At 33.8% G+C, this 72,089-nt stretch overlaps 1 protein-coding gene and 1 long non-coding RNA gene across 2 annotated transcripts; both read left to right on the top strand.

The window, feature by feature from the left end:
* Positions 1-8,148: 8,148 nt before the first annotated feature.
* Positions 8,149-8,529, top strand: LOC103492905 (uncharacterized). The gene is made up of 3 exons (XR_001763100.2): positions 8,149-8,190; positions 8,318-8,381; positions 8,464-8,529. It is a non-coding gene; the product is annotated as an uncharacterized LOC103492905 (long non-coding RNA).
* A 52,397-nt stretch (positions 8,530-60,926) lies between these two features.
* On the top strand, positions 60,927-63,780 carry LOC103492904 (UDP-glucose 6-dehydrogenase 1). Its single transcript, XM_008453453.3, has 2 exons — positions 60,927-61,313; positions 62,022-63,780. The coding sequence occupies exon 2, from the start codon at positions 62,055-62,057 to the stop codon at positions 63,495-63,497; it is 1,443 nt and encodes a 480-aa protein (XP_008451675.1). The 5' UTR covers positions 60,927-61,313; positions 62,022-62,054; the 3' UTR covers positions 63,498-63,780.
* The last annotated feature ends 8,309 nt before the right edge of the window (positions 63,781-72,089 follow it).

Below are 72,089 nucleotides of genomic sequence, written 5' to 3'. Positions count from 1 at the left end.
TTTTCTATCTATCTCTATCTAGATAGACATGGATAGAAATCTATTATTGTCTATTTTGAAATATTTCAAAAAGATTAGATGCAAAAGAAAAAAGAACAAGCAGAGAAATAGAAAAAAAAATGGAAATAAACATAGAAATAGTACAAACAAACAAAATATTGAATGAAATAAGTGAAGATCGAAAAAATCAAGAAAAAATAGAAGCAGAACAACTTTTGTTACAACAATGCCTAAAAGAAATAAAAACAATGTTAAAAGGCCAAGAAGAAATAAAAAATATGTTGATATTGGTTATTAGAAGCTTGAATATTATGCTACCATCAAATAATCTTTCACAACAATAAAAAGAGAAAGAAAAATGGTATCGACGAGTTGTGGACACAATTATAAACCACCTACTTGTAACATTAGCTTTCCCGAAGAAGATGAAGAAGTTAATACAATAGTCGACTATGCAATAGCATATTGCTCTATGGTTAGTGTTTAATTCATTATTTATAGCTTTATTTTGTTTAAAATTACTTAAGTTAAAAATAAGTAATAAACAATAATTGTGTTTTTTTTCCATAAAGGAAACTATGGTTCTTGAAACACAAAGTTATTTGGAAACAATATGAACTACAAATTTAGAAACATAAAAAACACAATTGTCTCCAGAGGTTTAATTCTTTTGCAAACAATAAATCTATCATACACTATCTGGGATAGACCGAGATAGTGCTCTATCTCTGTCTATCTGTGAAAGTTAGAGACAGCTCTCTGTATCTGTAAATATAAGATACACAATCCTACACATCTATATCATGTTTTTTAAAGTTCTTACTTTATATGCTTGCAAATAGATGAAGAAGAGCAAGATGATATCCAAATTACAAATTTAGAAACACCATTAACATAAGTGTGACCCAGGTTTGATTTTCTTTTGTACATGAAGAGGTGAAATTAAGCTTAGGACTCAGAGTTGGTTATACTCGTAATTAATTCTATGTGATAAGTCATCGATCATGATCATGGTATGCGAATCACTCATTATGTATCTCTCTTTATCACATGAAAGCTAAGTCCTTGTTGATTTCAAGTTTTCCTATTGCTTGCCCAAGTATAAGCGAAACAATAGATTTATCTGAATGATCTAAAGTCGAACACATGGAATTGATATCAAAGATTAGTCTAGGGTTTACTCGTCATTCTGGTGGTATAAAAGAGAATTATCTATACAGTATGATGAAATGTATGTTTAACTATAACTACTTATCTACATTAAAGGATCTGTAAAAGGTGCATTAGATGGTGGAGAAATGAAGATATGAACTAACTTGTATTAAGAATGGATGAAGGAATGTCTATGTAGGCAATTAGGCCATAAAGGTCTTGATGTGATATAGCTTTCATAACTAGTCTTTAATTAAGACGAGCTCCTCTCAGAGTCTTTAAACGCCACACTTGTCCTCTTATCGGGGTACAAATGACTCAACCTAGCTAGGCGAGATATATCTAAAAACATTCACTTACGTATAGCACTTGTTTTTAAGGAAAGCAACCTCTCGACACCTATTGCCCACACTTGTCCTCCTGTCGGGGCACAAATGATGGAAGTTATCTTGCCAAGGTGGAGTTTGTCTCCAAACTCCTCCTTGCACGCATTAGTCATATCCTTGCTACTTGCTCTCTTGGGTACTTAGCGATATACACTGGTCAAGTGATAAAAATAGCTCAACTAACATGATAAGAGTTATAAGCAAAGCAACTTATTAAGAATCTCTCATGAGTCCTAAACTACAATTAACACATTGGCAGATGAAAAGTAAAGAGATGAATGGATTGAAGAGATATAAACATGTAATATATATTTAAAGGAATATAGGCATTCAGTCATTATACAATATGAACACATATATATTACAACGAATGCAAAAATGGGAAGAAAAGAGAATGAGAAATGTTTACCAGTTAGAGGACATGAGAAATGGGCTTCCCTCCATTCAAGCTCCAAACTCTCACTTGCAGGTCGACTGAAGAAGAAGAAGATTACTTTTATAGAGAGCGGAAAGGCTACTCTTTTCCACCCTTCTTTAGGATTTGACCGGACATAAGCATTTGACTTTCTACACAACCGACCCCTTTTTAGGTCCACTCATACCTCCCATTTCTCTTGAGGTAGAAGGAGCTAGATTTTATAGACAACTTTTGGCAGAAAACTTCTATTCTTCCAATCATGTTAGCATCGAAAGTCACCATTGTGAAGTCACATCATCCCCAACTACCATTCTTGTCTTCTAGTGAACCGTCCTTGCATAATGATGAAGGTCCTCGCCTAACATTTGTTCTTACCAGACGAGCTCTTTTCACATAGTTCTTTCTCAATATCCCCTGCGATTCAATAATCTCTTCTTTTGCTTTTATTCCTGTGTTAAGATACTGAAACACAGTAAAACAAGCATGGATGCTTATGTAAATTGTATTTCTAAATACTTACGCTTTTTCAACATAATCATGGTGTTTTAATACACCTTTTCTACATTTTGGCCACGTTATTCTATAAAAGATGCTACAATAACTTGTATTTCTACAAGTTATCAGTATACAATTGGTTGCATGATCGTTTTGATATTTTACAAAATCGTTAAGATTTTTTACATGATCGTTTAGATTTGTGCAATATGATTTAGATTTTCTTACACGATCGTTTAGACGTTGCTGCACGATCGTTTACATTTTGTTGCACGAACATTTTTTTAATTCTTACTTTTAGACAAATGAAGATCAAACAGACAAAGAAGCTGAAAAGCAAGAAGAAGTTGAAGATAAAGAAGAAGAAAAAGTACAAAGAAAATAAAATAATGAAACATCAAAGGAAGGTTATGAAGAAGAAAATATGAAAAGGAAAAACAAGACAAAACAAAGTCAAGAGAAAAACGTAAATATTGTTATAGTCCGCTATCTCCATCTATCTGAGAAAAATAAATAACTATCACTGTCTATCATTCATTGTTCTTCTTATTAGCTATAATAATTTCTTGCAGCAAATAACTAAAGTAAAGAAAATTGAAAAAGAGGATGAGGAAGTGAAAGGTGAGCAAAATCAAGAAGATACAAATAGTGATAGTGAAGAAATTCTCTTTACGATAAAGAGAAGACAAAATGGGAAATAAATTGTTGATGTAGACAACAAAACAAAAGAAGATATTGACAGTGATAGTAGTGAAAAAGATGCAGAAGAAGAAATGGAAACAAAAAGAAACTAAATGAAACTAAAGAAAAACCAAAAGGAAAAATATGAGCGACAAAAAAACGCCAAAGGTTTCAAATACGCTATGGAGACAACTAATTTCAAAACAAGAAGAAACAAAGAAGAATTTAAACTTAAGAATACCTTAATTATGCTCCATCCTTTGATCTACACATTTCTCAATAGTCGTAGAAATAATTTATATTATTTGTAAAGCTTCAAGTTTTTAAATTTTAACTTTTGAACATTTCTTTGTTTTATACTTTAATAATTTGTAAGTTTCTTTCTACTCTAGTTTGTAAGTTTCTTATTAAATCTGACCTTTGTGCTTACAAACTATTTCCTATTTTAAATTTAGGGTCTCAGATAAACAGTGATAGCACATTAATAATGTTCATATGAAATAAATAATGATAGATCTGAAAGAACATGTAGACATGGGCAGTGGAAAACAAGATCAGTTTTACCCTAATTACATCTAGACTATTTAGATATTAACTGATACTTTTTTAGACAGGCATAACGAAAATCGTATAGAAATTAGGGTTTGTCACGCCCTGCCCCAAAGTCACTTCTCGCAACTAAGTGGAGGCATGCTGCCTAGAACTTCAATGCTTACCACATCGCGTAGTAAACGTTGAACGCTTATTAAGTGGAACTACTTCTCTTTTATAACCTCGATGTAGGGCTTAAACATCAAGTTTTCTTAACACCACAATGGAATATGACTTATTAATCATAGCCGTATTGCTAAGTCCTTAAATATTATCTTAATAAAGGCTTTCTGCTATTTACGCGACAGACACAAGATAACACAGTGGAATGAATATAGAATTCTTCTTTATTAACTCAACACCTTTACAACATTCAAACATAACTAACAGTTTTACTTACCACAAGACATAAAACAAAACCTTACGACCTTCCTTTGCCTAGCACAACTTTTTCAATTTCACATCTGGTTTACTTGCCTCATCGTGTAGCAATGCACCTTATTCCCTTTTCGCTACCAAGACATAGCTATTTGTGCCACGGTGAGAGAGGCTTGATGGAACTCTCTTGGCACTGATACTCAACCTCCGCTCTAGTTACTACCCTTTTTCCCTTCTTTACCTCTTTAGTTGCTTCCCAAAGATACCCTTTTCCTCATCCACTGCCTAATGCTACTTCTTGAGGCGGAGTACTTAAAGGTATGAAGCCTTCCTTTCCCTAGCTTAGTTCTTCAACTCCTTCGCTCTCTAGCCCACGAGGTAGGCCTCACTAACCTGGGTATTGCTCTCGTCTTTCTTTGAGTCGGGTCATCCGTATTAAGGAGCAACCCGCTCTACTCCTTAGACGTAACAGAAATTTCCATGACTAATGCACCATGTAAGGCTACTAAATAATTTTCCCTCCCTTCTTAACTAGGTTACAACACCTATAGTCCATCTTTCGCTTGGCTTCAATGCCTGACAACCTAGGGAGGGAAAACTTTAAAACATAAGTCAAACGGACTGAGTGAGTGATGGGTTGAGAAATATCTTTTTGAGGGAAAACAATAATAATCATATAGCAAATATCAACAAGATTAAATTGTGGACAATAATTTTCAATGCATTAAACCACACCACCATTTTCATAAGCATAGAGAAATTCCACGCATTTAAAGTCACCACAACCATCTTCATAAGTACAATCGATATCTGCATGTTCAAGCCATCACACGTTCATGGTAACCACGACATTGTCACCCTAAGCACAATTAATTTTCTCACGTTCAAGCTATCATGCGTTCGTATTAACCACAACAGTCATCACCTTAAGCATAATTAATTTCCTCGTGCTCAATTCATCACATGTTCAAACTCATTATAGGGGCCCAGGATTCTCCTCTCGTCTAGACCTAGGATTCATATTCAATCAGCATCATGTGAGCTACTTGGGATTTCTATCAATGCCTCGTCACATTCATCATTTTTCATTCAACGAGCGTCTCTTTGTGACTTTTCTAGCTTGGGATTCTCCTCTCGCCTAGACCTGGAATTCACACTCAACCAGCATTACGGGAGTTACCTGGGATTCCCCCCAGCGTCTACCTGGGATTCCCTTGATAAAAAACAATTATAAATAATACATAGAAAGGATAGCACACTTACTTTCCTTTCATAGTATTTCAGTGGTCATCATATTCACACACTAGAAGAAATCTAGTTTTTAATGTCGGGTGGAAAAAATGAAAAATGGGCTTTAATGTCATTTTTCAAAAGGCGGATGTTTAATGTCAGTTTTAAAATGACATTAAAGATAGAGCTTTAATGTCGGTTTAAAACCGACATTAAACATCCTACTTTTTTAAAACTGACATTAAAGTTCATTTTTATTTTATTTTTATTTTTTAATTTTGTAAAAATTCAACTTTCTCTCTCTTACTTTACTCTTTTCTCAAACCCTCCCACACACGATTTTTCATCTTTCTCAAATTTCTTTCACCCTTCTCAATCTCATCACTTTCTTCCCTCTCCTTTTCGACAGCTACCGTCACCACCACCAGTATACATCAGTTTCTTCCATCCCAGTCGTCGTCTGTGTCCTGTTGTTGTGCTCGCCGTCGCCACCACTGTACCCAGCCGTTGCATTTGCAAAATATTCATCGTTTGCTCCTCTCGAGCGTTTAACATTTTGGAAATCTTAGCGAACAAACATAGACAGTCAAGCCTCCTTTTCAAAGATCAACTCCCATCTTCATCTTCATCACCGACTTTAGAAGGTTAGACCCCTTTCTTCCTTCTAAAATCTGTATTTTTCTCTATTTTCTTAATCGATCTCATACATTCTTTGGCCCTTTTCCAGCTTCCAATCTGCATCAGCTTCCCCCTTCCTTCAAATGGGTACGATTTTCTATTTTATCTATATCTTATCCAGCTTGTGTAATCTGCATGGAGATGGTCCATTTGTATTTCCTTCAGCTTAATTTGAATGTTTTTTTTTTTATTTGAGTTACGTTGAAGCATCATCAGTGTAATTAATTTCATTTTTTTTCAATTCAATTGACGCGCGAGGTATAACGTATGGATATAGTTTAATTATACATGGATATAGTTTGATTATATATTTCTTGCACCTATATTTTTAATTATTGTATTGCTAATAGAAGGATTCGAGCTACCTCTATTAAGGCGTGATTGATTTGCTCCAAATCTATTACAGATGATCGTTCTATTCAGGAGTGTTAGATTGTTGAATTTTATTCACTATTTCGTCCCAAATAGCGTAGGAGGATTCTAAAATGAGACGTTTGTGCTTTTGTATTGTCTTGTTCTCTTTATGGTCTTAGCTAATACTCCTGGCTGACGGGATTTATGGTCTTAGCTAATACTCCTGGCTGACGAGCTACCTCTCTCGTCATACAAAATGAAAACATTTAATTTTTTTTTATTTGCATTCCCAAAATTAGTGACTGTATCTCTATAAATTCACCAGCGGGTCTTCTTTAATGGCAAATGGGTTGTGTTTGTTTATTTACTTGAGTATTCTTTGTAGCTAACCTTTTTGGATTTAACGAAATAAGGGAAAAATAAGAGGAACGATAAAATGGCTGCTGGAGGGTCTGGTTCAAGGCAGCCACAATTCCTTGTGAGGGCTGGGGATGAGAATTTTTCACATGCTCCGTTGATTGAGAACCCGGAAACTGATCAGATTATTGTTCCTGATGTGAGCCTTTTAGTCTTTTTTAATGTTTTGATGGTTAATCCTTGTGAGTTTTCAAATGATATGATAATTATTCATTAAATTGCATTTTGAATGAGATTATGTTAGAGTTTAAGCAACTTGTGTAGGCTATGGACTATTTGGTATGGACAAAAGTGCTGAAGGAATTTTTTTGATTGATAGCTACTGTTGCGTGTTATGTGCAGAAGGAAAGCTGGAAGAACTTTTTTGCATACATGGGCCCGAGATTTCTTGTTTCTATTGCATATATTGATCCTGGGAATTTTAAGATTTCTAGTTTATCTCTTTTGTACACTACTTTTTGATCAGTGGTTTGCCTCTTTTATTCCACTGTGAATGGGATTCTAAAGATTTTGTTTGATTATTCTCAGTCGAGACTAATCTACAATCTAGTGCATAGTACAAGTATGGGGTACGTGGCTGGTCCTTTAGATATAGTTTCTTAACTTTTAACAACCATCAAACACATGATTTGGTGGTCAAAGGCTAAATTTTATTATCATCTTTCAGTCTCTTATCCCAACACCCTTCTATGTGGATAGAAGTAATAAAATAAGTATGTTGCTATGAAGAGATAACGTGACCCATTCACCATAGGCCTCCTCGTTTATAAACATATGTATGGTGCTTGCCTCCAGCCTAATCATAAAATAGATAAGTTTTTTTTTTGTAGATAAGGAACAATCCTTCTATCTTTAGTTTATTTGGGCTTTGTGGCTAAAAAGTGAAAAATTGATGTCACTTTCTAGATCGCAAACAACTAAAGGTATATGGTTGGCTTGATGCGCCGACATCGAGCCTTGTACACTTATGATGGATTTGGAAGGAACTGATGGAAGAGAGCGAGGAGAGGTGCATTGCTATGCCCTTTTTGGTTTTCATGTGTTTCTTTTGCTTGTACTTTCATTTATTTTTGCTTTTTTATTATTTATTTATTTTTTAATTTTCCACAAATGTGTTTGTCAATGTTTTGAATTCAGTATATCATTGCATGCTTCTTTTTGCAGATACACGTATGTGTATGTATATCTGTATGTGTGTGTATGTAAGGATATGTGTGTGTGTGTATGTATGTATGCTTATGTATGTATTTATGCGAACATACTTATATTTTTGTATCATATCAAGCTAAGATGTATACTTTGGTTTTTTCTTAATTTGCTTTTGTCACATTCTTTTTAAGGACGACACTGCATTTGAGAAGCAAAGTACCTCTTTGCGCTTGCCGTGTAAGATATAGTGCTAATAAATATGTGAGTGCCATTAGTTTTGTTTTTCAAATATTTATTTTATCTTGTAACATGTGTTTCAGTTTGATTTTCTTCTAAATTTATTGTTTCTACACTGTCTTGTTTAAGAAGTTGTTATAATTTAATTTAGGTGGTGTCACGATATTGGCCGTGAGCAGGCTGCAAATAAGCCTCTCCTCAAAACTGTATTTCAGGTATTCCCTTTAATCTAGTTGGGGGTCATGGTGTATCTTTTATAGTATTAATTTAATAAATTTTAGTTGTTGTTGTATGCAGGTCATGATGAGATTGTTCAGTCCACATAAAACAACACTAATGTTTGTCATACGTGATAAAACAAGGGTCTGTTAATATTTACTGGGTAGTTTATATCTTGAGCTGTTGTAGAAAAACCATATGTTGTAAGCTTTTAATTTTCTAATTTTCTTTATTGCTTTTGTTAATTTTTTTGTATATAGATACCATTGGAAAATTTAGAGCCTGTTCTTAGAGGATGTACATAAGGTAAATTATTGGTGCTCTTAAATATTGTAATGCTCAGAAAGTGCTATTTTGTTCTTATTTTGCTCTCTCCTCTCTAATTACCATGATCTCTAATTCTCTCCTCTCTAATCATAGTTACCTTTACACTATGTTGTTTTGTTGAATGTATGAGTAACTCTTTGCTAAGGGACGGAGATACTTCTGTGGGTCAGTTTATTCTTTGAAAAAAAAAAATACATATTTGTTTCTATAATTCTCTTGTAAATGAGAACAATTCCTTAAAAAGTGTTTGGTGTGAAATGCATATTTGTTTCTGCAATTCTAAAGATTAAATGATGCTTCAAATGGATTGTTGGTTGTTGATTGTGTATTTTGTGTTGATATTTTTGTTATGAAATGCAATGGTAGGAAAGGGAAAGGCCTTTAATAACACTAGAGTGAAGCATAGAATGAAGCAGTCGATTAAGGTGTCCACAATTAGTAACAAGCTAGTAGATATGATGATTATTCATGGAGGAAATATGGCCAAAAGCCAATCAAGGGTTCTCCACACCCAAGGTATACAAATATGATTGCTTTACTTTTCAGCTTATTGTGTTGATGTTGCTTATTTCTTTATAGATTGATATTGGTTTTCATAATAATGTTATGTAAAAAAATGTGGATTATTCATTTGGCGGGCAATATTATGAGCTAATCAATTACAAGAATTCATAGGTTGCCACATAAAATGTTTTTTTTTTTTTTTTTTTTTGGAAAAAGGATTGTATATGATTGCATCTATGTAATATTTCTATTATTAGATTGAAGAGATTTAGGAAAGCCTGATGAATGGGGTAGACTGAAGAGAGTTATGTGGATTGGGGTGTTGATATAAAATCTTGAGAACTTTTCATCCTTCTCTGCAATTTTAGTGCTTCAAACAACTTTGTTATTCTATATAAATGGTTTATTTGGATATTGTTTGTAGATAATTGAAGTCATATCGGGTTGAAAGCTAAGTATTGTGCAGAGATGGCTAAGCGACCGTTGAAAATTGAAGACGGAGAAGGCGTTTTGGATTTTTAATTATTTAATTCTTGTATTAGGATCTTTTTTCATGTACTGTTGTAGAATGTATATATAAACATAATATTAAAATTTTATTTTGTGTATTCAAATGTAAAAGACAAATATTATAGTTTCTAAAATAATATGAATTACATTGATTTCTTGGCGTGTGAAAAACATATTTATCTATATTGACCCAATGTCGATCTATAGGACAATAACGTAACAATTAAATAAAAATAAATTTGTAAAAATGAATCCAAAAACTAGGCTTTAATGTCGGTTTTAAACCGACATCAAAGTTCAACCGACATTAAAGGGCTTCAATAACACTATCAAAGATGTCGGTTGAAAACTGATAAACCGACATTAAAGAGGCCTTTAATGTCGTTTTTAAACCGACATTAAAGCCCAACCGACATTAAAGGTCAGATTTCTTCTAGTGACATAATATAATCAACGTTAGGGTATTCTCATCAACAGAACGCACTTCTCACATATCACGTTTATAATCACGTCACTAACTAATCATGGAAGACATTCGCAAACATTTCTCCCATTAACGAAAGATTCACATATACTAACTATTTATGGACTATGTTCGTAAATGTCTCTTTCTTTGGCCAGAATTCACAAATATTCTACTTACGATAGCTACTCAAAGAGAACAATATTTACAGAGATACTCACTTGGATTTGGAAGAATCTTCCATATAATAACTCATATACAAACAAAGAAAAGATTTTAAACATAAATGGAAAATTTTAGAAAAATATCATTGGAAACTTGTTTTTCACTCACTAATATACTTAGCCTCGACTCCTCCCTTATCTGCTTTTGGATGTCTCTTCCCACCTAATGATTTCCTCGACCAGCTATCTATGATTCGAGATCTCCCTTCTTTCACCTTTATCTGAAAATCTAACTCTTCTAGACAAACACTCCCTTTTCCTTTTTGGCCTTTGATCCTTTTTATAGTGACCTCCCATATCCAAGGGTCTCTTCAAAACTTTACACGTATCTCCTTACCGACTCCCTATGCCATGTAGCCAACCCAAACTCGACATGTGGGCTACCTATCAGTGGCAATTGGACTTTTCCCTTGAGACGCACACCTTATCTCTTCTGGGAAGCCAAACTCTTTAATTGCCCGACCCTCCTATCTTCTTGGGAAGCAGCAAACATTTACTTCCTCTCAGTGAGTGATCAAGTCATTATGACAACACACTTCCTCCCTTCCTTCCTTTAGCATAGGCATTTCTTCTCGCAATCTATTCTACTCGCCTAACTATTAGCGTTTAACGTATGCTTCTTCCTCGTCAGCTTCTCCTTATCACATCCCTTGCCTTCTCGTGATGGTACTTAAGTATTTCTTTTTGTGTCACCTTCTTACCTTTTGCATGTTTCTTCGTGGGATGTCCTATACTACTATCCAAAATGTAACGACCCAACTTTTCCGGACTAAGCTGAGGTCACTACCAAATACCAAAACTCGACCATTCAACATAAAATTTAAAACGGACCAGATACGATTCATTAAAACATTATAAACCTTACAAAAGACAGTTTCGGGCCCTATTTTAAATAATAAAAAAAAATCACAAAATAAAAATGTCAAGTCACCAGTCTAAAATCACAGTCAAAATATTCTGACAAAATACATAGCGGAAACGAAAGAAAATCAGACGCGTCCATATGGCCTTCACGCATCCTTCCTGCCTCTCGTCGGTCTGCCCCTCGCTGTACCCCTACCTGAAAAGTTAAAGAAAGGAAAGGGTGAGTATAAACATACCCAGTAAGGGACCCACTCTGGGCCCGTTAGGGAACAACAGTTAACTTCCTATTCGGGGGTACCCTACATAACAGTCTAGTGGTTCCGTAGAACGCACATATTAGTCTAGTGCTCCCGAAGGATGCACATATCAGTCTAGTGCTCCCGAAGGATGCACATATCAGTCTAGTGCTCCCGAAGGATACACATATCAGTCTAGTGCTCCCGAAGGATACACATATCAGTCTAGTGCTCCCGAAGGATACACATATCAGTCTAGTGCTCCCGAAGGATGCACATATCAGTCTAGTGTTCCCGAAGGATACACATATCAGTCTAGTGCTCCCGAAGGATGCACATATCAGTAAGGCACACTACCCCACAGATGAAGCTAACCGTTACCCCTCAGTCCAACTAAACTGTCTACATCAGCCACATCCCAACGACATTCATATCACAGTCCCACCATAGGCTTTGTCAATCAGATAGTATAGGTTTAAACATCCACACCCTCAGTTGCTTTATGCATTACCGATTCGCACACCAACTAGGGAAACCCTAGGTCCCATCGACTAACCAACCAAAACCGGACTCACTGTCCTTCCCCATCCAAACTCCATGAACCACATCCAGACCAGTGTTTGATACATACTAAACCGTAACTTTAAGGTCCATCAACATATAATTTCAATCCACAAATAGCAGTCACAGTATATTTTCATCAGACAAAATATAATATCAGTACTTAACAGTCAACACGCATACAGATATTCAGCACAGTCACTAACGTGTAATCCCCTGTGGATTACTACGGTTTTAGCCTGGACTCGGGGTCCAGTAGTAGGAAAACCCTTACCTGAAACTCGGTTATGCCCCTCGATCGAAAACCACGCTCGACAGATCTACCTAACGAAACACGAAAGTTTTAGTTGATGATTTTAGTAGCAGTTGTTTTAAAAAGGTCATCCGCTGACTTACCCAAGGAAAAGAAGCTAACCCAACCAGGTCTGCCGCGGAACCCGAGAACTTAAGCGTCAACTCTGCACTACCTTCAAGGGAGAAAAGTAGGGCCATATCTTAATTCAACATTCAAACTCAAATCGGACGAGGTAACATTAGGGAAATCATCAGAACAATCCTTACCGAAGACTCACCGTGAACCGAAGTGGAGGAAGGAAGGCTTAGGTGGCTTGGCTCGGCTCGGCTTGGACTCGGCTCGGCTCGGCTCGGCTCGGCTCGGCTTGGCTCGGCTCGGCTCGGCTCGGCTCGACTCGGCTCGGCTCGGCTCGGCTCGGCTTGGACTCGGCTCGGCTCGGCTTACTCGGCTCGCGGCTCGGCTCGCGGCTCGCTCGGCTCGCGGCTCGGCTCGCCGCTCGCTCGGCTTGGGGCTCGGCTTGCGGCTCGCTCGGCTTGGGGCTCGGGTCAGTTGGAACCGGGTCGGGTCTGGACGAAAGAAAATGGGCAGCGCGGTTTTGAGGACTTTCTCTCTTCCGGCGACGGCGGCGGTGGCGAAACGACGCTGGGAGGTGTTCGACAACGGGGACGGAGAAGAAGAGAGGGAATGGTGGCGGAGACGAAGGCGGAAGAGAAACGGAGTGGTGCGGCGGCGTCGGGCGATTGAAGCCGAGAGGAGATCCGAAACGAAGGGGAGCCGCGGCGGACGACGGTGGCCGAGGCAGACGACGACCACACGGACGGAGATGGAGGAACCGGCGGCGATGCAGAAACGAGGAAGAAAGCGATGGAGGAAGAAGAGGAAATGGATGGTTCGGGTGGCGGCGCTGGCGAAACGGAGAAGAAGAGAGAAAAATTTTCGGGGGGGAAGAGAGGAGAGACGGCGCGTTTTTAGGGTTTTTATTTTTTAAAAAAAATAATATATATATATATATATATATATATATATATATATATATATATATAAACCTTAATAATTATATAAAATTAATAATTTAAATTCAATAATGATATATATATTAATATTAAATGAATAATAATTTATTTTATTGTTTTAGAAATAACAATATTTCTATAATATTAATTTATAATAATATTTATAATATTAATATTATAACAATTAAAATAAATATTAATAATTATAATATTTATAATATTAATATTATAACCAATAAAATAAACATTAATAATAATAATATAATTAATATTATATTATTATTATATCAACTTGCATTTTTAAATAAAACGAGAACGAAATTTTACCTTAAATTTTCGGGGCGTTACACAAAATGACTTCTTAACGAGGATTCTCTCACCTGAACTTCTTTTCTATGGGTCAGGGTCTCACACATACTCCTTTCACGGAATATATTCTATGATCAAGAATCTCTTCACTCAGTATCCTTGTCATAGGGTCTATATCATCTTGATGGTACGCGATCAGGGCCTGATAACTTGTAGAAATACAAGTTATTGTAGCCTCTTTAATAGAACAACGAGGCCAAAATGTAGAAGAAGTCTATCAAAACACAATGATTATATTGAAAAAGCATAAGCATTTAGAAATGCACTTTACATAAGCATCCATGTGCGTTTTACCGTATTTTAGTGTCTTAACGCAGGGTAAAAGCAAAAGAAGAGATTAGTGAATCGCAGAGGATATCGCGCAAGAGCTACGTGAGAATAGTCCATCTGGCAAAATTAAATGCTAGGCAAGAAGCTTCATCATTACGCGAGGACAGCTTACTAGAAGACAAGAATAGTAGCTGGGGGTGATTTGACTTGACAATGGCAACTTTTGATGTCGACATGATTAGAAGAATATAAGTTTCTTGCCGAAAGTTGCTTATATAAAGGATCCATCACCACCAAGAAGTGAGGCTGGCTATATGAAAAAGTCATATGATTGTGTTTGGTCGAGGTCTGAATGGACCGATAAGGCTTGGAGAGACCAAAACCTAGAGAATGGCGGAAAGGAGTAGCCTTTTCGCCGTCAGTAAAAGTTATCTTCTTTTTCTCCGACCAAGCTGTGAGTGAGAGCTTAGAGTTTGAAGGAAAGGAAGTCCATTTTCTACTTCCCCTAACTTGTAAACATTTTCCATTCTCTTTTTTTCCCAGTTTTGTATTTTTTGTAATATATGTTGTTCATATTGTACAATGGCCGAAGGCCTGCATTCTTTAATATATTATATGTTTATAACTCTTCAATCCATTCATCTCTTTACTTTTCATCTGTCAATGTGTTATTTGTAGTTTAATCTTGCGATAAGTTCTTGATAAGTTGCTTTACTTATAACTCTTATCGCGTTAATTGAACTATTTTATTACTTGGCCAGTGTATATCACCAACTACCCGAGAGGGCAAGTAGCAAGGATATGGTTAACATACGCAAGGAGGGGTTTAGAGATGAACCGACGACTATATCACATATACTCTATCTCTAATATTATAACTGGTGGCTATATCATATTTTTAATATTTAAATCCCATTAAGCATAAAGATCTATCTCTAAACTGATAACCGATGGCTATATCACATATACTTGTCGGTTTCTTTCTCCTTACCTAATTCGAACAATTCGACTAATTCTATCATACTATTTTAAGATTATTCCATATAAGTTAGCAAGAGAACTTTATGGACCTATAGATCATAGGCTCCAACGATCCGAGATTAACTGGCTAAACCCTTTTAAATCGATCTAATCAATATTGTCATTCCACTAAAGTCTCGTAATTGCACTTCGCTCACTATAGATGTATTTATGTCCTTCTAATCACTACTACAGGAATTGGATTACTTGACGTTAATACAGTGTCAAATAAACCTTTATTTGACGTTTTTAAAAGCGTCAAATAATTGACTGTCAATAGATGTTTACTTGACATTAAAATATCGTCAAGTATATGTTTACTTGACATTAAAAAACCATCAAGTATACGTTTACTTGACACAATATTAACGTCAAGTAATTCATCCCACTTAACGCTTTTTATGTGTCAAGTAAGGTTGTATATTTGATACATTTTACGTGTCAAGTAAATGTATACTTGATAGTGTTTGCAGGTTAAATAAAATCGTATACTTGACACTATTTACACGTCAAGTAAAATTGTATAGTTAACACTAAAAAACTGTCAAGTAAGATAATATATTTGATTAAGTAAGATAGTATACTTAACATGTATTTAACGTCATGTATTCTATTTATTAAATTATTAAATATACAAATTTTTCATTTTCTGTTTCCTGTATTTGGTACATTCGTTTCAAAACATATCCATCAACAAAATAAACTTTCCAACCGGTAGTTATACAACAAAAAAAAAATTTGACAAATAATTGAGTATAATAAGTAAAACAACAATAATTTCATTCTTCTCAGCAATGTCATCAACAACTACACAATTCCAATCCAAATATAGCCAACTAAAATTTCCTATATGTGGCCTATTCCAAAATCAACAATAATAATAGCTATCTTATATAACCAAAAACATGTGTTGTATACCAAAACTAAAGTCTATCCCCTAACATCTATTGCCTCATGTATATAAGTCTTAACTTTTTGCATGTTGCAAAAATCAATATCTTCTTGCAAAATGTAACTCTTTTGAGGTATAGTTGAAATGAAAAACTAGCTAGACCTATCAACCATTACCCTTTTAGCATATCTGAGAATATACTTCAATTGTATTGGTAGATTGGATGGTTCACTAGTAACTTCTACCTCCTTTATCATTGGCCTTGAAGCTTTTACCTAACACAAGTAACAATCTACAAACTCATACACGTAAAATTTACCCAACTCAAACTCTTTTGATAATCTACTCTTTGACATCCATGATTAATCCATACTTATAATATACTAATCTTGGATCTACAAAAAAAATTTACAATATTCAAAATTAGGTAACTCATTCAACTTACTATCCTATCAACAAACAAATCGCAATCTAGCTTAAGTGTTCTAATAGTAAGATCATTTACATCAGAATCAAAGCTCAAATTAACAAGCAATTTACTCTTCGTCAAACCTTAGAGTAGCGAGGTAAATAAAGTTTTATTTAACTTCGTCCCAACTAAGTAAGCAGCTCTAGTGCATTTAAATTAAATAAACTTTTTTTTATTAAGATAAATCACATTAGAAGCTCACACATTCTTCATAAATTGTATGTAAGAAGAACTATATCTGTTTTTAGGGACGAAAAAAACTATTTTCTAACTTAAATAGCATACTAGGTAGAGGAAATATTAATACCTCTTTATAGAAACAAGAAGTTGATTAAAATTTTAAAAGTGGCTTTATCCTAAACGTCTTATCCACTCCCACGTCCCACGTCTCACCCCATAGCCTCTATCTGACCTCTTCTAGAATGTGTGAGCTTCTGATGTGATTTATCTAAATAAAAAAAAAAGTTTATTTCAATTTAAATGCACTAGAGCTACTTACTTAGATGGGACGAAGTTAAATAAAACTTTATTTACCTCGCTACTCTAAGGTTTGACAAAGAGTAAATTGCTTGTTAATTTGAGCTTTGATTCTGATGTAAATGATCTTACTATTAGAACACTTAAGCTAGATTGCGATTTGTTTGTTGATAGGATAGTAAGTTGAATGAGTTATCTAATTTTGAATATTGTAAATTTTTTTTGTAGATCCAAGATTAGTATATTATAAGTATGGATTAATCATGGATGTCAAAGAGTGATTTCCCTAAGCATTAATCAATTTCAAGATTTGACATGTTTGATTATAAGCAAGAAATAAATTGAGCTTTTGTGTAGACAAGGATAATCAAATCAATATTGCATTAATTTTCTAAGAAAGAAGTATCTTGCATACAAATTGGTGAATCAAGAACAAATTTCAAAAATTAAATTGCAAAAAACACTTGTAATTGAAAGAAGGAAATGTTCTTAGTACAAGAAAAATTAAAGATTTCACAAAAACAACAAGAAATTCAAGAATTCAATCAAGTCCAATTAATAAGGAAAATTACAAGAAAAATTCTCCAAGAATTTGAAAAGCCCATTCTCAATTACCTCTTAAAAATTAGCACTTAATTGAAAAGAGATTGCTAGAAATTAATTGAGGAAAGAAAAAAAGTAGAATGAGGGAGAGTTTTTGGAAAAGTTGAGTTTTGAGAGAATTTGGTGTTTTTTTTGTGAATTGATGATGGTGTTATGAGAAATTAGGGAAAATGGTTATATATAAAAAAGATTTGGAAATAACCGCTCACAAAGCTCGAATTTGAGATCTCTTACTCGCGTACGCGCTCCATTTGATAGAGAAATTAGTTAATTTTTGAACTTTTCAAGAGATTTACGAAATTGCCACTGAAATTATACATAAAAAAATGAAGCGCTGGAGATTCGAACTCGGGTGGGGAGGAGGCGTGTGCAACGAGGAAGCGATGCATCGCGGCAGAAGAGTAAAGAGGCGGATGAACGCACGCACGAAAAAGGAATTCAAGTAATCTAAAATTATTTTGTGCCTGGTGAGTTCCGAACCGAGACGTCTAAGGCGCATCAAAGGAGGATCAAATCGATTGTGTTTTGGCTTTGAAAAAGCCAGAAAATAATATGGTGCTTAGGGTTCGAACTCATGACCTGAGGGTGCTTGGCACGTGTAGATGGCTTATGCGTGTCCCAATTTTTCGAATATTTTCCAATTTACCCCTAATTTTTGTTTTGCCCGTTCTTCTTCATTCAGACTCCGTTTTAGTTGATATTTATTGAGTTGGGTTCGTATTGGAGTCTTCTTTCATATTCTGCACAAAAATATCAAAGTAATGAATATATGTATACTATGGATTGGAAATAAGGTACAAATTAATGGGTCAATAATTGCCCTAATAAAATACCCCCCACTTAAGCTTTGTTCGTCCTAAGCGAAATAAAATCTAATGTCAAACACTCAAGCAACAGGCACGGGAAGCAAACATGAACTTAAGATATAAACAAACGTTCATGAAAGTATATAGTTAATGCATTTCTAAGGAGTCAACCTAACGACGTTACTAAATGCTTTAACAGTTTATCCAAAACCATGCTTAAACTGAGTTCAAATTATCAAAGATATTACAAGTTATCGATTGAGGTTGGGGTCTAACTAAGTTTTTCCAGAACAAGCACGTTTAGAAAAATGCTCAAGTTTTGCTACTCGACGCTAGACATGCTTTGGAAAGATGAAAAACACCTTATACTTGTTTTTCCCTTACTTATTGATCATGAAGGATTCCCCCTCTTTTCAAAACCCTCGTCAAATTAGATGTTATGTTTAGAATGCTGGTTTTACTTAGGTCAAAAGTGAAGTTTTCCTCCAAAAGTTCTGATAGTTAGGAACACATTTTACTTGACTTACCCGACTTCACTTTTCTTACGAACTTTTTGTTTTTAATGCATATTGCACTTTTTTGTTTTTTGTTTTTTGTTTTTAGCTCTTGATTGCCTCACTTTGTTTTTTTTTTTTTTTTGCATTTGCTTTGTTTTTTTTTTTTTTTTTGCGAGCCCCTTTTTTCTTTCTTTGGTATACATATGGTAACTAGGCATTGCTAGAATCGGTGGACTAACCTTTCTATGGTTCTAAACTTAGTTTCTAAGTTTGACTGCTCCTTTCTGAGTGACAACAAGTTTTATCGATGTCTAATCTTTTCTAAAGGAATCTAGTTCGTTGTGGCTAGACAAGAGGTTTCCAACTCATGTTGACAAGACAAAAGTGTTAAAACCTTCTCAACCTCTAAAGAGTAGCTCCTATCCTTTTTGAACTCTATCTAGGTTACATTTGGACTAAGTGTATCATAGACATATCCTAATAACCTAACTAAGAAAATAATGCAGAAATGTATCCATGCACTTATTGTATTATACATGTAATCATTCAATCACAACATACACATATTAGTTTCTCAATCAAGCATTCATATTTCAATATGGTATGGCTAAAAAGGGGCTTAAAACAAAAAAGAAAATAGCAGCTTATTCTCAACATATTCAGAATCACAGATATATCCAGAATATAACAATTCAAAAACCTGAGCTCAGCTCAAGGGTTAGGCTGATTTACAATTTTGGAAAATTGTTTTTTTGGTATACTCCATATTTGTATTCATACACATGAAAATTAAGTACCAAGAAATATGGTACCCACTGCCCACGTAAAAAATTGTTTTTTTCCTCTGGAACATTTCCTTCTTTCAATTACAAGTGTTTTTTGCAATTTAATTTTTGAAATTTGTTCTTGATTCACCAATTTGTATGCAAGATACTCCTTTCTTAGAAAATTAATGCAATATTGATTTGATTATCCTTGCCTACAGAAAAACTCAATTTATTTCTTGCTTATAATCAAACATGTCAAATCTTGAAATTGATTAATGCTTAGGGAAATCACCTTGTTCTTGGCAACTTATGATTTAATTGCATCAATTTTATGTGCACAAATTAAATTCAATTAAATCATGGTTTTAATTTATTTCTAAAAAGTATGAAAGATATTTTGATTTTCTTTAAGAGCAAGAATTAGGCATTAGTTGTTATTGCAAGAATATAATAAATGCTTGTGGTGATTATCTCTTTTCTTAAATCTTAATCAAGGCTCTTATAAGAATCAAGCAAGTTGATCTTGTAAGAACCTTGATCAAGAATACTTTTTAAAGCAAAAATCATTTCATTCTTCTTTTAATTCGATGATAAGAATTGGATAACGGCCATTGCCCATCACCTCATTTTTTTTCTTATAAGAGTTTAAATCTACTTTTTTTTTTGTGAATTGAATTTCCATCTCAAATCCTCTTGATTTTTGGTTCAATTTGATGTTCTCTACACTTTCTTTAATGCTTTTCTTTCGCTACTAACAACATTCCTTTCAAGCTTGATTTCAAGAAATTTTCTTTGCAACCATTCTCTTGGATTCGATACCCTACTTTTACCATCGAGACAATGGTAAAAAGTAAGGATAAATTTGAAAATACTTTGTATTGAGGCAAATCTTGGTAAGCATCCTACCCTTAGCAAGTTACATCTCATTTTTAAACATATTAGTGCTTGATTCTAACGAGCTTACCAATACATACTTTCATACATATCATCTTTACCTTGCCAATACCTCTAGGTACCCTGCCACATACAGCAATGTTTAGCACTGAAGAAAGAAAAGGAGTCTTATACTCATGAACACCTTGGTGAAATAAAGAAGGATGGCATGAAGATCAGACTTGGTTTTATTTTTATGCAAAGCAAAGTTTAAAGATTGTATTTGTTTTTTAGGAATTTTGTGAAAGTGTTAAGTAAATAAAGAAAGGAAGTTTAATTTATTATTCCATTGTGCTTATCTTTGTGCTTATCGCCTATAGTTATTAAGTTTAAGTGATAAGGGTTAACCAACAAAGCTAAGTTGAACAGTTATTTTCTCCTCCAAGGGTTTTTAAAGTCTCTAAGGCAAAAGGAAGGAGCTTTGCAAAGAGACACAGGAGAGAGCTGCTTTGCTTACTAGGTGTTTGTGTGTCACTTATAACTTGTAGAAATACAAGTTATTGTAGTCTTTAGAGAGAATAATGAGACCAAAATGCATAAGAAATGTGCCAAAACGTGTAACTTGTGTGGAAAATTCATGAATATTTAGAAATACACTTACATAAGTTGTCATGCCTGTTTCATCCTATTTTTAGTGTCTAAGTGTGTGATTAAGAACAAAAGAAGAAGCTAGAGAATCGTAAAGGAACTCGCGAGAAGACTAGGCGAGAAGACCATATCAGTAGGCGAAAAGAGATTCACTAGAAGACAAAAGTGATAGATGGAGTTGATGTGACTTAACATATAAGCAGCTTTCGATGCTACCATGCTCAGAATATTAGGATTCCTACCTAAATCTGTTTATATAAAGGATGCCATCACCATCAAGAAAAAAGTTCGGTCTGGGTTTGAAAGGACCCATGTCACAGCTTAAATGGCCAAACCCTAAAGAGTAGTGGAAATGAGTAGTCTTTCCACTGTCTGTAAAGTCTTTCTTCATCTTCTTCCGTCACTCTAAGAATGAGAGCTTAAGGATGAGTGAAGAAGATACCATTCCAATCTTTCCCCTAACTTGTATTAGCATTTCTATTCTTGCCATTTTTGTATATTTCGGTGTAATGTATTCATTCATATTATACAGTGGCCTAAGGCCTATATTCTTTAATACATTGCATATTTGTACCTATTCACTCATCTTTGTGTTATCTATAGTTTAAAACTTATGATAAGTTCTTGATAAGAAGGTTAGCTTATATTTCTTATTGCGTTAGCTAAGCTATTTTCATCACTTGGCCAGTGTATATCGCCATCTACCCGATAGGGCAAGTAGCAAGAACATGGCTAACACGCGCCAGGAGGAGTTTGGAAACAAACTCTACCTTGGCGAGATAACTTCCTTCATTTTTATCCTAAAAGGAGAACAAGTGTGTGTATTAGGCGCCGAGAGCTTGTCACCCTTAAACATGAAGCTTTATAAGTCTTATAAATGAAGCGTTCTAGATATAACTTGCTTAACGTAGCTTGGTCATTTGGATCCTGAAAGGTGACCATATGTGGCGTTTAATGACAACGAGAGGAAAACATCTTAATCACAAGCACGTCAATTTAGTTATCTCACATTAAGGGTCTTTGATTGCTTATTCACCTGGTAATGCATAGATCTCATTCACCCCTTCTTTTATGCAAGTTAGTTCATAACCCCATCTCGCATTCATCCTAATTCGCCTTTACAAATTCTCTAGTGTAGATAAGTAGATATAGTTCAAACTTATATTCATTACACTGTATAATTTATTCTTTTATACTACCTAAATGCCTAGTGAACCTTAGAACTAAGTTTTGATATCAATTCCCTATGTTCGACTTTGGATCACCTAGATAAATCTATTGTTTCACTTACACTTAGGTAAGCAATAGGAAAACTTGTACACAACAAGGGCTTAGAAGCACATATTGAAGAGATTCATAAGGAGCATTTTGTATGCAATGATCTTAAATCAATGACACATTATGAAGAACGAAATATAGTTTACCCGACTAATTCTAAAGCTAACAAAGCAAGTTTTTGGCATCGTTGTTGAGGAATTGATTTTTCAAACACTAGAGTAAGGTTTTACTTTGATTTTGTGTAAAACACTTAACTCTGGTGAATTATGCATCCGGCTGAAGAACGCGTGAAGAAGTTTAAGGTACCAAAATAATATGTGATTGCTTGAACTGGCCCCAAGGTTAAGTGTATCTTTTAAACAGTGAGTGATTCAGCAGACAAAAAAATCAAAATAAATTAAAGTTATGCATACTGCTAAAACCCTCAAACGCCTAAGATCTTAAATTTCTATCGAAATTTGATAACCCAAAGGAAGACGTCAAAGAAAGTGTCCACGCGGTAAGATTAGTAAGATATGTATCTTTACTAACTACGCGATAAGGACCAAGAAAGATCATTTGAACATTGTGATGATTGATTGGGAGCAAAGGCTTATTGCGATGAACAATCAAGATGCAAAGAGTCATGTAGCAAATGATCAAGAAAGCTTATAAGAGGATAATATCACAAGGAAAGCTATGAGAAGCAACATGTAATGAGAAACAACTCTTTCTTGCCAAAAGATAAACACAAAGATGCATCTGTAACGTATAACTTTTCCTCTTTACTTGACATTAGCATTCCAAAATTTGGTATTTTTGTTGGAATTTATGTCCTAAAACTCGTATTTTGTTATTTGATTCAATAAAGTTTATTATTGAATGCTATAATCTTAAAACCAATAAGTATTAAGGTCTCGAGGCTATTTTACTAAGTTTGTCAATATACTTAAACTTTATGTAGAGACATAAACATGGATTAAGTTCGAGTTAATAGCCCAAATAGTCTATAGTGTATGAATAAGGTTGGGTGCCTTATTTTGAAAAAACACTATGGATGCAGCCGGCTCCGTAATTAGTACAAACGATGAAATCCTGAATCGTTCATGTGGAGACATGGGAGTGGAGGCGTCCTATGTAAATGGTTTGCATAAGACTGAAACCACGAAATAGTCACTTTTAGTTATAACACCGTAAACTATAAACTAACTATTTCAATTATGATGACCTAGGTGACTTGATCTTAATTATGAGCTAACTATGAACTTCTGTTCATTCGGTAGTATCCTTAGATCTGCTTAGGTGATGACAGTTCATCATCGCTGGCCCAATAAGCCTCCCATTTCAGGGATAAGACTGAGTGGATAGCTAGAGACATAGGGTGCAAGACGGAATCCTCTCCTACCCACTTATGGGACAGTAGATAGGTTGTTCCCTTAAGGACTGAATCCAAGTCTTGAACAAGGGGCCCCACATTCTCATTGTCCTGAGAAGGATTCAGATTTATAGGTTGGACCTTAAACTAATTGTTCAATAGTGGATCAGTGGGTCTTAAGGAACAAGATGTAATCTTGGAGGTAAAATGGTATTTTGACCCAGCCAAGATTATGAACAACCTGTGAAAGATCGACTTACTCATCATGGTTATATCAGATGGACAGAAATATATCTATAGTGAGGGGAGTGCAACTATGAGTCTTCAGTGGAATGACTCATTAGTTAACGAATGTTGATTAAGCTTGGTCTAAAAGAGTTTAGTCAGTTAATCTCGAATCGTTGGAGCCCATGATCTACAGGTTCATTAGGTTCCCCTACTAGCTCATATGGATTTAACTAAGAACAATATGTGGAAGTAACTCGAATTGTTCGAATTAGGAAAAGAGAGAGAAACCGATAAGTATATATGATATAAGTCGGTAGATATAAATTTTAAGCTTTGTGTTTAAATATGATTTAAATAAATATGAATATAGATTCATATTTAGAAGCTTGGAAAGTTTTTGTAAAAGTTAACATGTTGACTTTTGACTTTGAAAAACAAAACTTTTACCAGATTTATATTCAAATATGATTTGAATTTTAGAAAAATGAATGTGGATTAATACTCGAGAGGTTACAATTAGTCAAGACGGGTAAAATAGCAAAAAGTCAAAATGTTGACTTTTCATTAAGAAAAGACAAAGTTTGACTTTGACTTAATTGGTCAAATGACCAAATTACCCATTTGACTAATTTCTTAATTAACTAAAAGTTAGTGGGAAATGTGGCAGCTTATTGTGAATTAGAAGCCACTAATTCCATTAACAGTTAATGGATTAATTAGGTGTTGAGATTATATGAAATAATTTGCATGCAATTTTGCATGTAAATTTTATATACAAACTTCTCATTATAGAATGAGAAGAGGATGGTGTTTTCTCAAAAAATTACCTAAACGATTCACCTACCTGCTTCCATCTTTCAAAACGATTTCCTTCATAAAAACGAGTCCCACAACTTGGTTCTTGGTCCTGAGATTAGTAGGTCAACTTAGTGGTTGTCCTTTGCTCGTTATCTTCAGGCAGAGAATTTTTTTAACGAAGAAGAAGTTGTGAACTACAAAGGTAAGCTCATCGTTTACCTTTTATACTCTTTGTTTAGGTCTATCGTGTAGTAGTTGCATGTTAATTTCTAAATCGTTTAGATGCATATAGAGTAAAGCATGATCCTTAGTCTTCCGCTGCATGCTTCTCTGATGTTTTTATTCCCAGCATGTGGTATCAGAGCATGTTTAGTTTTACTTATATGCATATGGTGGGTTCTTTCAATTTATATGATAAAGTGCTATGGTTGAACTAAAATGGATTAGTTATGGATTTGGCTCTAAATTAAGTTGTTTATTTGCATTAATTATTGTAATTAGCCCTGTTGATGGCTTAATTTATTTTTTTGCAAAAAGTCTGTAATTTATTGGAGTCATTAGAGTTGATTTTAGGCTGTAATTACTTCATTCGGGAAGAAGAAGTGTTGTTTTGAAGCTTAGACCCGAGAAGGAGCTGTTTCAGGACTATCGTTCACCCTCTCAACAATCGCGTATGGTACGCGTATCGCTTATGGTACGCGTATCGCTTATGTTAGTGAACTTCGCTCTTACCAGCTAAACGTTGCATAAGAATTGATCGTTTAACAGCTAAGCAATCGCGTAAGGTACGCGTATTGCTAATGCTTAAACGATCGTTTACCAGATCGGCGATCACGTAAGGTACGCATAACGCTAGCGCTTAAACGATCGTTTACATGCTCAGCGATCGAGTATGGTACGCGTATTGTTGGCACCTATAAACGATCGCTTACCTTATAAACGATCGCTCACCTAAAACCTTGTCGTTCACCCACTCGGCGATCGTGTATTATATGTACATCACTTATGCCCATGAATATCATCTTCCTGCTCAACAATCGTGTAAAGAATATCAAGCAGTTATTCTACTCCATCAAATTTTTTTGTAATTTTTTTTACTTAATTTAGAGAGCAAAAACCAGTCCATTTTAGGATGTTTTAATTAATCTTGCATGTGATGTATGTTTTAATTATTACTAAAATTATATGTGCATATTGTATGACATATAGTTTTAAAATCCCACCATAGGTTAACATGTTCATGCATGTTGAGAAAATTAATATGGAAATTAATTAATATGATTAATTAATTATCAAAATTTAAATTAATATGATTAATTTAAAAATTAATTGAATTAATTTTATTAAATGTGATTTAACAAAATTAATCAATTATTGATTTATTTAAAAGTTAAATAAATCAAAAATACCATATTAATTGTTGTGATCCTAGATGAATGTTATAGGTTTATCTAACAGTTTTATAAGTGTTATAAAATAAATTAGATTTTAAAATCTATAATAAAGATAAAATGCATGCTCACTTAGGTTAATACCATATCTTCCAAAATTAGATTTAGGTCGATATCTTGTAAAACTAGGTTACAAGAGGCACACCTGATTCGATCTTGTCAAAAAGTCAGATAAGATGACTAAGGCGTGGAGGTTTTTAAGTTGACGGTTTACGGAACACCTCCTACCTGGAGATCATAATCAGTTCTTAAGCCTAGTTAACCTAATTTTATGAGCATGTGTCAGAGATTTAAGGTAATAAAATTGGTTTATCACCTAGACATCGTAGGTTAAAATCCAGTATAAAAGTTATGCTTGGATGTTTTACCTAGATTTAGGATTTTTTTAAGTTAGCCTAAATTAAATCCTGAATAATTTACCCAAAAATCTTTTAGAACACTTCAGCTGAAGAAAAGTATTGTACTTTTAGCTCTAGCGTCCCCAAGAGTTTATAAAGTGAGGTTCATGTAGGGCTTTGGGCCATGCATAGGAGCGGACTCCCTTCAGAGAGTGTTTGCATGGGCTATGAACAAGGTGAATGGGGGAAGTAGTTCATAGTAAGTGGGTGAGAGATATATAACAATACATCCCACGGTCTCTTCCATTAGGTCGCACCGTGAGATTCTTATAATACGCCTGCTTGTCTGCCCTAGAGCGACGTACCCTTCAGAGGGTTGTATTATAAGATTCGGAACACCACGAACTCCATATTTAGATAGGGTCTCTTAGATAAATTTTCATATTGTCTTTCCACTTTCGGAGCATAATGATTCTCATCTCTGAGGACCGAAAATGGAGGGTTACACTTACAAGAATTACTAAGTAGTTAGTATATTCTTAACTGAAGTAACGGTAACTAAATGCTAAGTAAATATAAGATATTTGTGAGTTAGCATTTGGTCAAGATTGTCTTGATTCAAAGGACGAGTAATCGGCTACCCCTCGGTAGAGGTTATTCTGAACCTTTGAAATATCGTTGAAAAACATAATAAAGGGTATATTGTTAAAAGTTTTGTTAAAAAGATTGGTTTATATCAGGTGGACAGAAATATATCTATAGTGAGGGGAGTGCAACTATGAGTCTTCAGTGGAATGACTCATTAGTTAACGAATGTTAATTAAGCTTGGTCTAAAAGAGTTTAGCCAGTTAATCTCGAATCGTTGGAGCCCATGATCTATAGGTCTATTAGGTTCCCCTACTAGCTCATATGGATTTAACTAAGAACAATATGTTGAAGTAACTCGAATTGTTCGAATTAGGAAAAGAGAAAGAAACCGACAAGTATATATGATATAAGTCGGTAGATATAAACTTTAAGCTTGTGTTTAAATATGATTTAAATAAATATGAATATAGATTCATATTTAAAAGCTTGGAAAGTTTTGAAACGGTCAAAGTTGTAAAAGTCAACATGTTGACTTTTGACTTTGAAAAACAAAACTTTGATCAGATTTATATTCAAATATGATTTAAATTTTAGAAAAATAAATGCGGATTCATATCCGGGAGGTTACAATTAGTCAAGACGGGCAAAATAGCAAAAAGTCAAAATGTCAAAGTTTGACTAAGAAAAGTCAAAGATTGACTTTGACTTAATTGATCAAATGACCTAATTGCCTCTTTGACTAGTTTCTTAATTAACTAAAAGTTAGTGGGAAATGTGGCAGCTTATTGTGAATTAGAAGCCACTAATTCCATTAATAGTTTATGAATTAATTAGGTGTTGAGCTTATATGAAATAATTTGCAGGCAATTTGCATGTAAATTTTATATATAAACTTCTTATTATAGAATGAGAAGAGGGTGATGTTTTCTCAAAAAATTACCTAAACGATTCACCTATCTCCTTCCTTCTCTCAAAACAATTTCCTTCATAAAAACGAGTCCCACAACTTGGTTCTTGGTCCTGAGATTAGTAGGTCAACTTAGTGGTTGTCCTTTGCTCGTGATCTTCAGGCAGAGAAGTTTTTTTAACAAAGAAGAAGTTGTGAACTATAAAGGTAAGCTCATCGTTTACCTTTTATACTCTTTGTTTAGGTCTATCCTGTAGTAGTTGCATGTTAATTTCTAAATCGTTTAGATACATATAGAGTAAAGCATGATCCTTAGTCTTCTGCTGCATGCTTCTCTAGTGTTTTTATTCCCAGCAATTCTTTCTTGCGTATATTATACTTGTAATTATTCTTTATACTTGTAAGCTATTTTATAGTCTTAGTTTTACTTTTCTATTATTTTCAAGTTGGGGAGTGCGAGTTATCTTGTGGAACCATTAGGCTACTAAGATTTGGGTTTTTACACATTGAGGCCATCCTATGAGGAGGTTCATGCCAAAACGCCTTAAGCGTTCCGATCTTCTCACGAGATGATTGAGCTTAGGGTTTCATTTGAAATTATTAGGGTTTTTTAGAATTCAAAACGTTTCATTTCTTTTAAATTTTAAAATTTGAAAGTAATGATTACATTGCCCTTGAGAAACGAACCGTCCGTATCAGTTGTTACTTTGCAATTGACGTTAACTGCGTGGTAACCCAAGCCCTAACCACGGTTAAAAACTTTTATTTAAACCCACCAAAAACCCTAACTTCGAACTTGTTAGCCAAACACTTTCTTTACCGAGCTTTAAGCAAGTTTCTTCACTGAGTAGCAAGCATCCTACTTCTTCGATCATCATTGTTTTAAGTTTTATTTTTCCTTTTCCTCCTCCAAATTATACCTTTTCCTCACATCTTTTAGTCATTTCAACCATTATGTTTAGAGAACAATCTCTTATCGAAGCCCTTAATAAATACAAAGCTTCTATTGACAAAGCAAGCCTGTCCAATGTAGCAATTGAGCATTCACCATCTGACGGTCCTGTGTTGAAACAAGAAAAAGGAGAAAAACAACTTAGAATAGTTATGATCAATTGAGTGAAGTTCGATTGTCAGAGGATAAATTGGAAGAACTACTTGCCATTGTCTCTGGGGAGACGTCAAGAAAAGAAGAAGATTGGAGAGAGAAAGATGAGCAAGAGATTAAAAAAAGAAAAAGCCAAAAAGTAGAGGGTTGAGAAAGATCGGTAAGAAAAAAAGTGGGGGAAAAGAAAGAAAGAGAGGAAAGAGATGAGAGAGAAAGGGTAGAAGAGGAGAAGCAAGAAAAGAATAAGCAAAAGGATGAGAAGAAGAAGAAAGAAGAAAAGAGAATAAGATGAGAAGAAAAAGAAAGACGAAGAGGCGAGAAAGGATGGTGAGGTGGTAAGAAAGACACAAGATGCAATAAAAAGCACATCCTCGCCTATCGCTGAAATCGAGTTTGAGAGATTGGCGAAAAAGACTCAGGAGAATAATGAAAAATGAAATCTGGGTTGATAAAAATAAAACTAAAAGCACAAGGCGTTAAGGCCTTAGCAAAAGAAAAGAAAAAAACAAAGAAAAATGGGTGAGAATAGCTCCTTGACGAGGTGGAGAAGGTAGCCCAATCCGCGGAAAAGCACATAAGGAATTAACATTGGATGAGAACTGTGATGAATGTGAGGAGATCGAAACTATAAGTCCTTTGGAGGAGGAAGCGCCAAGTCCAAAAAAAAGAGAGAAGTGACAATGAAAAAGAAGACCTTGAAGGCATAGTTTGAAAGAAGGCGAGCTGAGAAGGTGAACGGAAGCCTCAAGAAAATGAAGGGGAAGGGGAAGAGGGCAAGGAAAGTGAATTAGAAGAACCACTCTCATCTTTTCAAGTCAGTAAACAATTCATGATAGAGAAAGGGCTCTATCCTTATTAAGGAACCATGTTAGGGTTCCTCACAGCACCCATCCAAGCATTCAGATAAAAGAGATTTTTCCAAGGGGTAACCGCAATAAGACCTGACGTAGTACAGATGTTTTACAAAGGATACATCATTGAAGAAGAACACTACGCCATGGTCGAAGGGAAAAAAGTTGATTTTGGGCCAGATGCAATCAATCAACTCTTTGGGTTAGAGGCGAAAGAGATAGAACATGCAATTTTCAAAAACCCACAAGAGCGAGATTTAGAAGATGCATTAAAGAGAGTAGCTTGGCCCAGGACAAAATGGGACATAATGCCAACAGGGAAGTATCAACTCTTTCTGCAGAACCTGAACACAGAAGCCATCATCTGGTTGGTTTTTGTGAAGAACGATATCAGGCCTACTCGTCATGATAGCACCATATCTATGGAGCATATCATGTTGGTTTATTGCATAATGGAGCATCTTTTGGTGAACATAGTCGAGATAATAAGCGAGCACATCATAGCTTGGGTTAAGCATCCTCGCAGAACAAGACCCTTCTCGCACTTGATTGAGAAATTATGCTTAAAGGCATGCCCAACGTCAGAGCAGCTTGCTTAAGTAGAGGTTAACGATAGGGTTTAGACTACAACAACCCAGAAGCCATCATCTAGTTGGAGGAAGGAGTTCCACTAAAACGCAAACGACAAAGCGAGGAGGAGGTCTTGGGATCGAATAGAGCAAAATCCTCTAAGGCCAAGGACTTTAAGGAAACCTTGCCACCTACGTCCAACAAAAGTCCCAAGAAAAAAAAGCCCACAGAATTCCCTCCTCTAATAAATCCAAATCGTCAAAGGCTACCAGTTCTCAAACTCCCATTAAATCCAAAACGCTACCACCTCTTGAAAAATCCAAATCGTCATCCTCATCCCAACAAATCCAAAATACCTTTCCCTCTTCCAGGCAAGAGTCTAATGAAAACCTTGTCCTTATTGTGCAAAATAAAGAAGGAACCTTAACCTCGTGAAAAAAGAAAATTCCTCTACCTCTTGTTGCCAATCAAACTAGCCAAAATAAACCTCTGAGCCTCGAAGACTCCAATCAGGAAGTTTTCCAAGATTCCATTACCGACCCCTCCGTGTTTATTGATGATGCGTTCAATAAGACGTAAGAAGATCGTTAACCTCTAAACTTGGGGTTGTAAAAGGTCCGAGCTAAAAGCTTTTGAAACTTTTTGAAAATCCTTTCAAGGCTTTAAAAAAAAATAATGTGTTTTAACAAAAGTTAAAGCAAAGCCAAAATGTGTAAAAAAAATTTAAAAAGTTTTTATCATTCTTTCATTCAATAAAAAAAAATAACAACTCCTATGTTGCCTCCTCTCGCCAAAAATAAGAAGCAAAACTTCAAAAGTAAAAAAGTAGGGAGTTGAGTAATAAGAGGCAATAAGAGTTATAGTTAAGGAGAGAAACGGACTCATAGAGTAGCTATGAATTCTCACTCAATGCCAAACTGCAAGTATATAAGTGGGTAAAAACATTCTTTCACCAAATAAAAGGATTCAAAACTTTTTGGGAACTTTAGCCATTTTTGCAAATTTGAAAATAAGATTTTTGTAGGGAATGAACGAGGGTATTTTGAGTATTAAGCTTGCCGGGTTTTGAACCTATAAGTGTTTTCATAGCAAGAAGTACGCGATGAGAATAGACTCTGAATAGCAAATAAAACATGATCACATTTTGAGAAGTTTAGAAACGCAAGAAGGAAGGTAAGTCTTTTAGGAGGAATTGTGCTAGAGGACAAGCATAATACGAAGAGATGCTTGAGGACAAGCATTATTCTAAATTTAGGGGTATGATAACTTGTAGAAATACAAGCTATTGTAGCATTTTAGGTAGAATAATGTGACCAAAATGTATAAGAAATGTGTCAAAACGCGTAGCTTATGTTGTAAATTCATAAATATTTGGAAATACACTTTACATAAGCTTTCATGCTTGTTTCACCATGTTTTTAGTGTCTAAATGCAGGATTATGAACAAAAGAAGTTGGCAAATCGTAGAAGAACTCACGAGAAGACTAGGCGAGAAGGTCATATCAGAAGGCGAGAAGAGGTTCGCTAGAAGACAAAAGTGGTAGATGGAGGTATGTGACTTAACATAAAAGCAGCTATAGGTTTTGAGATGCTCAAAAGACTAGATTTTTTGCCTAAATCTGCCTCTATCATAATCAAGAAAAGGGGAGGCCAAAACAGGTCTGAATGGGCTGAACCCTAGAAAGTGGTGGGAAGGAGTAGCCTTTCCACCGTCTATAAAGTCTTTCTTCATCTTTTATTGTCAGTCTATGAGTGAGAGCTTGAGGCTGAGTGAAGAAAATCTCATTCCCATCTTCCGCCTAACTTGTAATGGCATCCCTATTCTTTCCGTTTGTATTTATTTATATTGTACAGTGACCAAAGGCCTATATTCTTTAATGCAACGTATTTTTATACCTCTTCAATCCATTCATCTATTTACTATTCACTCATCTTTATGTAATCCATAGTTTAAATCTTACGATAAGTTCTTGATCAAAAGGTTAGCTTATATTTCTTATTGCTTTAGCTGAGCTATTTTCATTACTTGGTCAATGTATATCGCCAACTACTCGAGAGAGCAAGTAGGAAGGAAATGGCTAACACATGCTAGGAGGAGTTTGGAAATAAACTCCACCTTGGTGAGATAACTTCCATCATTTGTATCCTAAAAGGAGAACAATTGTGGGTATTAAGCACCGAGAGGTTGCCACTCTTAAACGTTAAGCTCCATAAGTCTTATAAGTGAAGCATTCTAGATATAACTTGCTTAAGCAGCTTAGTCATTTGCATCCTAAAAGGTGACCATGTGTGGCGTTTAACGACTCTAAGAGGAGCACGTCTTAATCAATAACACGTTAACTAAGCTATATCGCATCAAAGTCTTAGATTACTTAATCACCTGGTAATACATAGACTTTTCTTCACCCCTTCTGTCATAGAAGTTAGTTCATAATTTTATCTCGCATTCACGTTGACCCCGTTATAGATACTCTAGTGTAGATAAGTAGATATAGTTTAAACTTATATTCATTACACTGTATACTTATTCTTTTATACTGCCTACACGCCTAATGAACCTTAAAACTAAGTTTTGATATCAATTCTCTATGTTTGATTTTGGATCACCCAGATAAACCTATTGTTTTGCTTACACTTGGACAAGCAATAGGAAAACATGTACACGACAAGGGCTTAGAAGCACATAATGAAGAGATTCATAAGGAGCATTTTGTATGCAATGATCTTGAATCAATAACACATTATGGAAAAAAATGAAATATAGAGTTTACACCCTGTTGATTCCAAAACAAAAGTTCAACCAAACAACTCTCCATAGAGTGAGAGCAAGTGGAGTAAACTTTGTCACGTGGGAGGAGTTTAGGAAGGTGTTTAGGGACAAGTTCTACCCTCGTTCCTTTTGTGAAGACACTAGAACAAATCTGGCCTTTAATGTCGGTTGGAAAAAATGAAAAAAGAGCTTTAATGTCGTTTTTGAAAAGACGGATGTTTAATGTCGGTTTTAAACCGACATTAAAGCTGGAGCTTTAATGTCGGTTTAAAACCGACATTAAACATCCTTGTTTAGAAAAGCGACATTAAAGCTCCTTTTTAATTTTAATTTTTATTTTTTATTTTATAAAAAAATGACTTTCTCTCTCTTACTTTACTCTTTCTCAATCACCCACACGATTTCATCCTTCCAATTTCTTCTTCCCTCCTCATTCTCATCTAACAATCTTCCCTTTCTTCTCTGAACAATCGCTGCCACCACCACCACCATCGTCCCTCGTGCCCAGCCCGTGCCCGCCGTCACCGTCGTCACTCCTCACTTTCTTCAAACACTGTTATGCTTGCCACCACCGTCGGGAGTCCTTTTCTTCAACCATGTTCACGTCCAGCCCTCGCCACCACCGTCGCCGTCACTACAACAAATATACCTTTTAATAACACCCAACCACAACATATTTTATAATACGCTTAGACAGAGAAGAGAATGGCACGAACGGATCTTGGTCGGAGAAGAGCGATTTGCCTAACACCCGAATGGTTCAAACGAAATAGACAGACTTCGCGATGGAGATTTAAGATACGGACGGAGGAAATGCTGACGTTTCAGCTATACGATGACAGGCAAATAGAGAGACGAAGATGACGAGTAGCAGAGGAGGTGGTGCGCGTCGGAGAGGTGTTAACGGTGATTGAAAGGTGACTAGGGTTTGGTGTGGGAGAAAGTTGGGGATTCGAAGAGCTAATTCCTTCATATTTCTAATTCCCTTTACCGGATCGCCGACAAAAGAGGCTGGTATTTCAGGTAAATCTTACATAGTTTATTTTAAACTCAATTTTTTCCCTTGTCATATAGCAGCAGTTGTTTCTAGTTTATTTTAAGCCCATTTTCCCTCTTCAGATCTTCCTAGTTAGGGGAAATAACATAGACAAGACATCTATAGTTTTGGCTATTTATGCGTTGAGATTTACATTTTGCTTCTTGAGTTCTTGCTACATGATAATGAGTCATATTTGTTCACGATTTTCTTGTAGGTTTGTACTGCCAAAATGAACTTGGGTGATGAGGTGGATCTTGAGGATTATGTTTCTCGCCCAGACAAAATCCGTGCTGCTGAGGTTAGTCATTGAAATGATAATGTGTATTGTGTGTACTATGTTATCATCAATTGACGAAAGTATAGTAGAACTGAATGTAGTGGGGGAGTTCAATAGTTTTGTTGGTTTTTTAGTTTCTTTAAATGCATACATTGTCCTTGAATCCTCTATAGGGGTTAGTGTCTTGTATTGAATATTTTTGAATTGTAATAAAATCCTTCAGATGATATATTATGACTGACGTAGTGAGTTGTGTATGTAGTTATCATCAGTTTAAGAAAATATATTTTGCAGTTAGTTTAATGTTTTGGTTAATTTCATTTTAGTTTTTAAATGCATACTTTGACATCAAATCCTCTGTAGGGGTTAGTCTTTTGTATTGAATACTTTTGAATCATAATAAAATCCTTCTGATGATATGTGGGGTTAGTCTTTTGTATTGAATACTTTTGAATCATAATAAAATCCTTCTGATGATATTTCTTGGACAACACTCTCCTAAACTCTCTTTTTCTTTTTCTTTTTTTCTTTTTTTTTTTTTTTTTATCAACTCAGTACAAGAACTCTGATAGGCCTCAAACTCAGTACAAGCTTTGAAGTATTTTTGTGTTTTCAATTTTGCAGTGAGGAGAATGTTTATTTTCTATGCAAGAAATTATGTACAAACAGATTGGCTGATGCAGGGGGAGCTGATCTTTTTGTTGTTTTCATTTCTCTGGTAATTTGAATGGTAGAAGATGGTGGAAAACATTTGGCACTTCATAATTTTAAGGAGATCTCCATGTTTATCTAGATGTTGTGTTCCTTGATGTTAGACTTAGAACAGTGATTCTTCTTTTGAAACATGCAGGGTCACCATGATCATAAAATATAATCTAGGTTCAACATTTAATTTTGAAATTAAAAAATCATCAGGTTCTCACGAATGGCACTGAAGTTAAGCTACAGAGAAACGCCCTCAGTGTAATTGAAGCACCAACCGGCAATGAGGATGACGATGATCTCGAATTCGAGAACTTACACCGGACTGGATCCGCGAGATGGGTAAGTTTGGAATGACTTATTTACTCTTGCTCACTGGATTAATTGAATAAACAACATCGGATTGTTGATTCTTCAAATGGATTAGATTGGTAAATTTCGTAAGGTGGCATCAATTAAACATAGTAAAAAAGCATAGAAGAACGCTAGTTGTCCTCACTTTTCTTTCGATTCTGATTAGGGCATTCATAATTAAAACGCTTGCTTGTTTCGGGTAATTGTTTCATTGGTCCTCTGTAGTTGTTTTTGAATGATATACTTTTCAGGAATAGTGGTTGAGTTTTGTACTTTGGATTCTTTGCTCATTCACCTTTTGCTTTATAATTCTAGGTACTTGTAAGTTTAAAAAACAATTACTTTAATTCTAATTGGAAAAAAATATTTTAAGAAAGTGAAGATACAATTTTTTATATTCAACATTTTCTAATTTCATACATATTATCAACTTAATGTACATTTTCCACCCACTCTATCTTTATGTTGGTTTTATAAGTCAAATTTTTAACATAGCTCTAATGGAATATAGAATACACCCTTGACCAAGAAGCTCCACTTGGTTTGATGAGTACATATGAACTAACTTGTAAAGAGAATTTGTATTGTAGCCTCAACACTTAATTTAGTATGATAAATGTTTAGTTCAAGGACTTGGAATATTGCTTACCTCTTGAGGTGGTGCTGTGGGATTGTAGGATCCTTCAAGCAACGTTGAGATATTTGTTAATTAACTAAGGATAGTTGAGATTTTAAGATAACAAGATCTGTTGTGCTCGTGGCCAGATTCATGCGTGTTTTTTAAATTGTATTATTCCTTCCTAATGATGATATTTTCCTTGATTTTTGGCAGATGGCTTCAGTGATTGCTGCAAATCTTTTAACAAGCATAAAACTCATAGATTTGTTATGCGTTGTAGTGACGTGGGTGTTTTCTATTATAAAACTTTATGCTAGATTTGCAAGTATGTTATCAGTCATTACAATTGCAATCTCTCTTTGTATCTCGGTTTTCTTACTATATGCAATATTTTCAGGACATCACAAAAACAAGAAAGATACCGAAGCGTGCTTTGCCTATTATTTGCTTTAGAGAAGTCAGCCCCCTATTGTCGGATGCTTCAAACACTTCCATTATAGATTCAGGTTATTTGACTTAGCTATAACTTATAGATAGTTGAAGTGATATCGGGTTGAAAGCTAAGCGATTGTGTAGAAATGGTCAAGCGACCGTTGAAAATTGAAGACTGAGAAGGCATTTAGGATTTTTAATTATTTAATTCTTGTATTAGAATTTTTTTCATGTACTATTGTAGAATGTATATATAAACATAATATTAATATTTTATTTTGTGTATTCAAATGTAAAAGACAAATGTTATAGTTTCTAACATAATATGAATTTCATTGATTTGTTGGCGTGTGAAAAACATATTTATCTACATTGACCCAATGTCGGTCTATAGGACAATAATGTAACAATTAAATAAAAATAAATTTGTAAAAATGAAAAAAAAAACTAGGCTTTAATGTCGGTTTTAAACCGACATATTAGAGTTCAACCGACATTAAAGAGGGCTTTAATGTCGTTTTTAAACCGACATTAAAGCCCAACCGACATTAAAGGGCTTCAATAACACCATCAAAGATGTCGGTTGAAAACTGACATTAAAGGCCTTTAATGTCGTTTTTAAACCGACATTAAAGAGGCCTTTAATGTCGTTTTTAAACCGACATTAAAGCCCAACCGACATTAAAGGCCTTTAATAACGCTCACAAAGATGTCGGTTGCCAAGTGACATTAAAGGCCTTTAATGTCGGTTTTAAACCGACATTAAAGGCCAAAATTCTTGTAGTGAGAGAAGTCAAAAGAATTTATGAGTTTTGTTCCAAGGCGACATAACCGTCGCATAGTATGAGAAGATATTTATTGAGTCAGCTAAATACGCTTTAGCCTTTGTGATTGATGAGACTGACAAATGCAATCCGTTTGAAGACGATTTGTGAACTGAGATTAGAGCACCAGTGACAGTCAACATGGTATGGTAAGATTTTTTTTAATTAGTTGAAGCTGCCATGAGAGTTGAAAGATACATGGTAGGTGACGAGAAGAACAAGGTTGTGAAGGAAGATCCAAGCGGTCAAAATACTAGTAGCTTGCTAAGTGATGAATGTTGCAATAAGAATAGGCGTTATGCGTCAGGCATGAAGGAGCGAGGAAATTTCAAAATCATTTCGTTCTCATGTTCCATATGGATCCAAAATGAGTCATGGAGGAATATTTCAAAGTAGAGGTCAAATAAGAGAAATACTTCCATATAGACAAAAAATGTTCCTTAAAGGAGGCAAGCAATTAAACCAAGTTTAAATTGTGAAGAAATGATTGACTTTCCAAAGAATTGCTTCACTTGCGGACAACTAGGACATTTTGCTAAATATTTTCCTAACTTGGAAGTCAAAGTAACCCAAGGATCGTATCACAATCAGTCAAACAACCTTACCACCCAAATGAAACTAAAACAGGGCCTAGTGGGATCAGAGGACCTAGAAGACCTAAGTCCCAAGGAAAAGTTTGTGTTGTGACCCAAAGTAAGGCCATAAACAATCCTTACATGATTATAAGTTGGTTGATGATTTGTAATTCTCCTACCCTTGTGTTGCTTGATTCAGGAGCTAGGCATTCTTTTATTTCTCTATCACATGCTGAGACTTTGAAACATAAAATAGAGCCCTTAGAAAGTGGAATTTTGATTAGCACATCTTCAAGTTAGGTGTTCATGGTGGAATCCGTGTGTAGAAATTACGAGATAAAGATTGAGAATGTCGCATTGAAGGTGGACTCAATTTTATTTGAGCTTGATGAACTAGACGTGATCTTGGGAATGGATTTCTTTAAAAAAGTATAATGCAGTATTGGATTGCTTCAATAAGGAGGTAGTATTGAAGGAACTAGGAAAGTTTAAAATCAATTTGTAGGCGATGAGAAAGTGGAGTTAGTGAGCATAATATATGTACTTAAGGCAAAGAAGTTGATAAAGAAAAGGCATACCACCTATCTTGCTTGTGTGGTAGACACCCAGGCAGTCTAGAAAGACCCAAGAAGTGTACCTATAGCTTACGAATACTTCGATGTGTTTCCAAAGGAAATGAGTGGACTACCACCAAGAAGAGATATTGAGTTTACGATCAAAGTTGTACCTTAAACAACACTAATTTCTTAAACTCCTTATCTCATGGCACCAAGTGAGTTAAGAGAGTTAAAGAACCAATTGCAAGAGTTCTTAGAAAAAGGTTACATCTGACCCAACACTTCACCCTGGGGAGGCCCTATTTTGTTTGTAAAGAAGAAAATGAGTTGATAAGGCTATATATTGATTAAACAAGGTATTGGTCAAGAATAAGTATCATTTACCGCAAATAGATGACCTCTTTGATCAACTAAAGAAGCCTCGGTGTTCTCCAGATGGAAAGTAGAACAATCATAGTGGAAATACAAATCTATTTTACTTTATATGCATATAAACTATTTTAGAAATTAACATACATAAACTACCCTAATTAAATGAAATTAAGGTTTATTGAATACATACCTTTGAAGATTTTTCGATCCTCATAATCTCCTCATAAACTCAAACCCGAGACCACCACTAGAGTTGACCCACTATTCTTCGGACATAGAAACGGGTGGTGAGACACGATATGTGAAGGAAAATGAGAGAGAGATGAAAATTAGATGTAGAATTAAGATTGAGATTTGGGAGAGATGATTTTGGTATAATTTTGTAAAAATAAAAATTAACAAAATCTTCAAAAGTATTTAAAATTTTGAAAAAGAACCTTTAAATAATCTAATTACATGAAAAAATGCATGTAATTAGTATACCAAATCTCAATACCTAACATTCCACTAACCATTAGTGAAACTTAGTGGGCTAGGTGTCTACATCTCATGTAGTCACTTATCTCATGAAGTGTTAGTGGAATTATCCAACAAAATATTGGATGTACGCACTTAGCCCAAGGGCAATATGGTCATTTGACCATTTAAGTCAAAGTTAAGCTTTGACTTTTTCAAGTCAAAAGTTAACTTTTTGACTTTTTACCATTTTCTCCGTCTTAACTAATTCCAACCTCTCGAGTATGAATTCACATTTATTTTTCTGAAACTCAAATCACATTTGAATATAAAGTCAGTTAAAGTTTAACTTTTCAAAGTTAAAAGTCAATATTTTGACTTTTTACAACTTTGACCATTTCCATCAATTCCGAGCTTCCAAATATGAATTTGCATTCATATTTTTCATATTTAAATAACATTTAATCATAAAGCTCTATCTCAAATTTATAACCGATGACTAGAAAATATATTCTTCTACCTGTTCTAGTGCACAAACTTCATAGACCTAAACTCTTTAGGCGACCTTCAAACATTTTAGCCGTGAATGACTTTGTAAACCAAACAGCCATGATTTGCTCAAGTATCTTGGTTACTACAATGTCACTACGATGCACAATTACCTTGATAAGGTAGTACAATTTTACCTTACGCTTCTTCACACTAATCCTATATTTAGAGTGAATACTGATTTTGATGTAGACTTTTTAGCATTTTTGGAAATCAAAATCAGTGTATCTGATAAGGATCAAATCCTTACCACTATACACTAGCACGTAGTCTTTTGATTTACTAAACTATTTTAAAATATTCTTAAGGACAATTAATACCTTTTAAGTAGTCAATGTTATGTCTAGTACATAACATTGCATACAACAAACTCCCATAAATGGAAGCAAAAGGAATATGTAGCTTATCCTCAACTTTTTAAGGTGTCATAGGACATTATTCCTTAAACTTTTGAATTCCATATCTATAATGCTATATCCCCTATTGGAATGTATTTTATATCTAGACAATATTTTGTCCATATAACATGCTTGAGACATGGCTAGTAAGTTGTTCTTGTGATTCCGAACAATTTGGATCCCTAAACACATTGCGCATTTCTAAACACTACAAGAAATTGAGTTTTTAGTGGTGCACAAAAAACGTTGCTAAAAGTATTAGCGAGGCAGGGCCATTCATTGTAAGGAATGTTGTTGTGTATGCTTAGCTAAAAGTTTTAGCGACGCAATCATTACGCGCCACAAAAGATGTACTTTTAGTGAGATTTGCTCGTTACTAAAAGCTTACTTTTAGTGAAATATGTTTTCACTATTTATTTTTTATAGTGACGTAGTGCACGCGTCACTAAAGGTAAGGTTTTAGTGGCAAATAATGTTGTAGCTAAAGGTTAATTTGTGACCATTACAAACATCTTTTGCGATGTATTGAAGTGTGCCACTAAAAATTCCTACAATTTTTGAGCTTAAAAAACCAATGTTTTTGCGACGTTATTGAAAGCACCAGTAAAGTATTTTATTAAATAAAAAATAATATCCAATTTACTATATAAACCTGTTATCAAATGTCAAATATAATAATCTTAAAAACTATCACTAGGCAATATGCAATAACACCAACTTTATCACAAGAAATATACGTCAAGAAACTTCGATAATTTCATAAATAGTTCAAGCAATGTCAACATAAGTTATAAGTATGAAGTTACATCAAGTAAATGGATGACCAAAGTTAGTTCCAAAGTTTTAAGTATGAAGTTACATCAAGAAGTTACATTTGTACAAAAGCATTGTGCATAAGAAAAATTCCTACAAGTCTTGAATTATGAAATGATCTTTCCAAACAAAATTATAGGATACAAACCACAAAAAATTTTCATATTCATCCGAAATCAACATCAAAATCTTGTATAGAAGACCATTCGTGCGTCAAATGTGAAATGCGTAACATAACAGAATAAATAAGTAAAACATGTAAGCAAACAACGAAACTTAGGCACTTTAAATAGGACACTACTCAAATGGATGAAACTCAAACATTCTAAAATAATGTGGAAGAGGGGCTTGTCTACATCAAAAGCAACAAATTCAATATGATTCAACTCAATAAACAAAACTTAGCACTTCAAAGCATAATGACACTACTCAAATGAATGAAACTCAAACATTATAAAACAATGAGGGGAGCGGGGGATGTCTAAATTGAAAACTCAAATATTTTTAAACAATGCGGGGGGCATGTCTACATCAAGCACCAAAATCATAATGACATTCCATAACGTTCTAATCACAAGCACCAAAATCATCCCAATAACGAATCTATGACTACCTTAACTGCAGGATAGTCATATCAATTCACAATATACCATGTTTGTATATACTACTCTAATGTGACACTTTATATCAAAGTAGTAAAGTTGAAAAAATGAGGAGGGTGGTATGTCTTAATTGAAAACTCAAACATTATAAAACAATGAGGAGGGGGAATGTCTACATCAAGCACCAAAATCATAATGACGCTTCATAATGTTCTAATCACAAGCACCAAAATCAGCACAAGAATGAATCTATGACTACCATAACTGTAAGACAGTCATATCAATTCATAATCTACCATGTTTGTATATACTACTCTAATCTGTTACTTTATATCAAACTAATTAAGTTGAAAAAATTAAGGAGGGAGCATGTCTAAATTGAAAACTCAAACATTCCAAAACTACTAGGAAGGGGGCATGTCTACATTAAGCATAGAAATCATAATGACACTCCATAACATTCTAATCACAAGCATCAAAATCAGCATAAGAACAAATTTATGACTATCGTAACTACAGTATATTCATATTAATTCACAGTATACCATGTTTGTATATACTCTTCTAATCTGACACTTTATATCAAACTAATTAAGTTGAAAAAACTATCTGTTGATTGTCATTTGATTGTTCTGAATTTCATTCCATGTTGGAGGTAGCTTCTTAACATGTTAACCTTCTTAAAATCGCTTCAATTATAGGTTGTTGTGATTCAACTATACTTTGCAAGTGTGCTATCGGTGCATTTGTTTCTTTTGTGCTTTGTTGAATTGCTTTATTTATAGCATTCTTGTGTCTTGGTCTCTAACCTTGTCCTTTCACATGCCTCAACCGTTTACACGATACACGTTCACATATTTCCCTTTCTAGAAAATGTTCACTCCCTTCTTGTGATGAAGTAGTTTTTAATTCCATCATTTTATCCTACACCCTAGTTACGTAATAGTATCAATCTGTTCTAGGTTAAGAAAAATTTCAACAATGAAAACACAATTTTACTTAGATATTTTGCTTTAGCCTCATTCACCCACCCCTTCTTTTCATTGGAATGCGTCAGTTGGAATAATTCAATCCCACTTACTTTCTTACTCTCTTCTTTCTACACATTACGACCAAAATTATAAGTATGAAAAGTTATTTATAAGTACAATACAAAAATAACTATCGTACCTTTTTCTGCTTATGGCGTAAAAACGTTGTAGTTCCATCACAATGAGTGAATGGAAGTTTAGATCGTGCCTTAGTATTAGCTCCAGATCTACTCTTAAAAGTCTTCTTATTTCTATCAATCACATAAACGAGCCTAATCTGAATCCCGTGCCACTCGTTTATCACTTGTTTTTATGCTTTAGCTAGAGAGTCGTACTAGCTTTTATGTAGTGAACAACAAAAATCTCTATACAGTACACTCATCTTGTGATCAAGATAATCTTGTACCAAAGGTTCATCTAAGTCTAAAATAAAGAAATTATAGCATTAAGAAATAAAACAAGTTAGTTTATACTTGGTCTAAAACAAACAAAGTATTTCCTTACAACTAAACTTAAATAGCTTACCAAAAGTTTATCTACTATCTTCCTTTTCACCTCTTTGGATACATCTGACCAATGTTCACATTCAAGCGGTACTATCACTCGCACCTCTTTTCTAATTTGAGAGTTTAACTTGGAGGAGTCCTTACAAATCGGTTTTCTATCTTCAAGCTCAATTCTAATTGAAATGGGACCATTTGCTCGAACATATTTCTCAAGTCCAACTCCTCTAGTCACTCCTCGGTCTTTTGTTTTTATACTAGAACCTACATAAGAAATGTTAATATTAATACATCTAATGTTATATGAGAACTAGAAGATTTAACATAGAAATGAATACATACTTTGAATGTCTGAATTTATGGACACCACTTCTTGCTCACCAATACTATTTTGATTAGAATTGTTTGCTTGATTCGCATTTGAAGATGACCTACTACGACTTCCCGGTCCAAGATTTCTTGACGACATCCTACGAATATTTTGATGCATAAATATAACTATAAACATAAAAGTAAATGAACAAATAATAGAGCTTCTGCATTGTAAAAGGACATGTGAGATTCCCAATGCCAACCATTTCTCCATGTCTTTCATAAGTTTGTCTTGTGCAAAAGAGTGACAGGATCCTTAAATAAATCTTTGAGAGAAGTGGAATGATAAAAAAGGAAGATATAGTGGGAAAGTTTTTCAAAAGAAAGAAAAAAAAAAAAAGGAGACCTATTGAGTTCTTAAAGGTTTTTCTTTTTAAGTCTCAAAAGAAGAACAAATATAGAAATGAGAACTTATTGTGTTATTTCAAAAGAAAGAGAAAAAAAAAAGGAGACCTAAGGAAAATAGAGACCCCAAAAGTTAAAAGGCATAAAGAGAGATGAAAAACATGGACAGGGAATGAAGTAACATAGAGGTTAATCCTAGTGAGAGAGATAAACAAAGTAAAATGATATGGAAAAAGTATGAGAAAAATTGGTCCTCCTTGCTCTAATATAGAATTCAGTCAAACTGACCCACCATTCAAATAATAATAATTACTATTGTCTTTGAAGTTTGAATCAACCCTCATAATAAGAAAAAACGGGAAAAAAAAGGAGAAAAATAATGGGTCTAATTCATAGTGATAGAGAGACAAAAGAGACAGAGAGAGTTTTGACTAAGAATTGTTCTTATTCCATGAGATAGATAGAGAGAGATGTGACTTACTTGTTGTTAATGTGATTTAATTGTATACTTGTAAGTAATTGTCAACGAAGAGTAGGATAAATGACGAGCAGAGAGTGATACAAGAATGGAATGTAAATTCGGTTGATTCATGCACCTAGAATATGGTTGCTTCTTCTGTTGAGGGAATTGTGATTTCTCTATAAGCTTCCTTATCTTGTTTCCTACCTAAACATCTATTTTTCGTACTTTGATGGTTTATGATTTGGATATAGTGTAGAAGTAAATGTTAAATAAACCTGAAATATTCCATGTTTTATTTGGAGCAATATTTATTTATTGATTTGATAAAATAGGTGTGAAATATTTGGTGTAATATTTAGTGTAGGAGCAATATTTATGTTTCCCTATCATGTTTTATTTAAATTTCATTTTTATTTGAAGCAATATTTAGTATAGGAGCAATCTTTATGTGGTAAAACAGGTGTGAAATCTTTGATAAAATTGGAAACCGACTTTGGAGTTTTTCATCTTTATAAAATGTTAAAGTATATTGTATGGTCTAATTCTTTGAAACTATCACATGGAAATGTAGGACTTTTTCCCTATAGAGGTTTTTATCAAATTATAAGACTAGAGAATGGGTTACAGGACACCTTTTAAACACCTTTTAAATTTTTTAACATTCAAAAATTTGTCGAAGACCTTCCCGAACAAGAAAATGGGTTACACAAACACCTTTTAAACTTAAATTTCTTTTGTGTCTTTCATTTATATTCTTTTATTCTGAAAAACAGTTCTTAAAGTAATTCAAAGTAAAAGAAGTCGATTCAGATTTCTCTAGATAAAATTTTTGTTCCTAATTTATCAGGTTGTTGTTCTGGGAGAATGTATGTCTTTAGAAGCTAAACTTTTGAGCAAGTCAATTAAAATTTAAGATAATTTCATTTGACTATTTTCTCTTCTGATCTGTATAAAATGAGGTATATGCTATTAATAATGTAGGAATGGAACTACATTACATTAGAGAGGGATCATGCAAAAATGAGGTATGTGCTATTAATAATGTAGCCTAGCTTTTACTTGATATTTGTCCATAAAGGATCATGCAAAAATGTAAAACATAAAAATATCTGTTGGAATAATTTTGTGGTTGTTGGATAGTCTTGACATGTTCTTTTATCTTCAACCTTTTCTTTTTGACATGGGCACTGTACTACTTTGAATGCACATTCACTCTAGATATTTATGACTTATTGAATTCCATCTATTATAACTGATCTAATTTTTAATGCACTGAAAGGAGAACATTAAAGTAGAAAGTCTCGCATGTTATAAACACATTATTATTAAAGTTTAATGGGTTGATATGACAAAGTAACTTAAGGGGTTTTCAATTTTAACTTAGCAAAGACAATAATCACTTGAAGAAAAAGCTTTTATTAACGACGTCAAAGTCCAACCGACATTAAAGTAGAAAGATTTTTAATGTCGGCTTTAAACCGACGTCAAAGTCCAACCGACATTAAAAGCTTTTATTAACACTATCAAAGATGTCGATTCAAAATCGACATTAAAGACCTTTAATGTCAGTTTCAAACCAACATTAAAGTCCAACCGACATTAAAGAGCTTTTATAACACTATCAAAGATGTTGGTTGCCAACCGACATTTAAGCTCAGTTTTGTACTAGTGTTTTTTTCTTTTATATCTCTGTCTATTCTTTTTTTATCCTGCACCTCAATTTCTTTAAAATCTTTCAAAATTGTCTAAGATTCTTCTTGTGTTGAATCTAGTGGATACAAAACTACAAGTAAAATGATGTTAGATGATTAGTGAAAACGTAACAACAATATTGATGACCAATGATATATTTCTATCAATGTCTCTATTAATGTCTATCTATGATAGACAAAGATAGAAAATGACATAAATTTACTTACATCCTCATATTAAAAAATGTTCTCGTTTAGAGTCCTTCAATCAGTTAATTTTAAAGACTCCCATGTCACGATTATTGGCCTTTGAATTTCAAGCTTTCTTCCAAACCCAACATCTAAATTGGAAAGTTTTAGGATTGTCTTAAAAGCCTAATAGACTAAAGCTAGGGGATTGAAGTTATACAATATTGTTGTCGCTATATGATGCTTTCTTGAAGAACTGGTATGTTAGGATGTAGGATAATCTTCCCCATTAATAATCTTTAAAGGATTTTTCATGATCCAATATGTCTAGATGTTGAAGATTCATATAGTTGTATTGTTGCTTGGAAATTAAAACGTTTCTAAGGTATAGAGATTAACTAATTTTTCTTTCAAAGAGTCTTCCTCATTGTGTAGTGCTTTGAACATTCTCTCTATATCTCTTCTAGTTATAAAGTCCTTCTGAAGGAAAAGGACATTTTTCAAACCAATCTCTTTTCTTTCTCCTAGATTTAACTCTAGAAATTTGTGTCTTTTTAATCAAGTGACCCAATAAAAGTCTTTCAGTCCAAATTCTCCTATATGTTCATTGAAGATGAAAGCTAGGACATTGGGCTTTTTTGTATGGTGTTGTTTCCTTATTAAACAGTTCCGGAATTGGGTAGGTGTTTTGGCCATTTGAATGTGGAGGAAGTGGCTAAAAGAGTTGTTAAAAACATTAGAAAGAATTGTTTGGTCTATTCATGATTTGATTAGATAAATTGTTTCTAAATTGTAGTATAGAGTAATCCTAAGGTTTTTGTATTCATAAAGGATTCATCATCCTGCGTTTAGACTACTGAGATGGCTTTTTCATCATCAGCATCCAAAAATATCCTGATTCATTCTTGTTGCTCAAGCCACAAAACACAATGCAGTCCTTTTCTACATTGGCTAGCTTCACTCCACCATGTAGTTCTTTTCTACATGGTTGCCTTTACTCCTTATGTGAACATAACAATCAACTCATTTATAGGAAGTAGACTAATGGTTTAACCATCATTTCATAATCATTGAAACACAAGACATGCTTTGAAACATAATAAACATGCTTTAAACATAAAATAGACTTTACTTAGAAATCTTTTTAGAAACATTTGTATTGAAATCATCTCTTCAAATCAATAAACACTTTAATAAAGAAGGCTTGAAATCCTTTAAATACTTTGAAGAAAACATTCACACTACTTAGCTACTTAAACTTTAAAGGTTTCTCTTCTTCCTCTTCTCGCATAGTCTTCTCGAGTAGACACTTTGTCAGCACTTCAACACTTAAACTTTTCTCTTCAAATTCTCATAATAACCATGACTAATAATTTGGCTAAAGACCCTTATTTATACTAATCCTTAAACAAGCTTAGTCACCCCTTAAGCTTTTGATAAATCGTCACCTCTTACTTTTTAGTGGTATACGTGTAATCATAAGATTTAACTTAATCATGCTTAACTTAAACCTTACACATGGCCCATTAAGTAAATTTAGGAAATTTCTGAAAAGTGTCCTTGTTTCTTCTCGCCAAGTTCCATTTTACGAAAAACTCTAATCGCCTAACCTTTTAAAAGTCTTCTCACATAACCTTTCTCGCGAAGTAACCAACCTCTTCCCACTTAGTCCACCCAAAATGCTTGTTTTATGACACTTCGTTAAATTTTTACTTCTTATCTTAATTATTGGTCTTATCTACAGGTCTTAACTACAGGTCTTAACTATGAGTCCTGACTATGGGTCTTAACTATCGATTTTAACTACGGATCTTACATAGTGCTAACAGATAGATATTGACAAAGATAGTGATGGAAAAATGAAACATGCACAGTGGAAGAACGGATCAAAATTATCTAGATACATCTAAACTAATTTAGAAGTTAACATGCTTATAACTACCCTAATTACACTAATTAAAGTTAAAAAAAAAATACATACCTTTAGAGCTTCCATTCCTTGAAACCTCTTCACCTTTACGAATCCAGAACCACCACTAATGTTGATCCGCATTTCTTCGGATTTAGAATCGGGTTGTAGGACCCTTAAGTGAAGAAAAAGATAGAGAGATGAAATTTGAAGGTGGAAATTAGGTTAAAATTGAGAGAGGAAAAATAGATTTATTTTGTAATTCAAAATTATAAAATTGGCAAAATTCTTTTTGCATTTGAAAAGCATCCTTTAAATAGACAAATTGCATGCAAAATTGCATGTAATTACTTTCTTAAATCTTAACACCTAATAATCCACCAAAAATTAGTGGAACTTAGTGAGCGAGGTGTTTACATCTCATGTAGCCACTTATCCTATTAAGTGTTACTGTGATTATCCAATAAAATGTTGGATTTTTCCACTAACTTTGTCCAAGAGCATTTTGGTCATTTTGACCAATTAAGTCAAAGTCAAATTTTGATTTTTCAAGTCAAAAGTCAACTTTTTGACTTTTTACCATTTTGTCTAACTTGACTAATTTCAATCTCCTGAGCATGAATCCGTATTCATTTTTTTAAAATTTAAATCACATTTGAATATAAAGTCGGTCAAATTTTGACTTTTCTAAGTCAAAAAGTCAACACTTGGATTTTTTACAACTTTGACATTTTCCATCAATTCCGAGCTTCCGAATATTAATCTATTTTCATATTTTTAATATTTAAATTACATTTAAACATAAAGCTTTATAACTAATGGTTATATCACATATATTCGTCGGTTTCTCTCTCTACCTAGTTCAAACAATTCGAATTAATTCAATATATTGTTATAAGTTAATTCCATATTAGTTAGTAGGGAAACCTAATGAACCTATAGATCATGGACTCAAATGATCCGAGATTAACTGACTAAACCCTTTTAAACCGAGCTAATCAACATTCATTAACTAACGAATCATTCCACTAAAGTCTTATAGTTGCACTCCCCTCACTATAGATAAATTTTTGTTCATCTAATATAGTATGATCAGTAAGTTAATCCTTCATAGGTTGTTTGTAACCTCGACTAAGTCAAAATATCATTTTACCCCCGAGACTACTTCTTGTTCCTTAAGTTCCACCGATCCACTATTGAACATTTGGTTTAAGGTTCAACCTATAAACCGAAACCCTTTCAGACCAATGAGAGGGTGGGATCCCTTGTTCAAGACTTGGATTCAGTTCTTAAGGGAACAATCTATCTACTAACCCTAAAATGGGTAGGAGTGAATTTCATCTTGCACCCTATGTTCCTAGCCATCCATGCGGTCTTACCCCTAAATTAGGAGGCTTATTGGACTTGCGTCGTTGAGCTGTCCTCACCTATACATATCTATGGATAATATCGTTTGAATAGAAGTACATAGTTAGCTCAAGATTAAGATTAAGTTACCTTGCTCATCAAAATCGAAATAGTCAATTTATAAAGTCAACAGTGTTATAACTTAAAAGTGACTATTTTATGGTTCTAGTGTTATGCAAACTCTTTGCATAGGATGCACTTACTCTCATGTCTCTACATAAACGATTTAGGATCACATCGTTTGTACTAACTACAGAGCGGGCCACATCCATAGTATTTCCGAAATAAGGCGCCCAACCTTATTCATACACTATAGACCGTTTAGGCTATAAACTCGAACTTGATCCACATTTATGTCTCTACATAAAGTTCAAGTCTACACTAGATAGCCTTAAGACCTTAGTTAATTGATTCAAGATTATTATATTCTATTTTCACTAATAAGTTCTTAATAACTACTTTATTGAATAGAATATTATTTTAACTACAAACTACGAGTTTTAGGACATAAATTCCAACAGATAGATCAAGATAGAGCACTATACAGATAGACATTTACAAAGATAGAACAAAGACAGACAAAGATAAAGCACTAAGATAAAGACAAATATAGACAAAGAAAGATAAAAATGTCTAAAGATAGACAAAGATACAACACTGTATAAATAGACATTGGCATTCAATTTTGTTACCTTCACTTCTTTTTCATTCTTCATTTGTTTTTCTTTTGACTTTCCTCTTTATTTGATTGCTTTGCTAGTTGATGTTGTTTGCTTTTTGCTCACCATTTATTTTCACAAAAAAAAAAAAGTTAAGTTACATAGAATAAGAGTGATAGTTAAATCAAAATAAAACAAATATATATTTAAACCTTTTTATATTGGAGATAATGAAGATAGATTTGGTTGTGGAATCAAACCAAAATATTAAGTAACAAACAGAATGCCAGAAAAGAATTTATGTGGAGAAACAAGACAAAGAAAACTTTTGGAAGTTTGGTTTAAGAAGGTAGGTGAAATGAACGATTGAAGAAGAAAATGCACAATGAAAATGATCCGAAGAAGATGAAGTAGGGTGAAGAAGAGAATATGTTTGAAGAAGAGCATTCACATTTTTATATCTCGTTGATTTGGATGGTATTTTTGTAATTATGCGTGATTGGGCTTCGCTTCTATTAGGCCTTTCAAAACGATCATTTATCTAAACATAAACGAACTGTATACAAATCCAATGATCGTTTAGATATCTAAACGATCATTTATGTCTGAAGCTTTCTCGCTATCGTTTAGAGTTTATTATCTGATCATTTACAATTTGAAGCCTTTTTTCCCATCGTTTAAAATGAACTACACGATCTTGTATCATGATTTACATAATCGTGCATCATTATCGTTTAGAAGAAGATTACTCGTGCTCGTGTGGTCATTTAATCACATGTTGACTGAGTATTTTTGGTATTTCACATTGTAGGTCTTTGGGCTTTTTCCTTTTTCAAATTGTTCTATGCAGTGTAAATATTTTTGTGTTTTATTCTATTTTAAAAAAGACCTTTTCTTTTACATTTATATGTTTTAGTAATTAAAAGGGAATAAAGGAAAAGAAAAGGGTAAAGGGAAATTAAGAAGAAGAAAAAGCAATCAGTGCAAGTATTTTTGTGAGTTTTCTCAACCGCCCAAAGTCATTTCTCCAATCATTTTCACCCAAAGTTTCAGACTTCTTTCAAAGACAATCTGAGCAAAAAGAAGAAGAAAGGTTATTATTTTTTGATGTTGAAGGAGATCAAGAAAAGCTTAAAGAAAGGGGTAGCCACAACAAAAGCTTAATGTACCCTACAGACTTTTGGTTTTTGGTTCTGTTCAAGCTACACAAATGGAATTAGAATGTGAGGCCAATCAGGTTTGGACGTTCACTAATTTTTTAAACATTTCATAAAGAAAGCTTGATATTTAGTGGATTAAGTTTTAGGGAGAAGATAAGTGATTGGATTTTCACACAAATCTGAAGATTTTTTGGTTTTTCGAACATCCCAGAGTCTACGTGCTGAATTAGAAGCTCAATTTGGTATGGTTGGAGAGATTATTCAATTTTCTATAAGTTTCATGAAAAACTCATGAGCCAAATATGATTGCAAATAAGCTTGAGTTCATAAGAAACGTAGCGGGTTGCAGAAAATACGGAATTGGAGTTTCTGTGTTTCGGGGAACTTCTGGGAAAATCCGCTAGGACTCGGATTTTTATTCCTTCAAGTAGTTGTAAAGGATTCCAAAATGAAGAGTTTAATAAATATTACTTTAATTTTGGTCAAGTATTGAGAAAGTTCTGACGGTTTGAAGTACTGAATCTGGAAAATTCTAAAAGAAATATATGAAATGTGATTTTATTTCTTAGGATTGGAATTTATGAGCGACATCTTAAGTTTGTCATAAAAAATATGTCATTTTAAGCTTACTATAGAAAGACAAGGATATTCAGATTTCTAATTTTCGATTTTGGTTTGCTTATTAGGCCCAAAGCAAATAGGTCAAGTTACAGACCAAGGAACTAGCTCAAGATTATAAGTGACAAAATGAATTTCTAAAGTGGTTTCTACACATGTTTTACTAGTTAATATTTAAAACATGCTTTGGAATAATGTTTGGGCTTTATTGATTCATATTGAGATTTACAAAGCATTTATTTAAGATATTAGAAAGCTGAAAGCATGTTTGAGCAAAATAGTTGAGTTTACTGAATGTGTTAGCAAAGTTTATTTAAAACTTGTGATTTGTTGAATGCAAGAACGATTTATAAACTTGCTATTGAGTTTGAAATTATGATTTTATAGTATAAAATGTTTAGCATGTTTTAGTCTATACCTGAGTTGTTTTAAGATATCTAGCAACCCTTCGGGAGAGATTTTCCTGTGCACAGAGGTCCTTTAGTGAGGATATTTGGTGGATACCTAGACTTCCCATTATTGGTACTAGGTTAGTAGCTATAATGAGATAACACTACTAATGCCTAGATTTTTGTCTCGTAAGTATCGTATCACGGGATAGAATTTTCATGCCTAGATTTTCATCTCATAGATAGACAAAGATTTATGGTATAGCAACTAAAAGAGAATGTTTGAGATAAATTGTTTAAGTTTGATAAACATGTATTTTTTTGCTTTGCTAAAGTGTATTTATAAGAACCATTTGATTACTCATGATTATAGAAACGTGTTTAGTATTTAAAAACTAGTTCCTCATTGAGCTTTACCCCATGTTTTCCAAAAATGTTTTCTTACTTTCCAAATAGAGTTTGTGAACCTAGCATCTGACCTTGACTACCTATCTACTAGAGTCTTCTGAAAGTATTAGCTAGTATGTTCTGTACAATAGCATCATTTTGTCTATACATAGTTTGTATTATTAGTACTAGATGTTGGTTGTCAAGAGTATGTATTAGTAACTTTGACAATTTGGTTATTGTACTTATCTCTATATTAGGCGCACAGTTGTGTTCTAGGTTTCACTACATAAATATATAAGTCTGTTTTATTTTCGTTGTTTGTTATATTTTAGATTGAGTTAGTTATAGTTCTAGTAGGATTAACGGGTATTGTTGATAGAAGAACGACATCTGTTGGCTTCACGTCATCTTTCAGAAAATGAGTAGGTGGTCTAAGAGAGGATGTGACATCATATCTCTCTAGATTCCTGCCCCTTCATCTATCTTTACCCCAATCAAACTCTGATACATATCAAGGCATCTTCGTCTTTGTCATGCTTCTTCTGAAAATTTTGTCATTTAATTTTCATTAACATTTTGAATAATGTTACAAGTTTGTTTCTTTTAATTGATTAATTTGCAAACTAGCTAAACAATATGCTTTATCTTTTTCTCCATCCAATTTACATGTGATCAACCTTTTTATTTAATTCATTTTGACATTTATGGCCTTACCCCCACTATTGTTGTCCAATGTTATGCTATTATGTTCATTGATGATTATTCACATTTTACATGGACTTATTTTCTTAAATATTGTTTTAAATTATCTTACATTTAAATTGACTTTGCTACCATGATTCACACCTAATTATCTTGTCCCATTAAAATCCTTCGCACTGACAATTCCTCTCCCAGTAAGGCACTCATTCAGCGCTTCTGTCCTCACACCTCTCGACAAAATAGACGTGTAGGACGTAAATATTGTCACATTCTTGACTCTGTTTGTGTCCAACTTGTATCTATCTCATGTCTTGAAAAATTGTAGGGTGAGGTCGCTCTTACATCTGTCTACATTATCAATTGTCTTCCTTCTTCTACTCTTTTGAATACTTCCCCATTCGAAAGACTATATAGTACCCCCTCCCAACTACTCTAACCTTAAAGTTTTTGGTTCTACATGTTTTGTGTTACTTCATCTCTGAACACACTAAATTAAAATCTCGTTCTTGCCTCTGTTGCTTTCTTGGCTATGGCACCAAACATAAAGATTTTCGTTGTTGGGATCCTCTATCTAATAGACTTTGTATATCTGATCTCGACATGTTACCATTCGACAATATACTAGGTTCTCTAACTGTTGTCGTTCCTCACCTCCCTCTCAAGCCCTCATTTACTCTTCACTGATGCCTCTGTTGACCATTTTCCATCCCCTAAGCCCACTCATGATATCGAGCTTAATCACTTTTCTCCAGCTTCTACACACCCAGAACAGCCTTTTAACTTCGATGATGATCTTGAACTTACTTCAGATTCTCATATTCGTCATTCCTCTCAAGTAAGGAAACCTCTCATTCATCACCAAGATTATCACTATTTTTCTACCATGGTTTTCCTCGTTGAACCTACCTCTTATCAAGAGTCCAATACTGACCCTTTATAACGGAAAACAATGAATGATGAATTATAGGCTCTTGAAAAGATGCATACTTGGGACTTCATTGATTTACCTATAGAAAAAAAAAATCCAATGGATGCAAATGGATCCATAAAATAAAGACTCACTCTAATGACTTTACTAAACTCTATAAGGCTCATCTTATTGTGATAACTTATAGAATATAAGTTATTGTAGCCTTTTAGATAGAATAATGACGCCTTAACGCATAAATTTGAAGAAAACACATAGAAAAATAAAGAAATTGATTAAGTTGCACGTTGCGAATTTCAAAAGAGTTTTATCCCTGTTTATGGTGTCTTATATGCTCAGATGCAGGATTTTAAGAAGAAGTATAGTGTATGACGAAACGTCAAGTGAGGAGACAACGTGACCAACAAGGCGAAATATAAAGCAACACTAGGCGTTACGAAGTACTAACGAATAAAAGTGGTTGGTGAGAATGTTAGAAAAGTTGAAAAATACGTCTGTAGCACCGAAATTATTGGAATTTATGTCCTAAAACTCGTAGTTTGTAGTTTAAAATTATACTTTATTCAATTAACTGATTATTGAGGTCTTATTAGTGAAAATTGAATATAATAATCTTAAATCTAATAAACTAAGGTCCTGGGGTTATCTAGTGTAGACTTGAACTTTATGTAGAGACATAAATGTGGATCAAGTTCGAGTATATAGCCTAAACGGTCTATAATATACGAATAAGGTTGGATGCCTAATTTTGGGGACACTACGGTATAGCCCGCTTTGTAGTTAGTACAAACGATGTGATCTTGAATCGTTCCTATAGAGATATGGAAGTATGGGCATTCTATTAAAAGAGTTTACATAAGACTGAAACCATGAAATAGTCACTTTTAAGTTATAATACTATTGATTATATAAAATTGACTATTTCGATTACCGATGACATAGGTAACTTAATCTTAATCCTGAGCTAACTATGAACTTCTGTTCACACGGAATTATCCTTAAATCTTCATAGGTAAGGGTAGCTCATTAGTGTTGACTCAATAAGCCTTCCATTTTAAGAGTAAGACCAGGTAAATGGCTAAGGACATAGGGTGCAAAAAGAAATTCATTCCTACCCGCTTTAGGGTTAGTAGATAAGTTGTTTCGTTAAGAACTGAATCCAAGTCTTGAACAAGCGGCCCTACCCTCTAATTGGCTCTAGAGAGATTAGGTTTAAAGGTGGGACCTAAAATCAATTGTTCAATAGTGGATCAGTGAGACTTAAGGAGCAAGATGTAGTCTCTAGGGTAAAACAATATTTTGACCCAGCCGAAGTTACGAAAAACCTGTGAAGGATTAACTTACTGATCATGGTTATATTAGATGGACACTAATATATTTGTACTGAGTGGAGTGCAACTATGGAAACTTTAGTGGAGTGACCCGTTAGTTAATAAGTATTGATTAGTTTGGTCTAAAAGAGTTTAGGCAATTAATCTCGGATAGTTGGAGCCCATGATCTATAAGTCTATTAGGTTCCCCTGCTAGCTCATATGGAATTAACTTAAAACAATATGTTGGAATAATTCGAATTGTTCAAATTAGGTAAAGAAAGAGAAACCGACAAATATATGTGATATAAGTGTCAGTTGTAAGTTTGAGATAGAGCTTTATGATTAAATGAGATTTAAATACTAAAAATATGAATGTGGATTCATATTCGAATGCTCGAAATTGATGAAAATGGTCAAAGTTGTAAAAAGTCAAAATGTTGACTTTTGCCTTTGGAAAGTCAAACTTTGATCGGCTTTATATTCAATTATGATTTGAATTTTGGAAAAGTGAATATGGATTCATGCTCAAAAGATCAAATTAGTCAAGACAAATGAAATGGTAAAAAGTCAAAATGTTGACTTTTGACTTGAAAAAGTCAAAGTGCGACTTTGACTTAAATGGTCGAATGACCATATTGCCCTTGGACTAAAGTTAGTAAGAAAATTCAACATTTTGTTAGATAATCCCACTAACACTTAGTGGGATATGTGGCTACATGAGATGTAAACACCTAGCCCACTAAGTTTCACTAATGGTTAGTGAATTATTAGGTGTTGAGATTTAATAAACTAATTACATGCAATTTTGCATGTAATTAGCTTATTTAAAGGCTGCTTTTCTTTGTTTTGAAGACTTTTGGTCAATTTGTTATTTAGGCTTTTACAAAACTTCTACCAAATTTTTTTCGATAAATCTCAACCAAATTTCACCTCCAATTTCCATCCTCTTTCATTTTTCCTTCACTTAACGGGTCCACAACCGGGTTCTAAGTCCAGAGAATAGTGGATCAACTTTATTGGTGTTCTCAGGATCATGTTCGTCAAGAGATTTCAAGAAACGGGAAGCTACGAAGGTAAATATTTCCTATAAACCCTAATTTTATTTAATTAGGGTTAGTTTAAGCATGTTAATCTTTAAAACTATTTAGTTGCAATTAGATTAAAATTGATCCTTCATTTCTGTTATGCATGTCTCATTTTCCCTACAGAAACAACTTTATCAGAAAATTAAATGATGCTCAGAATGTTTTGTCACATCAACCCACGCCTATAAATAAAGATGTCTTCTTCATTATCAACGGTGTGCAAAAAATTATTCTCGAAGAGCAAGCTTTCCTCTTCCATCCTTTTTTATTTTAGGTGAGTCTAGAACAAAGAGAAGACCCCCTTTACCGCCTTCTCCTCAGTGTAAAAAGACAAAAATCAGAGCCGACGAGTATGAGAAATCATACTCCATGGCTTGCCTTATTTCTTTGTATTCCATTTTGTAATTTATTTGCATTGAGTTAACATTGACTCCATGGTCGTAGGGCCTAAAGTTCTATTTATAATGATAATGCACTTCTTCTACCATTCTCTCATATCTTTGTATCTTGTCATCCATTTTACATTTAATTGATTACTTGCACAATGTAGGATGTTATTAATATTAAAGAATCTGGATGTTTGCGTTATATGTTTTGTTCAGTTAAACACGACTATCAATGCCTTGCTTGTTCGAGAGAAAAGATAAAGTATTGATTGTTATACTTGACGTGCAATGATCGAATTTAGCTGAATAGGTAGTGAGGAGACTGTAGCAATACAATCTTGTCTTCAAATTTATCTTTAGGATATGTCTGAGAAATGCAAAGTGTGTGTGGTGAAGGCACTGAAAGGTTGCTCGCCTTAATATAGAAGGAATTGCTTGTAATTCAATTAAAAAGATTAAATACAAATCATAGCTTAACGTTAGTATAATGCTCGAAATGCGAGCAAGTATGACATAAGTACCGAAAGGTTGCTCGTCTTAATTCTAAAGTTAATAAATGCTTCGTATCGCCTCAAAATGTGGTGATTCCCCTTGTTTTACATTTAATTAGTTAAATATTCATGCATCTCCACACCTAGTACCTGAGTTCATATTTCATCACATTTCATCGTCATATCCATCTTGCTACTTCAGTAGCACAGTAGTAGAAATACTTACGAGAAAATATACTCTTTATAATCATACATTATATAGATACTTCGTAGGATTAGAACGTGCGATTGATCCACTTAGGCCACAAATTCTCTCTGTGTTTGACCCTGGACTTACTAGGAAACCTCTCTTGTCGCTTACATTTGAGTGAGAGAAAGGAAAACTTGTGCCAAATGTTAAAACATTATGAAATTAGCAACGCATAGGTAGGATATGTACCTTTTATCGCATGATCCTAGCCTAGATGTGTACTTAAGTTGCATAATTAGAACGTACCATGACATATTTCCGAGTCAATTGTATAATGAAAATTATGAGACAAGCATGTTGCAAAAGGATACGCTCAAGAATATGGTATTGACTATGAAGAGACTTTGCTCTTTTGACTCGAATGACATATGTTCAATGTCTTTTAGCTTGGCAGTGGTCTCTAATCCAAATGAATGAAAAAATGTTTTCTCAATTGGACTATATCTGAAGAAGTCTATACGAACCACCTTCTAGTACTTCTCCTCCCCATCACAAAGTGTGCCTCCTGCGATGAGGGTTATATGGTCTGAAATAGGCTCCACGGGCTTGGTTTGCCAGATTTAGCTCTACCATTACACAAATTGGATTTGCCTCCAATATTCATGATACTATGCTCTTTACACGCTAGACATCTCATGGTATTGTTCTTATCCTTTATATATTGATGATATGATAATTAATGGTGATGACCCACATGCCATATTCAATCTACAACATTATCTTGGCAAACACTTTGAGATGAAAGATCTTGGCTCTCTCGACTTCTTTCTTGGACTTGAGGTTTCCTAATGCTCTTATAGGTATTTGCTATCTCAAGCAAAATATGTTTCAGATCTTTTAGCTCGCTTAGGAATCACTAACTCCAACACCGCTACACCACTTGATCCCAATGTTCACTTGACTTCATTCGACAGTGTTTCCCTTAAAGATGTTAGCATGTATCAACAACTTGTTGGCAGCTTCATCTATCTAACAGTGACTCGTCCAGACATTGCTTATGTTGTTCATATTGTTAGTTAGTTTATGGTTGCTTCTCAGACCATTCATTTTATTATTGTTCTATGCATCCATCGCTATGTCAATGGAACTTTGGGACATGGACTTCAGTTCTCTTCTCAGTCATCTCTCGTGTTATCTAACTACTTTGATGCAGACTAGGTTGAGGATCCTATAGATCGACGATCTACAACAAGTTATTGCTTCTACTTAGGAGATTTCCTCACTTGTTGGCGAAGTAAGAAACATAGTGTTGTCTCACGTTCTAGCACTGAATTAGAATATCGTGCAATTGTTGATGCTACTTCAGAACTCTTATGACTCTGTTAGCTTCTTGCTGATATGGGTGTCCCTCAACAGGCTTTAACTCTCCTCCATTGTGACAATCGTAGCGTAATCCAGATGGCTCACAATGATGTCTTTCATGGGCATATGAAGCACATAGAAAATGATTGTCATTTTGTTTGTTATCATCTCCTATTCAACACTATCCTTTTTTGATCCATTTCTACTGTCGAGCAGTCTAGTCGATATATTCACCAAAGAGTTATCATCTGGTCGCTTCAATCAGTTGATCACCAAACTCAAGTTTGTTACTCTACCACCTTGAGTTTGAGGAGGGTATAAATGCAAATAATGTTTTAGGAGTAATTACATCCTTATTCTATGTATTTCCTTATTTATCTATTTAGATTAGTGTATTTAATCTCTTTTTAGTCTCATGTAAAATACACAGTATTCTATCAATAAAATATTACTCACAAAAAGTTTATTAAATTATTTAAGGATAATTTACTTAAATATAACAAAACCCAAAAATATTTATGGTCCGTGTAACAAAAACCAAAATCCCATGAAGCCGGTAAAATATTTTTATAATTTTTAAATTTTTCCTTGAATATTGCGGACATGTCACTTCTCTTTCTCTTCTTCTTCTTCTTATTTGCGATTTATTCATCTTCTTTTCCAGATTTCTTTATCTCATTTTCCAGATTTTCGTTCTTCTATTTTTCAACGATTTATTCTTTTGTTTAAATCTTTTATTTCATTTTCACCATTTTCGGCAAGATTCTATGAAACTATTTCATCTTTGTCATATTCGAGAATATCAAGATCATTTAAATATCATTCTGACATAATCTGAAAGATCATTTACCATTGTCAATATGATCGTTTACCATGGTCAACAGAATCATTTAATTTTAAAGCCCTTTTCTCATCATTTAAAATAAAATATACGATTGTGTTGGCAAGATCTAAACGATCGCTTACCATAGTTAACATGATCGTTTAGCATGATCAACACGATCATTTAACACGGTCAACACCATCGTTTGATTGAAGTTTTTAACGATCATGTATACTGGACTAGACGATCACTTATCATAATCAACACGATTATTTTCCATGATCAACATGATCATTTTTCATGGTCAACACGATCGTTTAACATGGTTAACACAATCGTTAAAATTTGAAGTATTTTTCTCTATCGTTAAAAAGAACTATACAATCGTATATCATGACCTAAACAACAGTAAATTATTCGTTTACACTGTAGTACACAATCGTTTAGAAGAAGATTACTCGATCGTTTAGAAAAATATTACTCGCGCGCGTGTGGTCGATTAATATCATGTTGACTGGAGTATTTTTTGTATTTTCCAGTTTTAGAGTACAACCTCGTTAAGAAGTATAAATATTTATTATTTTATATTTAAAAGAGAGAAAAAAAAATCTTGAAAGATGTAATCAAACACAACCATTAAATTGGAAATCCATAATTTTAACCCAAAATTGGGGAATTTTTTCCCCCTTGTGCTGTGAACGTTAGATTTACGTTTGTATCCCACTGGGCGTGGGGCGGCCTACCAAAACGGACGTTTCAAACGTGTAAGGACTTGACAGCTCCACCGGAACTTGCAAATGCAAATTCCTTTTCCCAATAAAAAAAAAAAAGAAAAAAAGAAAAGAAAGAAAGAAATAAAGAAGAAAGAAAGAAAGAAAGAAATTGAATGTACTTGATTGTCTTTTTCCATTTGGTTGAGGGCATTTCTTGTACACCAATTGCGTATTTAAACCCAGCTCCCTTCTTCTTCCATTTCTCATTCTGAATCTCACACCAAAGTTTCAGAAAACCCAATTCCTCTGAGAGGTAAAGCTTTCCACTCTCCTCTCCTTCAATTTCCCCCTCCCCGTTTCTCTTATTCTTCTTCATTCCTTCCGATCTGTTTCTATTTCCCTTTTCTCATTCTTGATCTGTCATATCTTTCTTTTTCTTGCTTCTTAAGCTGCACTTCACTTTGATTCATCCCAGATCTGTCTTAATTCTTTTCATTTTACTCTAATTTGTTTCTCGACTCCTCTCTTTTTTCTTCTGATCTTTAGATCTCTGGGTCTTTCTTTGCTGTTTTGCTTCGATCTGCATGCTTTTTTTCTTTTTATTGTAATTACAATGCAACGTTAATTCCTTGTTATAGGAAGCTCTGTTATGATCGTGGTTGGTTTCTATGTACTCGCATTTCGTCTTCTTTCTTTAGTCGAGTTACGTTGATTTGAATTTATTGTCATTCGTTGAGATTGAATTGATATGTCACTTCCGCTTCTCTTCTCTCTAAAAGATATGTACACGATTGTGATTCTGATTCTGATTTGATTACATTTTGGGTGACTTTCGTTCCATTCTTTGTTGTGATCTCTTGTTTAGATAACCATAAGAAAGGAGTAGAATTTACTAGCGAAGTCCTGCTCTTCAAATCTTCTAGGATCAATGAATATTTTTCTTCTTCTTTAGAATTGGGGAATTCTCGTTTAGTGATGTGTTGTTATTCATAATTATGATTGGAAATCGGTATTTGTCCAGATTATAAATTGAAAAAAGAAAAAAAAAACAAAAATGGTGAAGATCTGTTGCATTGGTGCTGGATACGTGGGAGGGCCAACAATGGCTGTTATTGCACTGAAGTGCCCATCCATTGAAGTGGCTGTTGTTGATATCTCGGTGTCTCGGATCAATGCCTGGAACAGTGATCAGCTCCCGATCTACGAGCCAGGTCTCGATGGCGTTGTGAAGGAGTGCCGAGGCAGGAACCTCTTTTTCAGCACTGATGTGGAGAAACATGTCTCTGAGGCTGATATTGTTTTTGTGTCTGTCAACACTCCCACAAAAACTAGGGGTCTCGGAGCTGGTAAAGCTGCAGATCTCACGTACTGGGAGAGCGCTGCTCGAATGATTGCCGATGTATCCAAATCTGATAAGATTGTAGTTGAGAAATCAACTGTCCCCGTCAAAACTGCTGAAGCAATTGAAAAAATCCTTACTCACAACAGCAAAGGAATAAAATTCCAAATTCTCTCAAACCCTGAATTCCTTGCTGAGGGGACTGCAATTAAGGATCTGTTTAACCCGGACCGTGTCCTCATTGGAGGGAGGGAAACCCCAGAGGGTCAGAAGGCCATCAGTACACTGAAGGCCGTTTATGCTCATTGGGTACCCGAAGACCGAATTCTCACTACCAATCTTTGGTCTGCTGAGCTCTCCAAGCTTGCTGCTAATGCTTTCTTGGCTCAGAGAATCTCATCTGTGAATGCTATTTCTGCTCTATGTGAAGCCACTGGTGCAAATGTTTCACAGGTAGCCTATTCCGTTGGCACGGATTCGAGGATTGGACCCAAGTTCCTCAACGCCAGCGTCGGTTTTGGTGGATCTTGCTTCCAGAAGGACATCTTAAATCTGGTGTACATCTGTGAGTGCAATGGCCTTCCAGAGGTTGCTGAGTACTGGAAACAGGTGATCAAGATCAACGATTACCAGAAGAACCGTTTTGTTAACAGGGTTGTTGCCTCTATGTTCAACACGGTTTCAAACAAGAAAATCGCCGTTCTCGGCTTTGCTTTCAAGAAAGATACCGGTGACACAAGGGAGACCCCTGCTATCGATGTGTGCAAGGGACTGTTGGGAGACAAGGCGCGGTTGAGCATCTATGATCCCCAAGTGTCTGAGGATCAGATCCAGAGGGACCTCACACTGAGCAAGTTCGAATGGGACCATCCTACCCATCTTCAGCCAATGAGCCCGACAACCGTTAAGCAAGTGAGCGTTGTGTGGGACGCGTATGAAGCAACAAAGGAAGCTCATGCAGTTTGCATCCTGACCGAGTGGGATGAGTTCAAGACTCTTGACTACCAGAGGATATACGACAACATGCAGAAGCCTGCATTCATCTTTGATGGGCGAAATGTGGTCGATGTGGACAAGCTGCGTGACATCGGTTTCATCGTGTTCTCGATTGGAAAGCCTCTTGATCCATGGCTGAAGGACATGCCGGCTGTGGCTTAGATATGCAGGTTACGGTTCCTCTTGAATGCCTTGTTCGTGTTTGCAAGACAACAAAAGCAGTTGGATTCTTTTACCTTATTTTAAATTTAATGTATTTTTTGTTGGTTTCTGTTTCATTCTCATATCATATCTCTTGTCAGGACTTTTGAAGGTTTGAGACCATATGTTTTGCCTTTACAATTGTCCTCAAACCTATCGTTTACCTTCCCATAAAAGTTTTTGTTAGAAATTTTATTACATTTTTCTTTGATTTATAAATCCTCATACGTTTACATTTCTTTAACTCTCTCTCTTCTCTCTCTCTATATATATCCAATAAACCATCATACGGAATGTGTCTTTTCTAGATTTTCAAATACTCCTCTTTTTTTTTCTTGTGTTGGTGAGTGATCATGTCTTCCAACCGCGGCAAGTTTGGAAGTTTAAAATCATTTCTCATGTCTTCAAAATCACTACTTTTTAAATTTTTACTATAAATAAATTGTTTTTAACTAATTAAAAAGCATTGCTCGAGTGTTTTTAAAAATTGATAAAAGTGTTAAAAATTTTAAAATCACTATCAACGTGCCCCTTCTTCATAAAGGATGAAGCAACAGGTAATAATTTCATTTTATTTACTATTTAGGGTATGTTTCGACCAATAACAAAAGTCTTCTTAAAAAATAAGAAACCAACAACATAAGTATTTTCCATTTCTTTGTAATCTGTTTGTTTTTTTTCAACCTAAACTTGAAATTTTATTATTTTCGAAATAAAATATTAGTTTACTTTTTGGAAAGAAAAAACCATCTAATTTTGAGGTAGATTTATTTTTGCCTCTAACTTTGAGGTAGATTAATTTTTGCCTAATTTGACTGGTTTTTAATTTTGTGAATAATTTTATAAGAAAATGTTTTACTACTTTTAAAGTTTTGTAATTGAAGTATACTGAAGAACTACTAAATATAACTTTTTAAAATTGGTTTGGTTATTAAATGTTACGTGCCATTTTGAAATAAATGTTAATGATAGTATTATTATCAAATTAAAAAAGTTTGCTATTTGGATTTTTAGCCATTTGAAGAAGCTTTTTCTTTTTCTTTTTTCTTTTCTTTTTTTTTTTTTTTTTTTGCTATAAATAATCTCTTATTCTTGATCAATGGGACACAACACAAATAAAAAGCTAAAAAGAGAAGAAAAAAAAAAACATAGAGATTTTTACAATCTTCACGTCTTCTCTTTTTCATCCAAATTTCTAACCTACCTTGCCACTACTTCTCTTAACTTTCATCTCTTCTTAAAAACACAAAAGATCTACGGCGTGGATTTAGGGATTTGTTTTCTTTTCTAATAAATCCCTGAATCTTCATCTTTCTCCAAAAAGAATTGTCTACAAATATCCAAAAATCCAACACAAAAGAAAACTCTAACTTAGTTGTAGATGTATGGTAGAACTTAGTTTCAATGACCCACACTTCAAACAACAAGAGACTTAGTATTTTGGATTTCAATTTTTTTCAATTTTTTTAGTTATTGTTTTTATTATTTTACTATTTTCTTTTCTCTAACATTTATTTCTTTATTATCTTGTGAGCTTTTTTTTTATATAATTTTTTTATTATACATATTTGCTTCACATTTTATTATTTATCTCTTTTTATTATTATTTATTTTATTCGTTAATTTATTCTTAAACTTTATTATTTTATATATTTATTTTTAATTTCTTTATAATTAGCATGTTCTATGGGTCTTTTCAAAAATATTAGAAACCGGCAAATTATTTACGCTCTATAGAACCATTTCAGAAACGGAAAAAGCCTATAGGCCCACAATGTGAAATACCAAAAATACTCCAATAAACGTGTGATTAATCATCCTCGCGTGCCCGACTAATGTTAATAAATGATTATTAGACGACATCGTGTAGAATAATATACAATTGATACACGATCTTGTAAATTACCAAATATATAAACGATAAAAAATAAACGCTAAACGATAACAAAATACTTTAGATATAAATGATCGTGTAAATTATGTTTAACGATTATTTCATATGTGTGTCTAATCATGTTTGAAAATATAAACTATCATCATACATGATTCTGTACATTACTATATATATAGACAATAAGGTAATAAATAGTAAAAGATGACGAAAAAGTTTAAATATACACGATCATGTAGAAAAGTTTCAACGATCGTTTATATAAGTGTAAACGAACATTTACAGAAACTCCAATAACTCGTAATTACAAAAATGCCATCAAATTGAAGGGGCTATAAAAAGGTGAAGGAACTTCTCATACTTTTTTTGTCCATCGTCTTCCTCGTCAATCGTTTATATCCTGGTAACTACTTCAACAGAACTGTCGCGGTCGACGATCTGACTTGCATACAAAGAGGTATGAATCTATATTCATTTCGATCTATCTCCATCATCTATATATATCTACCACGATCTATATTGCATACAAAGAGGTCTGAATCTATATTGATTTCGATCAATCTATATCTATCACGATCTATCTCGCATACAAAGATGTCTGTTTCTATACTGCTTGTATATATTTCATCGAATAATTTATATTAGTCTTCTTTTTTACAAATAGATGGTGAAAAAGAATCAACAAGCATCATGTAGCAAATCAATAAAGTGTAAAGCAAAGACAGAAGGAAAAAAATGAAGAAAGAAAAAGGAATAAAGGTAACAAATTAGAATGTGAATATCTGTCTGTATAGCATTGTATATCTGTCTGTATCTTTTTTTTTATAGCGCTCTGTATTTGTAAATTTATTAAAACTTACCATTGTTTTAAACATACTATTTTTTATGTCATTCAACAGGTGAAACACTATCCAAATGACATTATTATGGAAGATGAACAAAAAAAAAACCTTAGAATTACTGTATACTACAGTTTAGAAACATTGAATCAGATCAAGTCAAAAATAGATCAAAAAATTCTTTGTCGAGTTTTGACAAACAATCCTTTTGGTCGGTTCCTTAACATTAAAATGGCCAAAATACCAACACAATTCCTGGATTTTCTATTAAGAAAACAATGTCATACAAAAAAAACTAATGTCCTTGCTTTCAACTTTAATGGACATATAGCAGAATTTGAGCTGAAAGAATTTTGTTTTGTGATTGGACTAAAAGGTCACAAATTCCTTGAGTTAAATCTAGGAAAAGGAAAAGAAAATGGTTTGAAAAATGCCCTTTTCCGTCATGATGACTTTATAACAAGAAGAGATATAGAAAGAACTTTCAAAGCGTTGTGCAACAAGGAAGATTGGTTGAAAGAAAAACTAGTTAACTTCTATATCTTAGAAGCATTTTTAATTCCCAAGCAATACAACCACATAAATCTCCAACATCTAGACATATTGGATAATGAAGAAACCTTCAAAGACTATCCTTGGGGAAGGCTATTATACATCCTAACATATCAATTCTTGAAAAAAGCATCCTACAGTGACAAGGATACTGTATACCTTCAAAGGTTTCCCCTAGCCTTAGTCTATTGGGCTTTTGAGAAAATATCAAGACTTTCCAATTTAGATGTTGGGTTTGGAAGAAAGCTTGCAATTGAAGGGCCACCAATTGTAACATGGGATGTTTGGAAACTAGTGACTGGAGGACTCTAAACATCAACATTTTTGAATATGAGAATGTAAGTAAATTTAGAGCATGCTTTATATATGTCTATCTAGATAGACAATGAAAGATTTCTATCCATGTCTATCTTAAATAGATAATCATATAAATCTATCACTGTTTATCAATACCTTTGCTACATTTTCACTAATAATCTAATATCATTTTATTTGTAGTTCTCCATGACACCACTAGACTCATCAGAAGAAGAGTCTCAAACAATTTTAAGATATTTCAAAAATATTGAGAAGCAGGAAAGAAAAGAAAAGGCAGAGCAACAGGAAATAAAGAGGAAAAAAATGGAAAAAAATGAAACAAATAAAATCTTAAATGAAATAAGAGAAATCAGAAAAAATCAAGAAAAAATAGAAACAAAACAAATATTATTAAGACAAGGAATAAAAAAAATAAAAAGCATGTTGACAATGGTTATGAGAAGCTTGAATGTTCCACCATCATCAGCCAAACTTCAACAACAACAGAATGACAAAGAAATTGCATATACAAAAGTTATGGAGAAAATAGACCATCTACTTGTAGCCTTGATCTTCTTGATGAAGATGAAAAAGTTAATATAATGGTGAAGTATGCAACAACACATTGCCCAACGGTTAGTGCCTTATTCATTATGTACTTCTTTGTTTTGTTTAATGTTCCTTAATTTTCAAATAAGATTATGTTGTTTCTTTTTCTTTGCAAAAAACTGTCATTTTGAAAACACAAAGTAGTTTGGAAACAATAGCAACTACAAATTTAGAATCATCCAAAACACAAATATTGTCGCAGGTTTAATTCTTTTCCAAACAATAAATATAATTTATATCGTATAGACAAAGATAGAAGTCTTACTTTTCCTAGATGTGTTTTCTTCATGATGTCTTTGAACATTCTTACTTTATGTGCTTGCAAATAGATGATGGAGAAGATGAGAATAACGAAATCATAAATTTAGACACACCAAAAACACAAGTGTTCATACAGGTTTTAATTTGTTTAATATACAACTAGTTTCACGATCATTTATTTATATTAAGCGATCGTTTATTTATATTAAGCAATCGTTTATTTATATTAAGCGATCGTTTATTTATATTGAGCTATCGTTTATTTTTATTAAGTGATCGTTTATTTATATTAAACGATCGTTTATTTATATTAAACGATCATTTATATATTTTACACGACTGTTCGTTTTGTTACACACATTTTAATTCTTTTCTACTCAACTGGTTTCATGATCGTGTATATATGTTATACGGTTGTTTATGTATTTTACACAATCATATATACATATTTAAACGATCTTTATATTGCACAGCTATCTACATTATCTTGCACAATTATTTTAACAACACATTCTCTTTTTACATTCAGATAATTGAAGTTGAAGATGGAGAAAATGAAGAAGAAGTTGAAAATAGAAGCCAAGAAGACAAAACAAAACGAAACTAAATTCAATTGGGAAATATTGTAATCGTTGAAGAAAAAAATAGAAAAACAAGAGGAAGATGATACAAAAGATACAACAAAAGAAAAACAAAAGTTGATTGAAGAGGATGAGGTTGATAATAACGAAACTGAAAAAGAAATTGACACTGATAGCAGTCAAGAGCATGCACCACAAGAAGTGAAAACAAAAGAGAAATTAAAGAAAAGCAAAAGGAAAATAATGGTGGTCAGTAAAAAAAGACAAATTTCAAAATTGATATGGAGACAACCAATCTCAACATAAGAAGAAAACAATAAGAAAAACGAAAGAAGAATGTCAACTCAAGAATACATTGATTCTGCTCTATCATTCGACCTAAAAATTTCTCAATATTTTAGAGATGATTTATAGTGTTTGTAAAGCTTCAAATCTTTAAATTTAACTTTTGAAAATTTCTTTATTTTATACTCGAGAAATATGTATTCCATTTCACTCTTTATATCCTACACTATCTTGTAAAACGTATAAAGGGATCAATTACATTTATTACCACGATCGTTTATATTCAACAATACTATCGTTTAGTCATATAAATACACAGTCGCTTAAATAATATACTTCACGATCGCGTAAATTGTATGACAGCATCGTTGATATGTAAAATGTATAACATCTTATAAATAATATTCTACACAATCATCTAATTCTACAACATCATCGTTTAACATTATATGTTTTTGTCATCATTTAACAATGCGATCAATTACATCTTTTAAAAGATCGTTTTGAATTAATTACACGACTGTTTATATATATATATATATATATATATATATATATATATATATATTAAACAATAAGTGTGATCGTTTACATAAGTAGTTTAAAAATACGCATTGACATGTTAAGGAATACGATTCGACATTTTAAAAAAGGCATGCAAATTTACACTATTGCCCTTTTGGTAAAAACGAACAATATACGTACCGCCTTCTTCATTTTTCGTCACTTCACAATATACAAACGCACTGATCACTTAGCTTTTCATCTGAAAGATTTCCTATTCAATTTTTCTCTTAGTCCATTTTTCTCTTCAACGTCAAAAGGTATGTTTCAGCATTTCTGATTTGTTTAAACTTTTATCCTAAAGATTGTTAAATGTTTCAATTTATCATTACTTGCCAATTAATTATATTACAATGTCTTTCTGTTTGGATTAAATGATCTGTTACATCAAGTAAACGATAATTTAATTTTAGGGTTTGGGGTTTAGTGTTTTATAAACGATCGTGTACATAACGAAAATATATTATGATCATTATTTTCAGGATGGTTGTACCTAGCGACAAATACTTTCCTGCCACTGTCTCATGTCAAGTGCACAAAATTGACAGTCTTATTAAGGATAAACTGACCAAGGAACAGCTGCAGATGTTCCACAAAATAATTTTTTGTCCATTACTGAATGTCAACATGGTCTTCAACGGCCAGTTGATTCATCATTTCTTACTGAGGCAGATACCTGAAGAAGCCAACACAAATGGAATATGTTTTTCTGTTTTAGGGAAAAATGTCTGTTTCACCCAAAATGAATTCAACATCATAACCGGGTTGTGGCCAATCAATGTAACATTGGAGAAAAATTATGATAATAAGCGCCTACAAAGCCTTTATTCGAATTAGAAAACAAGAAAATAATAACGTGCTTGGAAGTTGAGGAAATTTTCAAAAAATTTGAGTTTACGAATGATGATGATGTTGTGAAGGTTGCCTTGGCTCTTTTTATTGAAACTGTGATGGTCGGGAAGGATAAAAAACGCAGTTTGATATGGATATTTTGGGAAGAGTTGATGATGAAGAAGTTTTTAAGAACTTTGATTGGTCAACTTTCTTCTACACTCGTTTGGTCAACAGTTTGAAGACAAATCTACAAGGGAAAAAAGAAGCATATGAGTTAAAGAAGGCAAGAAGTTCCAAAGTAGTGACATACTACAACATCAAAGCCTACTTACTTGCTTTTTAGGTGATTTTTATCTGTTTATACACTTTAATTAAATACAAACTAAACATCAAATTTTGACATGTTTGTTTAAATGTTTTAGGTGTGGGCTTATGAAATACTCTCAACTACAAGTGAGCACCTAGCCACAAAAAACAATAAGGGATCAATCTCTAGAATATTTAGATGGAATTGTACACAAGCTTCATCTTACAAAATGTTGCAGAAGAACATATTCGACAACAAAAATGTAAGTAAAACTTGTCAATGATCGTTTAAAACAATTGCACGATCGTTTACATTTGAACATATATGATCATTTAGCTTAATGCAATATCGTTTATATTGAATACCATATCGAGTATCATATTATTTTATGAATGATCCTTTAATAGCTTAGTTGATATATAACGTATTAACTATTCTTTGATTGTAACATTGCAGATTGTTGTTCAACCTAAACTGAAGCTATCAACCCAAGAGAAAGCTTTCATGGAGAGTCAAATTCGAGGAGATAATAACATGAAAATGGAGGACGATGATCCATACCAGATATTAAAAGCAGTGATACCAATACTCCTGATGATACAATGAACAATCAATCATTGGATAACAATAACTTGCAATCAACCTCATCTCCACAACTGTCACCACGAAGGAAACAAAGACAAATAGTGGCTAACCAGTCTGAAATGCATCCAATAACCAAAAAGAAACGTTTCAGATCCAATAACAAAGAACAACATAGTCATTTGAAATCCTACAAAAAAACTAAAAAAGGACATAAAAGAAGTGTTGGGTTTTATGTCCTAAAACTCGTATATAGTAAATATAATCAATTGACCGTCATTAATAAAGTGTTTTATTATTATAATTTCAATAAGTGTTATTGATTATATTATTAGTTTTGTCTTAATAACCTAAATCCAATGAACTAACATCCTAAGTTGTTTGATGAGTCTTGAACAGTATGTAGAGACATACGGGGATCAATGTTCAAGATCAGCTTAAAGGGTCTATAGTATAGGGTTAAGGTTGGGTACCTTATCCTGTTAACACTATGGATACGACTCACTTTGTATTTGATACAAACACATTGATCCAATGCGTTCATGTATGCGACATGCAAGTGAGGGTATCCTATGCAATGAGTTTGCATAAGACTGGACCACGAAATAGTAATCACTAGATGTAACTCCGTTAACTAGTTGGATTTCTATTTCATTAGGATGACCTAGGTGACTTAGTCTTAATCCTGAGTGTATTATGAACTCCTATTTGCGAGGGATTGTCCTTTGATTTGTACGGATGAGAGTGGTCAAATTTCCGACTCAATATGCTTATCATTTTGGGGACAAGACCGAGTGGGGAGCTGGGAACATAATCACACAAGATGGAATTCACTCCTTCCCACCTTTAGGGTAAGTAGATAAGTGTTCCTTTAAATGGTGTCTCCGGGATTTGAACAAAGGCCCTACCCTTTCTATGGCACGAGAGGGGTTTCTGTTTAGTGGTTGGACC

Source organism: Cucumis melo, chromosome 7 (genome assembly GCF_025177605.1).
Source record: "Cucumis melo cultivar AY chromosome 7, USDA_Cmelo_AY_1.0, whole genome shotgun sequence".
In the NCBI taxonomy this organism is placed as follows: domain Eukaryota; kingdom Viridiplantae; phylum Streptophyta; class Magnoliopsida; order Cucurbitales; family Cucurbitaceae; genus Cucumis; species Cucumis melo.
Note: the sequence above shows the minus strand (reverse complement) of the source record. Positions and strands in the feature narration are given on the sequence as shown.

Excerpts from the sequence above, each read along its gene's own strand:
- LOC103492904 (XM_008453453.3), top strand. The coding sequence starts at position 62,055 with ATGGTGAAGATCTGTTGCATTGGTGCTGGATACGTGGGAGGGCCAACA.